The sequence below is a fragment of the Macrotis lagotis genome, chromosome 3, assembly GCF_037893015.1.
Source record: "Macrotis lagotis isolate mMagLag1 chromosome 3, bilby.v1.9.chrom.fasta, whole genome shotgun sequence".
Classification (NCBI taxonomy): Eukaryota; Metazoa; Chordata; class Mammalia; order Peramelemorphia; family Peramelidae; genus Macrotis; species Macrotis lagotis.
In genome coordinates, this window is record NC_133660.1 from 98,464,029 (window position 1) to 98,536,117 (window position 72,089).

The following is a 72,089-nucleotide window of genomic DNA, read 5'->3' on the forward strand; positions in this document are numbered from 1 at the left end:
GATTTTTTTTTCTCACATTGTTGAGCTTGAAGAATGTTATTGAGGGGATTTTTGGTAAGGTACTGGTTAGACTAGATAACCCCTATGATCCTTTCCAACCCTCATACCAAGGATCCTTTGAAGACATATGAAGTTGAATGTATAAACTATCTTGTTTATTGCAAGGCAGTTCCTAGTGTAGAAAGGTCCCTAGAATTAGATCTCTGTTTGAGATAAGATTTTTGGGTCAATGGGGGGTGGTTTTGCTGCCAGGATAATTTAAGTGTCCAGAAATAACAAGATGAAAGCCCTTGTATACTCTGTTCTGCTCAGACCAGATATTTGAATTAATGTGTCAGTTCTGTACATATGTTTTATTGTTCTTCAGTTTGTGCAGTTGTTTCTGGCTCTTCATGACCCCGTGGACCATAATTCCATCCATGGAGTTTTCTTGATAAAGATACTGAAGGGTCTTGCTATTTCCTTCTCTGATGCATCACCTTTTGTCAGAAATCTCTGCTGATCAGTCTAGTTTAACCCTCCACAGGTTTCATTGAGCTACATAAACCACTCTATTAGGGTAAGGCAGTGATCTGGGAGAGGGGGAAACGCATATAAGAAAGACCATTGGTAAGCAGGAGATACTTTGTAGAAGAGCAACCAGACATTGGTGGGATCATGTCCTGGGAAGATCTTTTGAAGGAACAAGGGATATATAGCTTAGGGAAATAAAGACTTTTGGGGGTATGATGGCTGTTTTCAAATATCTGAAAGGTTACTAGTTAGAAGGGTGATTAGATCATGTCTTTCCTGCATAGCTCAAGAGATAGAATGGGGAACCATGGGTAGAAGCTGTAAGGTGACAAATTTAAGCTAAATTTAAAGAAAAGATTTCTAATAATGCCTCAAAGTGGTATGAGTAGCTTTAGGAAACAGTGGATTGAAGTGTTAAAACAAAGGATGGATGACCACTTGCTGGGTCATATTTAGAGTAAATTCTTTTGTCAGGGACAGTTTGGTCTAGATGACATTTGAAAACACTTTCAGCTTTGAAATTCTCTGAGTTTATGATTATGCATCCTCTACCTGTTACTTATAAATAGTTTGATTTAGGCAAGGTGTTTCACCTATCAAAGTATCAATTATGATAGGGATGGGGAACCTCTGCTCTATAGGTGTATTAGTCTGACATTGCCAAGGCAACCACAGGTGGGGACTCAAAATTCAATAAATATGGTAACTTTTTAGAGGTGAATTAATAAAATGTTTGACCAAATTTTGTCCATGAATGATGTTATAAATATCCAAATGACCTATGGCAGAAAAAAGGTTTCCCATCCCTGAATTCTGAGATTATAACTCTTGAACTATTTAGCTTAGACACTTATTCATAGATTCAAAGGATATGACGTATGTAAGCACTTGATAAATCTTAAAGCATTCTATAAATGTAAGCTAATTATTGTTAATAAATATTTCCATCATTTGGTCTAAGTATTTTTGTAATTTTTTTCTTTTTAGAAAACTGCTTTTGATTTTTAGATTTAGAGGAAGAAAAAATATCCCAGGACTTCTCATCATGTCATTTAAAATACTTTCTCCTCATTTGTGTCTAGCTGCCACCAAAATAAGAGAATAAGATACATTTTAAAAGTTAAATAACAGAGCTATCATTAGTTCCTCTGTGACTCCTCTACTCCATCTCATATACATATTCACAACCATCTTAGAGTGCTATTAAGGTTTTGCATTAGATAATTAATAAGATCCTTTCTAGATTTCGCAATCCTCAAGTAAATGGTTCCTAACTTTTAAAAATTCCTGCTGCCTTTTTTTTTTCTTTTTCCTTTTTATTGGCTAAACAAGTGGAAAGTTTACAAATTACATTTAGACTTTGAAAGGGAAAGCAAAGTGTGAGAGGTTTTTTTTTAATCAGAGTGGAAATTTCTGTTTCCTTACCATACCCAGCTTGGTCCTAGAACTGGATCTTCCTTCTTCTCTGCAATGCCCCCCCTCACCCCCCAAAGAAAAATAAAAGCATTATAACTTCTTGGACACTAGAAGTATTGTATAAAGCAAAATAACAACAAAAAGAGAATTAGAAATAAGGAGGTGGGGGAGAAGGGAGGGGAAGCTGCGATAAAATAAGCAAACGGTTTATTTTTTTAAAACTTACCAGAGGCACTCTTGTCCCTGTGAGAAATTAGATGAAAGCCGGACTGTCCATTTTGAACAGTGTGTCCACTGTCTTGAGATCAGGATGGGAAAATCTAAGGCGTCTGTAAAGAAACATTTTCAGGGAAGTCTAAAAGTCTTTTAATGCATTAGGCATTTCCTGATGTGTTACTTTATGAGCCAAAGTTCACTGACATTCTCTCTGTTATTCATGTTGCAGACCTGTGGAGAGAGCAGGGACATAGCAAGAAAAACTCCTCTCCTCCTCAAGATTGAAATGGGAAACTGAGTGAATAAACTCTGGTCATTTGTTTCTTCTGTCCCACACCCATCTGTAAATAGCAGAGCAATGAGGAAGCATGGAGCCTGTCCAAGGCTTCCAGCTCAATGGATATTACAGTATAAGGTTCAGCAGGTGGTTTGTAGAAGTGACAACGTGACGTGTCCCACTTGCTAGTCAGTCACTTTAGTGTTCCTTTAGAGCAAGGGCCAGAAATGTCTTTGGAAAGATAAGCCCAAGCAAATAAGATTATGGTAGACAATTAACTTGTGAATTGCTGTTTATCTTAGAACTTTCTAACTGAGGACTGAGTTTGTTTAAGTCTATCACTGCCTGCTCCATGTCTGTTTAACTACTCCCTCCCACATTGCTTTACTTCCTATTTATTTTCTCTCTCCTATCTACCTCAAAAGTATTAGTTCAATTTATTAACATACTATAGCCAAATTCCAATAATAGTAATCAATTTTGTTCAATTCTGTACTTCACAGTGTAAGGGGCCCAATGAGTGACAAGTTGGAGATCATTCAAGGAAGGACAAACAGTCTAGTGAGGGATATCAAAACTGGGGAGAGGCTAAGCCAGGAGAGGAGAAGGCTTGAGGAAAACATGACTGTTATTTTTTTTTAATTTATCTTTTTTATTTTTTTCAATTACAAGCAAAGAGTTGTCAACAACAAATTCAAGCTTTTGAATTTCACATTTTTCTTTTCCTCTCTCAATGGTTGCAAATATTTTGATATAGGTTGTATATATAAAATATTATTTTTTAATATTTGAAAGCTTGTTGATTGAAGTAGAGAACAAATTTCATCGGCAATGTGGTTTCTTCTAGATAATGACAATAGTTAATACTGACAGTGCCTTTGAGGTTTGCAAAGCACTTTCTTCACATTACCTCGGATCTTCACAACAATTCTGGGAAGTAGGTGATATAATTAGTCTAAGTTTGGGGGTGAGGAAACTGAGCCTCAGAGAGGTTATGTGATTTGACCTTGATTATATAGTATGGCAGAGTGAGGTAGATCTAAGACTAATGGTGGGACATTCCTGGGAGGGCAAATTCAACTAATTATAAACAAGAAAGCTATTATTAATTTTGAATGCTAATTCAAACACGGGACAGGCTTCTTCATGCAGGAGTGAGCTCCCTATCATTAGTTTTGTTCCAGTGGAGATTGAATGACCCTTTGTTATTCTCGAAGAGTGAGGTGAAAGGGATTCAGATGTTGGATGGGGGTTGGGCTAGTTGATTTTCAAGGTCTCTGTACTCAAGTTATTTTGATTTTACATATATTTCAATTTTTATATTACTAAGAAAAAGTTAAATTTTAACTCATATACATGTAAAGCTTTTCAATCCCAGCCCTTTGTTTCCTTGATTTTAGTCTTCAAATATGACTTTCAATCTTTCTCTTTGAGATGATGTAGAGACATTTGTAATCAACAAATTAGCAGAGGCTCACAGGCCCATGCTTTCATAGAAATTAGGGACTTATAGACCCTTAGTCTACTAGATATTGAAGGCTCATGGTCCATGATCTGATAGAAATTAGGGGCTCACAGTCCTTTTCTTCCTTTAGAATGTGAGCTCCTTGAGGGCAGGGTCTGCTTTTGCCTTTTTTTGGCTTAGTGTAATGTCTAGAAAGTATTTGTTGACCAATTGGTTATAAAGTTGGACTAAAACATATGACAGAATTGTGACTGAAGGAGCAGAAAGATAGAGTAAAGACTCAAACTTTAGAGAAATGTAATAATTTTCATTAGCATTTGTATTTGGAATTTTTCCATTGTTTTTATTTTATAATTATTGCAATGATACTGTCAGGTCTTCATTTATAATTATCTTAGTTTTATGAGTTTGAAAACCAAGGTATAGTGATAAACATAGTTTTTGATCTTGTTCAAAACCAAAAAGAATTATTAGAATCTGGTTTCATATAGTTCATTCAATTGCCTTATCAATAATAATATTCTCTTAGATTTTTTAATATGAAAGTTGATAAGGGATCTGAATTGTTTTTCCAATAGCAGTGATGAAATGTATGTAGATTTTGCTGCACTCTTGACCAAAGATGCCAAGAATATTGTGTCTAGATATGAAGCAGTTGGCCAGAATTAGAGATAAGAGCTGTAGTGTATGGATATCCAATTCAACATTTATTAAGCACTTGGTATAGAGCATTTTTCTGAGTGGAAAAGGAGATAAGAAAACTCCCTGATTCCTAGTATATACTATCTAATCAAAGAGGGAGGAATGCAGCCCCATTACATGTAGCTGTAATGACCAATATTATTTTACAGTCTTACCTAACAAAGAATTACAAGCAGAACCAGGACTGAAGTGGAGAAACTGAGGTTTTACCTTTGGGCATAGAATTTATAGATGCTGATAGTGCTTACAGTCCTTTAGTAGTCTGGGAATAACAGGGATTAGAGCCTAGTCAGCAAGAAAGAATATTGCATTGATATGAAGGCCAAGTTGAATTGCATGTTGGTATGCATACTGTTGATGAATACTCTTTGACATTTATTACATGATCCTATATTAAGCAAGCATTTTGTATATATATTAGTGTTTCTGCTTGTGGCCTATATGTTTACTGTTGATAATTTTATTATATCTTCCATATGTTATACATTACATGAGACTTGTATTTAGTTGTGTTTATATATGAAACTTTCTATATCTATTTCATTAGATGAAATGCTTACCATCTGCCGCTATGTGGGCAGGCAAGTCAGACTAACTGAAGACTGGAGGCAGCATATGCCAGAGGAGTTGAACCCAAATCACGATCTTGACAACTATCTCCCTTCAGTCTCTGGTGGGGCTAACCTAGGAACCTTAACCTCACTTGGCCCCGCTTCCAGTCAGCAGGGAGGAGGACCTAGCCCTGCCTTTTAAATACTGTAACCCCTTGCCTAAGCAGATTCAGCTACTGAACAACAATTTCTTTAACCATCAGAGTACTTGGCACTTTCAGATCAGTCACCATTAGGAATGAATATGGTTTTATCAGTGTGAAATGATTCTAAAGAAGATGCATTGCTTTGCTTTTCCATCTAACTGGCAGCTGAAATCTTCTGTGAGCATTAGGAATTCCTTGAAAGCAAGGGATCATCTTTTTTTCAGCCTGTCTACCAAGATAGTTTTGTTTTTATTTTTTCCAATTTTATGTAAAGATATTTTTTGTAAGATTTTATGTTCCACAATTTTCTTCCTCCCTTCCCTCCCCCTCCCCATGATAGTGAGTAATCTGATATAGGTTATACGTGTACAAATATATTAAACATATTTCCATATTGTGAAAGAAGAAACAGAACTAAAGATAAAAAAAACTGTGAGAAAGAAAAAAATGCAACAAGTTTTAGAAAAAGGAAAATAGTTGTTTTGATCTGCTCTATAGTTCTTTTATCTGGATGTGACTGATATTTTTTTTTTAGGTTTTTGCAAGGCAAATGGGGTTAAGTGGCTTGCCCAAGGCCCCACAGCTAGGTAATTATTAAGTGTCTGAGGTTGGATTTGAATTCAGGTACTCCTGACTCCAGGGGCTGGTACTTTATCCATTGCGCCACCTAGCCACCCCTGATATTTTCTTTTTAAAAATTGTTTAAATATTTTATTTGTTTTTCAATTATATATACAATATAATTGAATTATATACAATATAACATACATTTTTGTAAGGTTTTGAATTTTACAATTTTTCTCCCATCCTCCCTTCCCTCCCCCATCTCCCCCCACAGAAGGCAGTACATTGTTTCCATGCCATGCATTGATCAAAATTGAATGTGTTGAGAGGAAAAACTCCTTGAGGAAGAAGTAAAATATTAGGGATAGCAAAATTATATAGTACATAAGACAACTTTTTTAATAATTGAAGTTAATGATCTTTGGTTTTTGTTTAAACTCCACAGTTCTTTCTCTGGTGCAAATATTCTAAAATTGTCCCTGATTACTGTAGTGATAGAATGAGCAAGTCCATTAAGATTGATCATCTTGGGGTGGCTAGGTGGCGTAGTGGATAAAGCACTGGCCTTGGAGTCAGGAGTACCTGGGTTCAAATCTGGCCTCAGACAGTTAATAATTACCTAGCTGTGTGACCTTGGGCAAGCCACTTAACCCCATTTGCCTTGCAAAAACCTAAAAGAAAAGATTGATCATCTCCCCCATGTTGCTGTTAGGGTGTTTTTCTTTCTTTTGGTTCTGCTGATCTCGTTCAGCATCAATTCATGCAAGTCTTTCCAGGCTTCTCTGAATTTTCATCCCTCCTTATTTCTAATAGAACAATAGTGTTCCATAACATACATGTACCACAATTTGTTTAGCCATTCCCCAATTGATGGACATCCCCTCGATTTCCAATTCCAATATTTTCTATCACAAGTATTTTATAATTGTCTTTTATCATTGTATTGCTGAGAAGAGCTAAGTCTATCATAGCTGATCTTCATGTAATGTAGTGGTTAAGGTGTATGATGATCTCCTGTTTCTGCTGATTTCACTCAGCATCAGTTCATGTAAGTCTTTTCAGGTTTTTCTGAAATTCAAGGAGAGCAAGAACTATCTTACTTTTTCACTTTGTATTACCAGCATTTTATGTATAATAACAGGTTAGTAAGTCATTTCTTCCTTCCTCTTTTTCTCATTCTCTCTCCTTTCCTCTCTTTTTTTCTTTCCTCCCTCCCTTCCTCCCCCTTTCCTTCCCTTCTTTCCTCTCTTTCCCTCTTTCTCCCTCCCCTTCTTCCTTCTTCTTTTCCCTTCCTCCCATTCTCTTCCTTTCCTTCCCCCTTTTCTCCCTCCCTTTCTTCCTCCCCTTGCTTCCTCCCTCCCTCCCTCCCTTTCTTTCTTCCTTTCTTCTTTCCTCCCTCCTTTCCTTCCTCCCTCCTTTCTTTCCCCTTCCTTCCTTCCACCCTCATTTCCTTCCTCCCTCCTTCCTTTTTTGCTCCCTCCTCCTTCCTTTCTCCCTTTCTTCTTCCCTCCATTTTCTTTTTTTACTTCCTCCCTCCCTCTCTCTTTCCTTCTTCCTTATCATTTGTCAGTGATTTTATTGTAATTTTCCCCTTGTTTGATAGACTTTTAAATTATTTCCCTAGATTGACTTTGTGCAGAGGGCACAACAGAATACCAGGTGAGAATGTCCAAGATGCAATTGCAGAAATGGGACTAGATTTGGGTAGAACATTGAATGTTAATGTCCATTACTACCATGTTTCTAAGCACTACCTTCATCTGTCCCTTAATTCTGCCTAGCTTGCTGGTCTCTTAACTATTTCATTGAGTAGCTTTTGCTTTTCTTTTGATGACCTCAAAACTTAGCAGCTGATATTTAATATGGTACCCTTATAGCTGCTTTCTATAGTATGCTACTCCTCACAAAACATATGGATTTCCTATTCAATGAATGAATTAGCCTGCACCATCAGGAAAGACATCATAGGATGGCTTATATCTATGAGTTATTAATGACCTTATAATTCATTACTGGTGGTAGTGAATCAGTGCTGTAAATTGTGAAAGGTCACAAATAACAAGAGTAAATAAATAACACACTCAGGGTGAGTAACTTTATCTCCCCCTGGCCAGCAATGCTGATTTTAAAATAGGTGCTTTCTGTATCTCAGAAGGATGGGTATGGAATGCTGATCAGTTTGCCCTAGGCCAGAATGAGGAAGAGCCCTGGGTTTAGGCCTCTGTAGAGATGCAAGCATTTGGGTGACATTTCTCGTTTTTCCTGTATTTTCTGTCTGGATTTCTTTGATTTTATTATTTCTTTTCTGAAAGATAAAAGATGTCCACATTGGATGAATAATTTAGGCAAATCTTATAAGCACACTTGCATACTTCTAAAAAAAATAAGAAAGAAAGAAATTTTTGGTCTTTTTTCCTGCCCATTCTCTTTACATGCTGGCCGCCAAGTTTTATTTGTGCTATCTTAGTTTCAGAGTTGTTAACATATTAAAATTTTCTACCCTTGGGTTACTCTTTGCTTCTGGGAGTTAGAGATCACATTCATTTATCTTGCTACTCATAGGCACCTACATGGGTATATTTCTAAGATCCTATGTGGAGCATGGCAGTCTTAGATAACTTTTTTTGTATTTCTTTTCAATCTCCTGCCTGTATAACTGTAGTCTTAGATTGCAAGTGACTCAAGATGTTAGAGCATCATATAGGTTTAGATCTGCAAATGATCTCAGTTTCCCTAGTGTAGTCTCCTCATTTTATAGACAAAAAAACCTGATCATTGCATGTAAAATGATTTGTCCAAGATCATACACCTTAGTAGTTAGGACAAGGATTTAAAACTAAGTCCTCTGATGCCAAATTCCAAGCCTTTCTGTGTGGTACTATTTGTAAGTCCAACTTCTTGCTTAAGCTAGGAATCTCTTCCTTCCCCTTTGCCCTTCTTGTCTATAGTCATTCAACCTTTATTTGAATACTTTAGAATAATTTAGATAATACCTTAGATCTTACTTCCTTTCAAGTCTGTTCTAATTCTTTCAATATTCCTTTAATTGAGTTGAAATCTGAAATTTCCACAGACTGATCCTAATTCCACCCTCTGGAAGGATTCAAAGTAAATCTAATTATTTTTCCACATAAGGACTTTTCAGATATTTGAAGAAAGTGATCACATTTCCCATAGCTTTATGTTCAGCAGGATAAACATTCCTTCAGTCATTGCTTATGTGGAATGGTTTTGAATCCTCATCTTCATTCTTTTCTTTTTTTATTTAGGTTTTTTGCAAGGCAAATGGGTTTAAGTGGCTTGCCCAGGGCCACACAGCTAGGTAATTATTAAATTTCTGAGACCGGATTTGAACCCAGGTATTCTTGACTCCAGGGCTGGTGCTTTATCCACTATGCCACCTAGCCGCCCCCCTTCATTCTTTTCTAAAGGAAAATAAAATACTTTTTTCTTTTTTGCCAAGAGAAGAGAAATCATGGACTACCCCTCTTCTTATCTCTTGTATTGAATATTGTGATTCAGACAGTGGTTGTTTAGTAAATACTTAATTATGGTGTTATCATTTCTCAGTTAGAGATGGGTTCTGCCCTGTTATTCTTCCTTCATTTTTGAAAAGGATCAGTGACATCATAGGTGATGTTTTGACTTGAGTGTGAATTGGATTTAAATGATGTAGAATTGTGCAAAGTCATCAGCCTCACTCTTCCTGAGTCATCAAAGTCCAGTGGCAGGACAAAAGTCAAGACAACTGATAGTCAGGATGCAGTAGATGATGAGGGTTAGGAGGGAAGCAGGACTCAGACTGTTGTATATACTAGGACTAGGGGACTGAATTTGGATAGAAATAAGTTAAAATAAACTTATTTGTTTCTCCTCCAAACCAATGAGGAATCCAAGGAGAAATTCAGTACAGAATCACTACCATCAACTAGAAAATAACTTGTGAATAAACCATACTGAGAATTAAATAGCCAAAGAATGAAATTTCTGAAAAAAAGAAATAATGAAGATAAGAAAGACTAACCCAAAGGGGGGAAGATAATGTGAATGGGCATAATTTTAAGCAAATGTGGGCCTAATACATCCATTTTCAACTTTATCTCCAGTTATTTTTCTACAAAGACCACTGTTTTAGCTAGCTGAGCTGAATTTTTATTGGCCCCAAAATGCAATGAATCTTGGAGTTTTATGTTTTTTCACCTGGAATCATGCTCTTTCTCCTATCTGCCTAACTAATTTCCATGTTGGTGTTGATGTTCAGTCAATTTTAAGTCTTGTCTGACTCTTCATTATCCTATTTCTGGCTTTCTTGTAACTGTGTTAAAGTGGCTTGCCATTTCCTTTTGTATTTCATTTTACAGATGAGGAAAATGAGGCCAACAGGGCTAAATGGCTTGCCCCAGGATCACACAACTAGTAAGCATCTGAGGCTACATTGGAACTCAGGAAAATGAGTCTTCTGCTTCTTAACTCCAAATCCAGTCCTATAGCCACTCTGCCATTTATTTGCCATCTAATTTTTAATCCATTCTTAAAATCTTAATTCTAATCCCATCCTTCCTGGGAGACCTTTCATGATCCTTACTAGTAGTTGGTTAGTTCTTCCTCTGACTTCCTGTAGTTCAGGTGTCACTGGATGATATTTATTACAAAGCATTTGTGCACCATATTTTGACCACTGATTTGACAATTAATGCAGAATTCTTGTCCAGCTTTGTTCTATACTAGAAACGAATGGATTCTTAATTTGGCATTTATAAACTTCAAAAGTTGTGATTATTTTGTGTATAATTTTTTGATAATCCTGTATATTTTACTTTATGTATTTAAAAACATTCCTATGAAACTCACCGGTTTCATCAGGCTGTCAATGGGTTCTGCGATACAAAAAAGGTTAAGAATACTTATAATCAGATGATCTTTGAAGTTACTACTGGGGTTATGGCCTAGGGGCCCACCAGGAACACAATGGTTGTTTCAGTGAGAAGGGTATAAAATATACTAGATAACTACTAGTACTAGTACTAGTACTAGTGCTACTACTACTACTGCTAGTATTACTACTGCTACCACTATCATTACTGCCACTATTACTATCACCATTTGCCACTATGACTACTTCTACCATTACTATTGTATCAGGTACCATGCTAAGTGAAGGTGAAAATGATATAGAAGTCAGTGAAAATGCCAATTGAAGTAGCTTTAAATTATATTTAGAGCCAAGAAAAAAGTAATGCTTTGGGGGTAAAACAGATAAAACTATCCCACATTCACTCACAGTAGAGAGGATGGGATCCATGAATCTGTTAGATTAACCATAAAATTTATTTTGTGTGATAGTCAATAAAACTTTTGCAAGTTTTATCCTCATTTGATCCTCATAACAATCCAATTGCCCCCAATTTATATTTGGGGAAACCAAAAAATCATGAAGTAAGTAAATATCTGAGGCTGAATCTTGAACTCAAGTCTTCTTGACTTTAGGCCTAGTGCTTTATCCACTCTATCAGCTGGCTGCTCAGAGAAGTATATGCTTTGGGGGAAACTCAGTATTAATTAAAGCTGGATAAGGGCTAAGTGGAACAAAAGGGACTGGGGAAGGGAACTGCTTCTTAGCTGCAGTAAAGAAAGGGAAAAAGAACTCTTAAGCTAGAGATTTCAATGCCTTAAGATGAACACACAGATATAGTGCTTAGGCAGTGATATAAACTCAGAAGGGAAAACATTCTAGAAGGCAGAGAGAGTAACCCAGAAGGAAGGATTCAAGTAGCCCTTGTGTGAATGCTTACTATTGATAGATGGACTCAGGACAAGAACTGCTGCCCTTAATAGCAAATGTAGCCTCACCAAATATTAACCTCACAAAGCATTCAATTAGTCTGTGACTTCTGGGGCATAGGTCATGGTGATGACTACTGAGGGAAAGACAGGGACAAATGCCTTTCACATCTGGGATATATGTTTGCATACACACACACACACACACACACACACACACATATATATATATATATATATATATATATATATATATATACATACTCACCTAAACCCCCCCACCCATACATATATGCATTTAGCACATCTATACACATAATTCATTTTTATATATATGTACATTATCTCCCCACTTCTACTGTAAACCTGAGGAGAGAGAGAGTGTATGTACTTTTGTGTGCATAGTCCCAATCCAGGGTGGTTTGCATATAACAGATAGGTTAGAAAATGAAGAGTGTTATAATCTACTCTCTCTGTGGTTTCTTTAGCATGACCAGCCAAGGGATGGAGGAGCCATGTGGTTTTTCTTCCCATTCATTCAGCTTTATTCTGTCATTCCCATGTGGTTTCTATTTTGAATTTTTAAAATAAGAAACTTATTTCCAAACAGATTCCCTAACACTCTCCAACACAGAATCACTGGCAAACCAAGAATTAGAGGATAGTTGTTGTAAAAGAGATCTTTTGTGTAAATTTTCCTGAGTCTGAATCAAAAGGGCTGTTCCATGGTCCTTAGAGTATGGCACTTAGCCAGTGGGAAAAGAAGGTGAAAATGACATAGAAGTCAGTGAAAATGTTTATTGGGGTATCTTTAAATTATATTTAGAACCAAGAAAAAGGAATGCATTGGGGTCAAAACAACTAAGACTCCCCCAACATTCACTCATAGTAGAGAATCTGAATCTATTGGATTAACCATAAAATTTATTATTCATGAGTCTTGAACCTCATCCTCCTCTAAATTATAGAGAGGTTGTTTTCAATATGTTTTCTGACTTAGAGCTGTAGAAATGTGTGGTTACTCCTAGGCATGGTTAGTCAGCTCTTAGCACACATGAAAATTGAACTTCCTTTGGCAGTAATCTCCATTTTCAAAAAAAGTTTGCCATTTATGAGGAAATTTGTGAGTTTGTGTGATAGTTATGTGATAGCATTTATTTAACACTTATTATTTGACAGATATTATGCTATATTCTGGGGGATGAATGAGAGTGAGGAGTTGAGGATGATATCTAGGTTGAATGTCTGGATGACTAGGAAGAGGATAGTTTGTTACTGTCTTTTGATATTATTTGTTAGTTATGCTGTTGTTCTGTTATTGTTAGTCATGTCTGACTTTTTATGAAACTATTTGGGATTTTCCTGGCAAAGACACTGAAGTAGTTTGCCATTTTCTTCTCTAGTTCATTTTACAGATGAGAAAACTGTGACAAAACCCAGAAGCTTGGAACAGTGTACCTTACCCTGGAGTGTCAGAAGGAAAAGAGAGAAAGAATAGAATAAACAGGGGGAATAAGAGGGAGGGAAATATAGTTAGTAATAATGACTGTGAAAAAATTTTGAAGCAAATTTTTCTAATAAAGGCCTCATTTCTCAAACATATAAAGAACTGAGTCAAGTTTATAAAAATATGAACCATTCCATAATTGATAAATGATCAAAAGATATGAACAGTTTTCAGCTGCAATTATCAGTGCTACCTATAACCATATAAAATGTTCTAATTCACCATTTATTAGAGAAATGCAAGTATCTTTTGGGTGATTATGAGCAGGATGCTTTCAGACAATCTGGAAAAAGTTACATGGCTTGATGCAAAGTGAAATGTACAATGGCCTCTATGTACAAAATAACAGCAATATTGTAGGAAAATCAGGAATGAATAAAAGCTTTTCTTAGTAATACAATGACCCAAGACAACTCTGAAGGTATTATGATGAAGAATGCTATCCATCCCTAGAGAAAGAGATGGTAGTTTTCAGAATACAGGTTGAAGCATACTTTTTTTTATTTACTTTGTTTTTCTTGAGGTTTCTTTTTATTTTTTTGTGGGTATAGATCTATGTTTTCTTTCACACTAAGACAATTATGGAAATGTTTTACATGACTTCAAATGTATAACTATATCAAATTGCTTGCTTTCTCAATGAGAGAGATTGGAAAGGGAGGAAGAGGGAGAATTTGAAACTCAGAGATTTAAAAATGTGTTAAAATTGTTTTTACATGTTAAGTGAGAAAAAATAAAATTATGAATAAATAACTTTTAAAAGAAAAATGAGATTGTAGTGTTGAAAAGATAATGACAGCAAAGGAATCATGTTGCTTCATTTGGGTATTTTTTTGAGAAGATATGGGTATATTTTTAGACAAGAGGTAAGGAGTCACTAGTGAAAGGGTATGAAATATAGTGTGTCACTATCCTAGAGAAGATGGATGGAAATGATATATACTTGTACATGTTATAGGAATTTGCCTTGGTAAGAAGAGCCACCTCTTATCAGACAGGGATCTAGGTGATGGGAGTAAAGTGAGCTCACAGTGAATTTCTATTCATTTTTGCTGAAAAAAATTCCGTAAAATGAAGGTAAATTTCTCAGCTGTGATGATTGGGGCAGAGGGAGAAATATGAGAGATTTGAGGGGGATTAAAAGGTTTAGAAGAACTGTTGTGAGTGGGATAGTGAGTTAATTAGGGAGATATAAAAGGATTACCTTGCAATTGTGAGAGCCTAATTGAACTTGTATAACATTTGAAGTAGACCCAATCATGAATAGCTCCAGTCTTGATCAGCAGCATGTGAATCAGATGAATCAGATGAAATATTTGATAATCTTAATTTGGGGGGTGTAGAAGATATGGACTCAAATCTTACTGGTGACATATAACTGTGCTACCATGGGCAAATCTCTTAACCTCTATGAAACTTAGTTTCTTCCTCTATGGAATGGAGATAATCATATATAGGGCACCTATTTCACTGGAGTTCTGGGAAGCTTGAGCAAAATTAATGTGTGTGGAGTCCTTGTAAAGCTTTGGGTTTCTTTGTGTCAATTCCCATTCCCAGAGATGAATGATTTCCAATGATTCTTCTGAGGAGATGAGTTCCTTTCATGCCATCTGTCAAAGCTTCAATTCTTTGATTTGTTCTCCCCAGTATTGACCTCCAGTGATTGGAGCTCCAGTTTCATTTAACCATTATTGTCAATTATTTTTACAAAAGAATATTTAGTGTGAATATTTAGCATGATCTTAAGTTGTAAAATATTTTGCTCTGAAGTGGGTGGTGGTGTTATTGATGGGAGAGGAAGTCATATTTCCCCATTTATCACTTCAATCCCTGGTAAGAACAGGCTCATGCAGCAACTGCTGCAATGCATAGGTTTGCATCTCTGGTCCTACTGGGATGGATCAAATAGGATGCCCCTCAGGGACCTATGCTGTTGCCTCATCCATGATAAGGAAATACTAGGATGGGTTCTAACTACTAGATGTCTGATATTTATTCTTTTGATCTTTTGAGGCTCACAAGGTTATCGTCTTTTTCTTTTTTAGTTTTTTTTTTGTAAGGTAATGGGGTTAAGTGGCTTGCTCGAGGCTACACATTATTAAGTGTCTGAGGCTGGATTTGAACTCAGGCACTCTTAACTCCAGGGCCAGTGCTCTATCTACTGTGCCACCTAGCTGCCCCACTATCATCATTTTTACAAGTACTTTCTTTTCTTTTATTTTATTTTTCCCCAGCTACATGTAAAAATAAACTTTAACATTCATTATTTAAATGTTGAGTTCCAAATTCTTTCCTTTCTTCATACCCTACCCTATAATCATTTTCTGTACACTTTAACCTGCAAGCAGGGAGCCTATAGGCATACATCAGAGATATTGTAGGTTTGGTTCCAGACCACTGCAATAAAGTGAATATTTCAATAAAGAGTCGCATGATTTTTTTTTTTTTTTGCTTCCCAATACATGTAAAAGTTATGTTGCACTATCCTATAGTCTATTAAGTGTACAGGAGAATTATATAAAAAAAAATCAATGTAAATACTTTAGTTAAAAATACTTTGCTGCTAGAAATTCTGACCACCATTTGAACCTCCAGTGAGTTGTCCTCTTTTGCCGGTGGAGGGACTTATTTCAGTATTGATAATTGCTGACTGGCAATTTCTTAAAATAAGAAGCAATGAAGTTTGCTATGTTGATTGACTTTGCCTTTCACTTGAACATTTAGAGGCTGATGTAGCGTTATTAATTGACCTAATTTCAATATTGTTGTGCCTCAGGGAACAGGGAAGTTGGAGGATAGGGAGAGAAATGGGGAATGGAAGTTGGTAGAGCAGTCAGAACACATGCAACATTTATTGATTAAGCTTGCCATCTTATATGGATGTGGTTTGTAATACCCAAAGCAATTACAATAGGAACATGGCGGTAGCCACAGTGGAGATATGAAGATCTAAGACTTCCCCCCCCCCCCCACTCTACCCTTAGTAGATCAGGCAGATGCAGACCAAGAAATAACTTAGTCACTTAGTTCCTTTTGTAAACAGTCACAGTTTCAATTTAGCAGCCTATCCAAAGGCCTTATTTTCATATGGAATGGGATGGGAGTGGGAAAGGTACACACATTTATTAGGCATTTACTATATGCACTGTGAACTTTACAAATATTATTTTATTTGATCATCATAATTTCCCTGGAAGGTAGGTGTGAATATGGTAAGGAACTAGAAATAGAACACTGGTACATATTGTGAATTGTGAATTAGGGCCCTTCCAGTTGGAGTATGAATTGAAATGGGGATCAGGGTGTTTTGTTTTCAAAAAGCATTAGCTTTTCATTAGAGCTCTGGGCAGAAAGAGATAGCTGTTCATGCCCTGTGGCTGGGGCTCCTATTACAACTGTAAAGTGATTTACAAAATTAACCCAAATAATATAAATATTATCTGTTATTATTTGTTTTCAGCAAATACCAAAGTAGAAAAGAACATGAGTTTATCAACTGAAACCAATTTGTTTAGATAAGTAGGATACTTAGATGTTTCATTCTATTCTCCACTTTCTGGTGCCTGTAGCAATCTATAGTAGTTATGATGGTAATGGTAACTTATTTTTATAGAAGACTTTAAGATTTTAAAGTGTTTTACATATGTAACCTTATTTGGTCTTCATACTAACCATATAAAGGTAGATAGTATAACAATTAAAATTGCACAGTTAAGCAAGAGGTAGAATTTGAACTCAATTTGAACTACATCTTCTGAGAAAGCACAAAAGCTTAGTTAGAAAAGGATTATGGAATTCATATTTGGAAGAGACCTTAGACATCCCCTTGTCCAATCCCTTATTTTATTTATTTTTAAATTCATAAGAATTTTTTTTCCTTTCTTGACCTTCCCCTTTAACTCCCTCTAACTCCACTGAGGAAAAAAAAAAGGAAAGCTAAAATCCTTGTAGCAAATATGTATAGGCAAACAAAACAAATCCTTGCATTGGCCATACTCAAAAATGTTTGCCTCATTTTGAGTCTTGAAGCCATCATTTCTCTTTCAAGAGGTGGATAACACGTTTCGCCATTGGTCCTCTAGTCTTAGTGAGTTAGTCATTTAGTTAACTAGTCACTGCATTAATCAGAATTTTTGTATCTTTCAAGGTCGTTTGCCTTTATAATGTTGCTATTAAGGTAGATTGTTCTTCTGATTCTGCTTTTATCATGCTGCATTGGTACATACAAATCTTTCCAGGTTTGCAACCCTGCCTTCTCTAATTAATTATGGCATAATAGTAATTTATAAAGTGATTTGCAAAATTAACACAAACATTAATATTATAAATATTATCTGTTGTTACTTGTTTTCTACAAATACTAAAGAGAAAAGAGCATAATTTATCACTGAAACAATGATTTAAATATCATTATTTGTTCAATCATTCCTCATTTCATGGGCACACTCTTTATTTTCCAATTTGTTGTTACCACAAAAAAACTTTGCTGTAAATATTTTTGCATATTTGGATCCTTTTCTTCTTTCTTTGAACTCTTTGGTTATAGATCTAGTGGTGGTATCACAATGTCAAAGGAATAGTAGTGGTATAGCTGGATCAAGGTTTGGTGACTATTGAGGGACTCTACCCTTCCTTTATTTTAGAGGGAAACTTGAGTCCCAGAGAGGAGAAGTGATCTGTCCAAGTTGATATAGATAATATATGTCACAGTTTAGATTTGGAGGAAATGTAGTAATCATGAAAAGAACCTCAGTGTCTCTGGTCAGAAAATCTAGGCTCAAATATCACCTTTGACAACTTCTGTTTCCCTTGTACCAATAGCTTAAATCTTTGAGCCTCAGTTTCCTTTTCTGCAAAATGAGGAATTTAGACTAAATGGTTTCTGAGAATCCTTCCATTTCTGGAACTCTTTCTACTATGTTATTGTAGATTAAGGAATAAGAAGATGACCACACACTTTTAAAGTAATAATACTTGCTATGTTCCCAACTTATAAGGTCTCCCTCTTTTCAATGGGACCCCTCTTCTCAATACTTTTATCTTGAGAGATGAACTAAAATGGGCAAACTTTTTTGAATAAATGTTAAAAAATTAAATTGAAGCTTAGACTACAGTTTTAGTCTTCTCATTTAATAATAACCAAGAGTCAGCACTCTTCCTATGTTCCAGGTCCTTTGCCAAATACCATTGCAAACATGATCTCATTTAATCTTCATCTCTGCTCTGGAAGGTAGGTTCTAATTATTGACCTCATCCATAAACTGCAAATTAAGTGATTTATCCAAGGTCACTTAACCAGTAAGTACTGGAGGCTGAATTTGAACTCTTGCTGAATTTGTCCACTATTACATTGTCTATTAAAAGCTTAGAGCTGAATTAAGACTTCTGGTATACTCTGTATTACAATGCAATGTTAAAAGTAATGATATAGAATAAAATCTTTTAATGCTATAGTTTATAGAAACAATATTCAGTGTTTTAGGTAGAAGCACAAATACAAAGAGTTGAATATTTTAAGAAGCAGTAGATGCACTACTCATCACAGTTTCTATTTCACATTCCCTTCAACTAAAACCAACTTTTATCTGTTTCCAGTCAGATGGCACATTTCAAGCCAATCTTTGTTGTTTCAAGATTTGAGGAAATGGAGCTTTTCTGTACACCCCGCAGGAGCTCTGGTGAGTTTTTTCTTTCAAATTTAGTAGGAAATAAAAGTAACAAATGAATAGGAGGTGAGGATCAAGGAGGGGCTGCTCTGTATTATTTGAACTGAGCTTAGTGGCAGGGTTTCTTTGGGAGCTTTAAGAAACTTAAAAACAAATATACTCCTATCCTCCAGCATGCAGGCTTATCAAACATTCAGCAACACCCTCCGAGGACAATGTGTAATGGCATTTATCCCATAATCATATATTTTACTGCTCTCCATGGTGCTTCCCCCAGATACATTATATACAACTCAATCTCCTACTTTATTAGACCAATGCCCCAGAAGATAAGAAAGCTTGGGCAAATCTCTCCCAGTCTCTACAGTGTCTTTTAAGCTCCATATGACTTAAGAGGAATCTGGAAAACTCAAGAATAGATCCTTCCATAACATAGAAAAAAAAACACTTCAAAAGGTACCCATGTGGGGAAAAATGAATCTCTATTAATTTTTCATTAATAAATGAACAGAAACTTAATAAGTACTTACTATGTGCCAGACTCTGTGAATGCAAAGACAAAGAATGTGATAATTTCTATTTCTCAAAGATTTTTTTTATTAATAATGCCAAGAGCTATTGATTTACAAGGAGTTTTTTCCTATTTCTTCCCTCCCAAGCTTTTAGAGTTCAGTGTTCAAAACTGAAAGAGCATAGTGAGTTTGCATACATTATATTTTTTTCTCTCTAAAACATTAGTAAAAAGGTTTCATTAGTATTTGCCCTTGAATCACACAACATATTTCCTGTTGGACCCAGGACTGTACCATGACTGATACCAGCTCAACAGTGAACATCCTATAGTCTCAATGCAGGACCCTACACAAGATTGAGACTTATGTGGCCTCCAATGGTCAGTGGAAGTTTCACATTTTGACTTTTGGTCAGATTTACTCGCATTAGTTGCTAAACTGATTTTTTTCTTTGAACATTCTTCCAATCTCAGATTCAAGATAGTAAGACCTAATTTGACATCAGGACTGATTTACCAGTTGGGTCCTGTTCCTGGACAAATGAATTTTTCTTTTACATTTCTAAAAGTTATCAAATCTCTCTAGTCCTAACAAAACAAAATCTTTCCTATGATTCTGTGGCCATCTTAATCTCTTATCCCATTTCTTTATCCCTATATAGACAAGCTTTTTGAAAAACTAGGCAGTTAGGTAGACTGGTGGATAGAGTGTTGAACTTGTGGCTAGGAAGACCTAGGATCAAATCTTTCCTCAGACACTTATTAGTTGAGTGACTGTTCATCTCTTAACTCTGGGCTTTAACATTCTTATCTTACAAAACAGGAAGGATAATAGTACTACTTACCTCACGGGGTTTGTGGGTGGGTCAAATGAAATAACATGCAAAGCACTTTACAGACCCTCAACAATTATATTAATGTTAGGTATTATAGGACTAGTTTGCAATTGCTACTTCTACTTTCTCTCCCTTGATTAGATCCTTAGTCCAATATTTCAGATCATCATCTTCACTCATATTACTGGAATTACTTTTTTTAAAAACATCATTAACAACATCCTTATTACCAAATTCAATGGCCATTTTAAAATCCTATCTACAGCATTTGGAATTACTGACCACTCTCTTCTTGATACATTCTTCTCTTTGGTTTTCTTGATCCAATATTCTTAAATTCTTTTACATTTCTGATCCCCTTTTCTGTATCTCCATTGTCTCTTCCTCTTTCTATGAACACTAAATATTGACTTCTTACAAGGTTCTGTCTTCTCTTATGTTCAGGGTACAGGGGTAATCAGAGAGGACCAGTACTTATGATTTTGTTGCATCTCTGCTTCATTTACATCCAAATCATACCTGAGTCCAGATATCACTCCCATAATGTCCCTATAGTCTTCTTGAAAAAACAAAGGACAAACAAAATAACATATTCTTTTCCCTTAGGGAACTCATCTGATTTCTTGTCTTCAGTGGTCATTGATATGTAGAGGATTCCCATATCTGAAGCTTTAGCTCACCCTGGAAGTCCAGAATAATTTTTATGATTGATTCCTTGCTAGACAACCCTCTCTCTAGCATCTCAGAGTTAATATAGTTATAGGAATACCTTCCTTCTAATAACCCATTTCTCCTGATATCTCTTTACTTTTTGATGGTATGATCATCTGCTTAGTCATTGGAACTTAAAAACTTGGAATATTATTTACTTTTATCTTTCCCTCAGGATCCATATCATATCACTTACCAAGACTTATCAATTCTACCTCCACAATTTCTCCAAAATCTCTTTAATACTCTTCACTCATAGGTTCACATTCAAACTCTTCTTTTCCCTTTCTATGATGGCCTTTTAGATAGTCTTCCTGTTTCTAGACTTTTCACTATTTTTCTAATGTGCCACCTGATCACATTACTCCTTTGTTAAAAAAAAAAAACTGTAGTGGCTTAACATTGTCTACTGAAAAAAGCATATACTCCATATACTCCAAGCTCTTTTACAAAGTGGTTCCTGCCTAACTTTCTAGCTTCTTTCACATTTCCTCCTTTCACATGTTCCATGTTCTGAAAAATGGAGCCATTGACCATTTTCCGGTCTTATGTCATATTATCCCGTTACTCCCCCGTCAAGAAGAGTCTCTCCTCACTTTCCCCCTAACCACCTCATGAAATTTATTTCTTCATTGTAATCCAAATCTATCTTCTCTCTGTTGAGGCAGCTTGGATCTGTACTAGATCTATAGTCAGGTCCTGGGCTCAAACTGATAGATAAAAAAAATATTTTTTGCAAATCTCTGTAGAAGTGGAAAATTGAAAACTAAGGGGATGCCATTCTTTTAGGAATAACTAAACAAGTGATGGTCCATGAATGTAACTGATCATGCCACAAGCAATGAGATGGGTTTCAAGTAAAACTGGGAAGATCTGATATAGAATGAAATGAGCAGTATTAGGAAAACATTTTATAGGAAAGATGTGAGCAGAACCAGGAGAACAGTATAAACAATGTTATGATGGAAAACAAACTTGAAATATTCAAGAACATTGACCTTTGCAAGGACCAAATACAATTCCAGAGGACTAATGATTTAAGTATTCCATCTCCCTTTTGATAGAGATTTGATGAATTTAAAGTAAAGAACAAGACACACATATTCAGATACAGTCAATGGAATAACTTACTTACTTTACTATGCATAGTTATTGACTTTTCCAGTGGTAAGGAAGTGGGGGAGGAGTAAGAATAACAAATAAAATACTAGTGATGGGATCACAAGCAAAACATATAATGTTTTTAATTTTGTTTTACCATCAGCAGAATAGAGATAATAGTATCTTTAGGACCTTCTTGGTAGGATTGCTATGAGGCTCACAAAATATAGTAATTGTAGAAAACTTATAAATTTTAATGTACTAGATAAGCAGCTTCCTAATTTTTTGGTCTTGGGACCCCTTTACACTATTAAAAATAACTGAGGACCCTACAGAGCTTTGTTTTATGTTTTACCTATTAATATTTACTAGTTTAGAAGTTAAAGCTGATAAAACATTTATTAATCATTTAAAATAACCAAACCCATTATATACAAATATAGATAATATTTTATGAAGAATAGCTATATTTTCCAAAATAAAAAAAAATAGTGAGAAGAGTGGTATTGTTTTACTTATTTTTACAAATCTCTTTAATATCTAAATTAATAGAAAACAACTAGAGTCTCATATTTGCTTTTGTATTTAATCTGTTGCAATACTATATTTAAGCTAAAGTATAAGAAGAAAATCTGGATTCATCCAGATATGTATTGCAAAGGCAAATAGTAAATTAGTATTTTAATGAACAAATAGCATCTTTGTATTGTTACGAAAATAATTTTGAGTCTATGAATTCCATGAAAGGGTCTTGAAAACTCACAGGGGTCTTAGGGAAACACTTTGAGAAGCATTATACTATACAGCATCTTTTCCTCCTTCCTCTGGAACAAAATGACCTTGCCTCCTAAAACTTCTCCCAAGATTTTGTTGGATCTGTTCTTCACACCATATTTTCTCTTGCATTATAGAATCTTGGGTAACTCTTATGATCTCTAGAAGGTTAAATAAAGAATGGGGTCTGCCTTTACTTTCTTAGTTTACTCTAAGGCAATTGTTTTCCTCTCCTCTGTGGACTCTCTTCTACTTTCATATGGATAGAGGGAGATGGTGTCTCTTTTAGAGAGGGAGAGTAATGTAGCTAAAGGCAAAGCAAGGGATAAAATGATATAATTTTCAGATCATCCACACACATATTCACTTGGCTTTGGTACTGTGTGATAGTGGGATCATATGTTTAGAGCTGGAAGGGTCTTAGAGATCATTTAGTCCACTCCCTCCCCCCCGCCCAATGTTATGAATAAGGAAACTGAGGACAAGATACTTGCAAAAACATTTTTATATCTATCAATTTGAACCCAGGACCTGACTACAGATCTAGTACAGATCCATACTGCCTCATCAGAGAGAAGATAGCACTTGAGTTGGACTACAAAGAAGAAATAAATTTCATGAGGTGATTAAGGGAAAGTGAGGAGAGACCCTTCTAGATGGTGGGGGGTGGGTGGGTAATGTAACTAAAGGCAAAGGCATGGGATAAAATGATATAATTTTCAGATCATCCACGCACATATTCATTTGGCTTTGATATTATGTGATAATGGGATCATATGTTTAGAGTTGGAAGGGGCCTTAGAGATAATTTAGTTCATCCTCCATCAATGTTATGACTTAGAAAACTGAAGACAAGATACTTATTTGCTAAGATTCATTCATTTATTAAGTTGAAAAGTTGAGATTTGAACACAGGTCCTCTGAAAGTCAAGACCCCTTCCTTTAATTTTCAAATAGATTTAAGATGTGTGTCCAGTGACTAACAACTGGACATATTGCTATTTTTAAAAAAATTAATTAAATTATTTTGGTTTCATTTTTTTTTGTTCCACACTGTCTCTCTTCCTCTCTCCCTATCCTGCACTAGAGGAAGTCCCCATTTGAGACACACACACACACACACACACACACACACACACACACACACACACACACAAACACCCACAGCCATATTATGCCTACTTCTGTTTCTTTCTCTGCGGATATCATCTTTCTTCATAGCTCGTTTGTAGTTGATTTGAATATTTAGAACACTGAGAATAATTTAGTCTTTCACAGTTACACTTTGAACAATATTGCTGTTAACCATATACATGCAAGTCTGTGTTTTTCTAAAATCAACTTGCTCATCATTTGCTACAGCATAGTAGCATTCCATCCTAAACATGCCAAAACTTGTTTATCCATTTCCTAATGGATGGACCTTCCTTCAATTTCCACTTCTTTGCAACTATAAAGAGTACTGTTTTAAATATTTTAGAACATATAGGTTCTTTTCCTTTTTTTCCTGATTAGGAAATAGGAAATTCCTGAAATAGACCTAACAGTGGGATTGCTGGGTCAAAGGGTATACACAATTTTATAAATCTTTGGACATAATTCCAGGTGATCTTCTAAAATGATTGGATCAACTTACAATTCCTCCAACAATGTATTAGTGTTCTAATTTTTTCATAGTCCCCTCAAACATTTGTCATTTTCCTCTTCTATCATTTTAGTCAATCTGATAGGTGTGATATCTCAAAGTTGTTTTAATTTACATTTCTTTAATGAATTATGATTTAGAAAATTTTTCATATGATTATATGTATGTTTGATTTCTTCCTCTACAAACTGTTTGTTTAATCTATCAATTGAGGAATGATTAATATTCTTATAAATTTGACAAAATTTTCTAAATACTTGAGATATGAGACCTTAGTCCAAGAAGCTGTTTATGAAAAATCTCCCCTGCCATCAATTTTCTCTTTTACATCTAATCTTGTCTTCTTTGGTTTTATTTGTACAAAACGTTTTTTTAATTTAATGCAATCAATATTATCTATTTTACATCTCAAAACAGTTTTGTTTATTTATAAATTCTCTTATCTATCAGTCTATAGGTAATATGGTCTATGCTCTTCTAATTTATATATGATATTCCCCTTTATATGAATATATTATTTTTTTAATTTTAATTTTTTTAATTTAAGGCAATGGGGTTAAGTGACTTGCCCAAAATCACATAGCTAGGTAATTATTAAGTGTCTGAGGCCAGATTTGAACTCAGGTCCTCCTGACTCCAGGGACAGTTCTCTATCCATTGAGCCACCTAGCTGCCCTCATGAACATATTATTAAAGGAGCTGGATCATGTTTATTTAAATATTTTTGCAGCAAATGAGATAAGAATCCCAAAGAAATCTTCACCTGAATGGAAAGATGACTTAATTTCTTCTTAAGGAGGGAAAAAAGGAGTTGGTGTAGTTGGTAGTAAACAATCTAAAAAGAATTGTTATTTTATGGGACATTTAGTTATCTGGCATAGCAGTCTATATGATTAATATTTGTAGAAACTCCACCATAAAATTTCTAGCTTATGTGCCATCATCTATTATAGAGAATGAAGACACATTCTATGGAAAAAAATGAATGAACATATATTTTGTTGTGTCAGTGTCAAAATGAATGTAGATGAAGATAGCAACAAAAATATGTTGGAAACTATTTCCAGAGTAAAGAATGAAAGAGTCTAAAGTACTATAATCTATATAGGATCTTAATTGTAATATATTATGAATATTCAGTCAACAAGTATATAAATATAAATATCCACTATGGGGATACAAGTACAAAGAATAAAACAGTCTACTCACAGTGAGTTTACATTTTAATGAGAGGCAAAATAGTTCATACTAAAATATAAATGTGTGCATGTATAGCTCAAATATAGTTAATATGAACACACACACACACACACACATATATATACATACAAATTGTTTATGGACATACACAAATGTTTATATAAACACAAGATAGGGCAGTAGCATTTGAGCAAATCAGAAAAATCTCCACGTAGATGCATCAGTCTAGGTATTTTTACTGGCTGTCCCTCATGCCTGGAATACTCTCCTACCTGATCTCCACCTCTTGACTTCTCTGTCTTTAAGTCTCAACTAAAATCACATTTCTATTAAAAAATCATTCCGAATCACTTTAATATTAGTGTCTTTCCTCTTTATTACCTCAAATTCATAGTGATTTTTTCTTGCATAAATAATATATATGGTTTGCACTTTGAGTTCCTTGCACTACTAGTCTGAGTTCCTTGGGAGTTCCTTTCTTTGTGTCCCCAGTGATTAGCACAGTGCTTAGAAAATAGAAGGTGCTTAATGGACAGATGGTGGTATTTGAGAAAAGAATAGGAAGGTGATTAAGAATAAAAAGTATTCTAATATTAAAATGGATCTATAAACCCTTTGATTTGAAAGACTTCTAGTAATGCAGATGACAACTCCTCCATGTCTACCTATAATATTCAGTTCATCCATGTTGTTCTTTTTCTTTCCTTTTTTTTTTGCAAGGCAATGGGGTTAAGTGGCTTGCCCAAGGCCACACAGCTAGGTAATTATTAGGTGTTTGAGGTCGGATTTGAACTCAGGTACTCCTGACTCCAGGGCTGGTGCTCTATCCACTGTTCCACCTAGCCGCCCCCATCCATGTTCTTCTAAATGTTCTGTATAAGATGGGGATAGTAGGGTATGAGGTCTACCAATATTCTAGATGCTGTCATTGCTTTTTTTTGATATTACAAAAGTACTAGTAGGACTCTGGGGTACTAGGACACTAGTGGGGCTCTTCAGGTGTTATCCTTTGCCCATGTCATATGACCAGTCCATCTCCTCTTTCTATCTTGCAATATTTTTTTTTGCAAGGCCAATGGGGTTAAGTGGCTTGCCCAAGGCAACACAGCTAGGTAATTTCTAAGTGTCCGAGACCGGATCTGAACCCAGGTACTCCTGACTCAGGGCCAGTGCTTTATCCACTGCGCCACCTAGCCACCCCAATCTTGCAATATTTTGATGGGATTTTTTACTCTTTTTTTTTACAGGACATTAGAGTTAAGTGACTTGCCCAAGGTCACAACAACCAAATAAGTATAAGTTTCTGAGGCTGGATTTGAACTCAGGTTCTCCTGACTCCAGGGCCGGTGTTCTATTCACTGCATCACTTAGCTGTCCCCAGAATCTTTTACTCTTTTAAATCATTATATGGTTCAGCCTTCTCACACCTGGCACATGTGCTGTTCCATTGACCTCTAAGTGGTATTCAAGAATTTTTAATTTTTCAGAAACTGTTGCATCCTATGTCTTACAGTAGAAAATTTGTATTAAAAAGATGCTCTTAAGTGGAGCTTGGAGACATTAAAAGAAGTTTGCAATATCCAAAAAAACAATCCAGCCCACTTTCCTTCTTTTCAATTCTGGTGTAAATCCACTCAGGAAAAGCCAAATGGATGAAGCAAATCTATTATTCAGACTGTATATAAGTTAAATGGACAACCCATAGAGCCTATGTATTTTTATCTATTTTGAATGTCTTCTGTTCATGAGTAATGTCCAGCTCAGTGAAATCTTCATGTTAGTATTATTTCTATCTTCATCTTTACTTTTTCTCTCTTTCTTTCACTGTCTCTGTCTCTGTCTCTTTATCTCTCTCCCCATTCATCCACCCATCCATCCATCCCTCTGTCTCCCTCACTGTGTCTCTGTCTTCATCCCTCCCAGCACATTATGAGGACAGGTTCTATTTTGTTTGAGTCTCTGTGCCCCTAAGCATCCAAACACATAATCTTTTTATAGGCTAGGGCTTGTTAATATTTGTTAAATTGAATAACAGGAATGTTGCTATCAGATCTTGGTAAATAAGTGATATTTCTATATTATTAGGAGGATAAATTTTCTAAGAAATCAATATTTGTCATTCTGAAGGAACTCGATTTTATGGTGGCCTGGACAGACATGAACTAATGAATAGTGTCACAGCCTCCATCCAATGATGCTTAAAGTGAAAGTCATTACTAGACAATATCTCTGTACCCAATGAAGCTCATCTTGGAGGAGAATTTTGTATAAGAAAGAGAAAATGTTTTGCCTGTTTAATTTCATAATTGATACTTCATTAGAATATCAGAGACAGAGGCATGAATACAATCATCCTGGCACAAATTTTAGAAAAGAGTCTCACTGATCTTCCCAAAACAGGAAAAAGTCAAGGTAACTACTTCCCCGAGTTGTACCAATGTAGTCTATAGAGTTCACAAAGTGCTTGACCTATAAATCTCATGTCCTATAGGCAAGTTTTTGATCAAAGAAATAATTCTTTTGTTAACTTCCCTAATCTCTAATTCATGCCCCTATGGATATTTTTTCATTTATAAAATTAAAGTAGTTTTGATTTTTAACTAATTTTGTAGAGGAATTTTCAAAATGAATCATTAAAGATAGCCCTAGTTTATGCTTAGAAATGCTAGAGGTATGAGGCAGAAATTTTTCTAAATCTAAATTAAACAGGAATTAAAATTACCTTGGAGGAGAGAATTGAAAACTTGGTGAAATTATTTCTTTAAATTTAACATTAATTTAATTTTAAGACTACTAGGTTCAGTTATCACAGAGTGCTAGAATCAGGGAAACCTGTGTTCGAATTCCATCTTATGTACTTATTGGATCTGTGACTCTGACAAATTCCCATAATCTCTCTGAGTGAACTTCAGTGTCCTCAACTTTAAATGGTGATAAGAAGACATGCAGTTCCTACCTTTCAGGACTGTTGGAAAGCTTACATGAGATTTATAGGTCAAGTACTCTGTGAGCTCTAAGGTGATATATAAAGGTCAGTTGTTATTTCAAATACAACAGCAGAAAAGTGGGTTGTAGAAATGATCCCTGGATTGAACCTCTGGCTGAATCTGAAGGAATATGGTCTACAAATCTTAGAAACATTTTGTTATCTTCTATCCCTTAAGAAACATACATAATAACTCTCTAGCCCCCCCCCCCCCCGAATCCATCCCCCAAAAGGTTAATTTCTTATGTGCAGCCCCCTGGTTTCTGATCATAGAATCCTGTATTCAGGGAATTGCAGAGGTAGGATCTGACCACGAGAGGGTGGCATTGCCTCTTTCACTATCCTGAGATTAAGTAAATCACATTTTAGGTGAGATAATTGTGCAGGGATTTGCAGGAGGAGGGGGGTGCCAAGTCTTGTGATGGAGGAGTTTAGCAAGTCCTTCATTGTGAAGTCGAAATCTGGGGGTGCCAAGGAGGTGATAATGCACTGGAAAAGATCTCTATGTTTGAAAGAAAAAAAAATGAGACTCAGGACAAAACTGTTTTCAGTTTAACATCATTACTGAACATGTATGATGAGCATCTGCCTTCCTACTGAGGCTGACTTTCAAAGTATTTATAAACCAGAAAGGAGCTGACAGAATAGTTTGACTCAACTGGAGGTCGATTCAGCATATTACATTTTGCTGTTATCTCTGGAAAACACAAGCCTTTCTACTATGTATATCCTGGGGAATTTCTAGAATTATAACCTCTGTCAGGAGGAAATGGCCCACACCTAGGATTGGGATGGTGAGCATTTCTATTTGCTCAGGTCTACTTATCACTGGGGAGGAGATGTAAGAGTAGACATATTAATCACCCCACTCATGAAAATAGCTCCATTAGAGATCAATTTATACTGAATAAGCAGAAAATGATGTTGATTTAATTGATTTTTTAAACAAAAATTAAAGTTCTGGAGATAAGATCACAGGTTAAAGTGGGGAGGGGATCTTCACCAGGCTAATTTTCAAAGCATACCTTCACCTGGGAGCAAACAGACACTAGAATGCCAAGACTGATTGTGAGGTGACAAATAAAAGCAATTGTACATAGATCTATTGGAGAAATGAAGAGTTTGAAGCAGGATTTCTCTATGATCACAGATTTGGAATTGGAATGGACCTTAGAAACTATTTAGTACAATCTCTTCATTTTACACATAAGAAAACGGAGTCTTTGAGAAGTCAAGTGAAAAAATACTACAGTGTTTAAGATTTGTGGTAGAACCTGAATGTGGGTCATCCACTCCACAAACAGTATTCTTTTTTAAAAAATATTTTTAATTTATGGAATAAAGCAATAATCTCCATAACATAAAGCAATAAAAAGATGATTGCATGCGTAACTGTCAATCTGAAGACTTCAAGTGCCAAGATGGTGGAGTGAGGCAGGAATCCACTGAAGCCCTTCCAAATTCCCTTCCAAACAACTAGAAAACCACGTCAGAATGAACTAGGAGTAGGGAAGAAGCTTATCAGCAAGTCAGGAAAGTTCTCTCTTAGGGGAGAGAGAGAGAGAGAGCAGTCAGTGAAGCACAGCAAAACCCTACCACAGTGATTCCACCCCTCATTATAAGCCAACAGCAATGACTTGACATAATTGCTGACCAGTAGAGAAGCCCAGCTACGAGACTGACCAACAACAGGACCCTGCTCTTGGCAGGTTACAAGCTGCAAAATACTGTTTCTGTAGCAACCCCAAAGCAGGGTCCTACCTGTGGGGCAGATCAGCAATAAGATATCTTCTCTAGGGCCAGCCACAAACAATGACCACCACCACCACCACCATCACCATCACCATTACCATCACCATCACCATACCATCACCATCACCAACATTCCAACACCACCAGCAACAACCAATAATCAACTATCAACAAACCAAAAGAACAACAACAGCAAAAAAGAAAAAAAAAGAAAAAGAAAACTAAAGTTTAGCAACCCATCAGCAAGATCTTACTCCTGGGGAAGCCAGCAGCTAAACCTCACACCCAGGGGAGACCAATGAGGAAGCCCCACCATGCAATATAAGTCAGAAGGGAAGCCCACCCTCCAGAGAAAGTAAACAGCTAAAACCTCATGCTCAGTGAAAGCCAGCAGTAAGACTCAGAGTCTTAGAACAAAAAAACTTGGTACAATGAAGGACCAGAGCCCAACTCAATAAACATCAAGTCTTAAAAAAGGTAGAAAAAATGAAAAAGAAAAAGAATTTGACTGTAGAAAATTACTATGGTGATAGGGAGAATCAAGACATATACTTGGAAGAAGATTCTATGTGAAACCTCAAAGAAAAATGTAATTTTATATGAGGTCCAAAAAAGAATTCCTGGAAAAGAGTAAAAAGGTAATGCAAGATAATCACAAAAAAGAATCAATAGCTTTGGAAAAGATTAAATCTACTAAGAAAAATAACTCCTTTAAAATAGTATTGGCCAAATGAAAAAGGAAGTAGAAAAGTTTACTGAAGAAAATAATTTCTTAAAAATGATAATTGACATTGAAATACTTGTATGAACTGATGCTGAGTGAAGTGAGTAGAACCAAGAGAACACTGAGCACATTAATTAGAGCATTGTGAGATGATCAATTATGATGGATCTCTCAGCAGTTCAGTGATCAAGAATAATCCAGAGAGACCTATTAAGGAAAAAACATTCATATCCAGAGAAAAAAACTAAATTCTGAATGCAGAGCAAAGCATACTATGTTCACTTAAAAAAAATTGTCTTTCCTTTCTTTCTCATGTTTTTCCCCCCATTCTAATTCCTCTTTCACAACATAACTAATATGGGTATCATGTTAAACATGATTGTATATGTATGACTTTTGCCAGATTGTTTGCTGCCATGGGGAGGGGGAAGGGAAAGGAGGGTGCTTGAAAAATGTAAAACTCACGAACTTTTAAATGGATGAATGCTGAAAATTACCTTTGTATGTATTTGGAAAAAGTAAATAAAATTTCAATAAAATTAAAACAGATAATTGAACAAGCTGCAACTAATGACTTTATGAGAATCAAGATATGATATAATAAAATAAAAATATTTATAAAAGGAAATGTGAAATTTCCTGTTGGAAAAGCAAGGGATCTAGAAAACAGATACAGGGGAGATAATTTAAGAGTTATTGAACTACCTGAAAATCATGACCAAAAAAAGCTTAGACAACATCTTTCAAGAAAATATTTTAAAAAATATTAGGGTGAAATGGAAATTGAAATAATCCACCTATCACCACCTGAAAGAGATCCCCAAATGAAAACTCCAAGGAATATCACAGTCAAATCCTGCAGTTTCACAGAGCAAGGAGAAAATATTGAAAGCAGTCAAAAAGAAACAATTTAAAAATTGTAGAGTTACAGTCAGGATTACATAGTACTTGGAAGCTACACATTAAAGAAACATAGAAAATGGAATATGATATACCAGCGGGCAAAGGAATAGGAATTAGAATTGGAATTACAACCAAGAATCACTTTCCCAGAAAAAATGAACATTTTTTTTAGGGGGGAGGAGGCAATAGATATTTAATGAGAGGATTTTCAAGCATTTCTAATTAAAAGACCAGAGCTGAATTAAAAAAAAATCTGACCTCCTAATACAAGAATCAAGGGACATATAAAAAAAGCTAAAAAAGAAACAAAGAGAAAACATATTAAATTCAATATGGCTAAATTTTATATTTCTAAATGGCAATATAATATTTGTAGCTCTTAAGTTTATTACATAAGAGCAATTAGAATGCATCTATGTAGACAGAAGGTGTAGATATAAAGTGACTGATGGAATGATGCCCCCCCCCTCAAAACAAAATAAAAGGTGGGAAAAGAAAAGGAGGGGAGGAATTAAATGGGGGAAAATTATCACACATAAAAGAGACATGTAAAAGCTTTTATAATAGAAGAGACGATGGAGTGGGGTGTCAGGCAAAGCTTAAACATTACACTCATTGAAATTGGCTCAATGAGGGAATAATATGCACACTCAGTTGGATATAAAAATCTAGCTTTGTAAAAAGGGACAAGGATAATAGAAATCAGATAGGGGACTGATATAAGGTAGGGTATATTGGGAAGGGCAGTGATTAGAAGTAAAATATTTGTGAAAAGGGAGAGGGTGGAGGATAAATAACGGTAAATTGGAAAAAAAAATAGCATGGAGGGAAATACATTTATTTATTGTAACTACAAATGTGATTGGGATGAACTTGGCTCCAGAATGGAAGCAGATAGCAGAATAGACTAAAAGCCAGAATCCTATAATATATCATTTACAAGAAACATATCAGCTGCAGAGATATACACATAAAGTAATGGTAAAGGTCTAGGGAAGAATCTATTATACTTCATTTGAAGCAAAGAAAGCAGGGGTAGCAGTTATGATCTCAGACAAAGCAAAAGCAAATAATAGATATAATTAAAAGAAACAAAGAAGGAAACAATATTTTGCTGAAAGGGTCCATAGATAATGAAATCATTAACAATAAACATATTCACTGAATAATATAGCATCTAAAATTAAAAAACATTTTATTGACATTTTATTTTTCCAAATACATCATGAAAGTTTTTCAACATTTATCCATGTGCATATGTATATTTTTAAGTTGCAAAATTTCCTTCCACCCTCCCTTCCCATCCTCCTTCCCTTTAGCAGTGAACAGTCAGATTAATATTGTATATACTCATTTGTGTTAAACATATTTACAGATTAGTCATTTTCGGGAAGAGGAATCAGGATTAAGGGAAAGAAATACATAACAGATATTTTTTAAAAAGTGAATGTAGGGTTCAACAGATTCTGAAGAGTTCTTTTTTTTAAAATTCTGTTTTGTTTTGGTTTAGTATTGTTTTTCTTCCTCTGGACGGGGATAGCAGTGTCCATAGCCAGTCTAATAGGTTTGTCCTAGTTCTCTGAACGGCTTCCATCAAGGTTGATCTTCTCACAATATTGTTGTTAATATGTACATTATTCTTTTTGTTCTGCTCCCTTTGCTCAGCATCAGATCCCATGAGTCATTCCATGCTTCTCTAGAGTCTGACCATTTGTGATTTCTTATAGAATAATAGTATTCCATAGTATTCATGTACCATAACTTGCTAACCATTCCCCAATTGATAGGTATCCCCTCAATTTCCAATTCTTTGCCACTACAAAAAGAGGTGCTATGAATATTTTGGAATATGTGGGACTTCTTCCATTTTTTAATTTTTTTCTTCTGGTTTAGAGCTAAGATTGGAATTGCTGGGTCAGAGTATGAACAGTTTTATATCATCTAAATTTTTGAAGAAATTGAATAAATTACAATAATACTGTATAGTGTGGTATCTCAAATTTCCCCTCTCAGCAGTATATCAATCTAACAAGAAATTAAGGAGGTGAATAAAATTTTGGAAAAGTTAGATATGATAAATCTTTGAAGAAAATTGAATGGGAATAGAAAGGATAAACAGCAATATATGGCACCTACACAAAATTGACCATATATAAAGGCATTAAAAACTTCACAACTAAGTGCAGAAAAGCAGAAAAAGTAAACACATCCTTTGCAGATCAAAATGCAATAAAAATTACATTCAATGATGGATAATGAAAAAAGGATTAAAAATTAGTTAATTTTTAACTAAAAAACAAGAAGGTCAAAGAGTAAATCATAGAAATAGTTGATAATTTCTTAAAGAAAATGACAATGAGTAGATAATATGCCAAACTTTAGGGGATGCAACCAGTTGTACTTAGAGGAAACTTTTATCTCTAATTGCTTAATGAGTAAAATAGAGAAACAACAGATCAATGATTTGGGCATGTGACTATAAAATCAAATTAGAAAAAAAATTAAATATTCCCAATTACACACTAAATTGGAAATCCTGAAAATCAAAGGAGATTAATAAAATTGAAAGTTTAAAAACAATTGAACTAAAAAATCAAAAAATTGGTTTATAAGAAAAAATAAAATAAATCATCAGTTAATTTGATTTGAAAAAAGGAAAGCAGAAAATCATATTACAAATATTAAAAATAAAAGAGAAAATAATTGTTAGAACTATTTTGCCTAACTATACCCCAGCAAATTTGACAATTTAAAAGAAAAATTACCCAGAAGAACAGAGGAAGAAATAAAATACTTAACCCAATCTTAGAAAAAGATATTGGGGGGGGCAGAGTCAAGATGGAGGCGTGAAGGCAGCATTTCCTGAGAACTCCCCCCCCCAACCCACCCCAAACAAGCAAAGGATGGCTCTAGCCAAAATTTGGCGGGGGGGCAGAACCCACAGAAAGACTGAGTGATACATTTTCCCAGCCCAAGATAACTTAGAAGTTCCATGGGAAAGGTGTGTTCCACCAGGATGGGGGTTGGGAAAAAAGCCTCAGCCCCAGCTGCAGCCCAGCCCAGCCCAGCCCAGAGATCATCTGCAACAGCTTGAAGGGGTGGGGAGAGAACTGGGCTCCATCAGAATGAGTGTGGAGTGAGGAGCAGAATTTGCAGTGAGAATCTGGAGAAAGCAGCCTGCAGCCCCAGAGACAGTAAGGGAAGTCTGAAGAGATTTCTCTGCTCTCCTTGGGGTAGGACTCTATGGTTTGCTTACACTCAGATATTGCAGTTTGGGCTTCCATATTAAATAAGCAAGCTGGATCCCTCCTTATAGCCCCAGGGCAGAGGGAAATACTGGGTCATCTACATATCAAAGTGCAGTCTAGAGAGCATAAGATCTTGGAAGAATAAAGGTCTCAGTGGGGTGTCCCCCAAAAAACAACAACCCCAAAGCCTTGGAAGTGTTGTAAATTAGTCTTGGGCTAAGGAAATGAGTAAACAGAAAAAGAAGAATCTGACCATAGAGAATTACTTTAGTCCCATGGAAGATCAAAACACATACTCAGATGATGACAAATTGAAACTTCTATATCCAAAACCTCCAAGAGAAATAGAAAATGGGTTTAGACTATGGATGATCTCAAAAAGACTTTGAAAAGCAATTAAGGGAGGAAGAGGAAAAATTGGGAGGAGAGATGAGAGTGATGCAGAAATATCATGAAGGCCAAATCAAAAGCTTGGTGAAAGATATACAAAAAAAAATACTGAAGAAAATAATGTTAAAAACCAATTTAGGCCTAATGGAAAAAAGCAAAACAAAAGGCAAACAAGGAGAAGAATGCCTTACAAAGGAGAATTGGCCAGCTGGAAAAGGAGACTAAAAAAACTCTTTGAAGAAAATAACTCCTTCAAATTCAAAATGGAACTAAAGGAAGCTGATGACTTTGCAAGAAAGCAGGAAGAAATAAAACTCTTCCAAAAAAGCTAAAAATTAGAAGAAAATATGAACTATCTCATTGGAAAACCAACTGACCTCAAAAACAGATCCAGAAGAAATAATTAAAAAATTATTGGGCTATCTGAAATTCACGATCAGGAGAAGAACAAAGATTTCATTTTTCAAGAAATAATACAGCAAAATTACCCTGAGATCCTAGAAGCTGAGGGTAAAATAGAAATCGAGTGAATTCGCCAGTCACCTCTTGAAAGTGATACCAAAAGAAAAACTTCCAGGAATATTATAAGCCAAATTCCAAAACTCCCAAATCAAAGAGAAAATTCTGAAAGCTGCCAGGTATAAACAATTCAACTACTGAGGTTCCATAGTCAGGATTACACAGGATCTGGCAGCATCTACATTAAGGGCTCGTAGGGATTGGAATATGATATTCCAGAAGGCAAAAGATCTTGGTTTACAACCAATAATCAACTACCCAGCAAAACTGAACATCCTCTTTCAGGGGAAAAGATGGACTTTTAATGAAACAAGGGACTTTCAGACTTTCTTATTGAGATGACTAGAGCTGAACAGAAAGTTTGATCTCCAAGTACAGGACTCTGGTGAACCATAGAGGGAGTGCAAGAGAGGGACTATGAGGAACTTGATGATGTTGAACTATTTGTATTCTTGCACAGGAAGAAGATATTGATAACTCATGAACTTTCTCATTTATGAGAGCTGTTAGAAGGAGCATATATAGACAGGACAAGAAAGAGCAGAAAATAATGGTATGATGTGGTAAAGGGAAGGAGTCAATGGGTGATGGTAGAAAGTACTAGTAGGAAGGAAAAGGAGATGAAGAAGAAGCTGAGAGATTTCACATAAGAGTCAAGAACCTTCATTCTCATCAGAAATGGCTCAGGGAGGAAATGACATACATACTTAATAGGGTGAGGAAATCTATCTTGCCCAGAAGAAGGATGGGAGGAAAGGGACGGGATGAGGGAGAATGGGGGGGGAGGGAAAGGGGGGAATAAGTGATAGAAGAAAGGGAGGATTGAGGGAAAGGGTACTCAGATTCAACACACTTTTGGACAGGGCCAGGATGAAAGGAGAGAGAGAGAGAATAGAATAAATGAGACTGGGGAGAAATAGAGTGGAGGTACAGCTAATAATAGCAACTGAGGGAAAATATTGAAGAAACTTCTCTGGTGGACTTATGATAAAGAAAACAACTCACCCCAGAGACAGAGTCATTGAAATTTGAACACAGACTGAAGTACATTTTTCTTTCTCTCTCTATTTCTGAGGTTTCTCACTTTCTTGGGGGGGTGGTGGTTATGTCTATTCTTATGTTTACTCTTATAACATTCAATTTACATCAATGTATGGCGTGGAAACAATGTAGAGACTGTCAGACAGCCTTCTATGGGGGGGAAGGGAGGAGGGGGAAAATTGTAGAATTCAAAGCCTTGCAAAAAATGTCGGGTACATATTACAATTGTATATAATTGGAAAACAAATTAAAAAATGTAAAAATAAAAAAAAGCAAAAGATATTGAGCAAACTATCAGTGGGCTTGCTGAGAAAAAATGCTTAGGACCAGATGGATTCAAAAATGAATTCTACCAAACTTTTAAAGAGCAGTTTATCTTAATACTACATAAACTGTTTAGAAAAATTTACAAAGAGCCTTACCAGATTTTTTTCTAATATCACAAATATTGTGCTGCTACCTAAACCAGGGAGAGCCAAAACAGAATAAGAAGATTATAGACCAATTTCCCTAATGAATATTGATGCAAAAATTTTAAGTAAAATACTAGTAAAGAGATTACAGCAATATATCACAAGGATCAGGGGCGGCTAGGTGGCGTAGTGGATAAAGCACCAGCCCTGGAGTCCGGAGTACCTGGGTTCAAATCCGGTCTCAGACATTTAATAATTACCTAGCTGTGTGGCCTTGGGCAAGCCACTTAACCCCATTTGCCTTGCAACCCCCCCAAAAAAAATCTAAAAAAAAATATCTCAAGGATCATGCACTATGATCAGGTGAAATTTATAGCAGACATACAGGGCTGGTTCAATATTAGGTAAACAAGAAGCAATAATGATACATCAATAACAAAGTCAAGAGAAATCCTATGATTATCTCACTAGATACTGAAAAAGTCTTTGACAAAACACAGCACTATTCCTATTAAAAACATTGAAGAGGGATCAATAAAAAAAATGCAAAATGGTCTAGCTGTACCAGATCTTAATCTGTATTATAAAGTGATAATTATTAAAACAATTTGGTACAGCTAAGAAATAGAGTGGTCGATCAATGGAAATAGATTAGATATAAATTATGTTATAGAAAATAACCATAGTAATGGTTATAGAATACATATAGAATATGTATTATATAGAATACATCTAAAGGCCCAAGCTTTTGGAACAAAAACTCATTATTTGACAAAAATAGCTGAGAAAAATGAAAACTAGTATGACAGAAACTAGGTTGGGCTAATATTTCACCCAGGATACCAAGATAAGTTCAGAATGAATACATGATTTGCACATAAAGGGTGTTACCATGAGCAAATTAGGAAAGCATTGTATAGTTTGTCAGATTTATGGATAAGAGAAGAATTTTGGACTAAAGAAGATACAGAGAGCATTACATGGAGGGAGAAGAAAAAGGAAAGAGGAAGGATAGAATTTGGAACTCAAAACTTTAAATAAAAATGTTTAAAAATTAAAAAATAGAAACTGTAAATCTCCTATGTGCAACCTGCTAATCCTTTGAAATATACAATGAAATTATTGTGTAAATTCTTTTTTTCTTCTTCCCCTCACCAAGAGTGCTACCATTAGACACAAGTATATAAAATTATTCTATGCATAATTCTATTTATCAGTTTTTTCCTTTGGATTCAAACAGTGTCTTTCTTCATATGTCTTTATATATATTTGGGTATTTATTATAGTAAAAATAACTTATTGTTCAAAGTCATTCTTAAAACACTATTATTATTACTGGTATAGTAATTGGTTCTGCTCACATCATCCTTCATTATTTCATGCAAATCTATCCATGTTTTTCTTTGAGCTCATCATTTTTTATAGCACAGTGTTTTTTCCTTCATGAGCATTTTCAGGTCCCTTCCAGCTCTAAGCCTATGATGTCATTAAAGGTCATCTTAAAGGATACTTATGGATATATTGGTCCATGGGGGGTGGGGCAGAGGTTTATTTCTTTTTCTGTTATGATTTCCCAATGAGAAACAACCTTGATAGACCAGAATCATCAACACCTTTTGCCATGGAATCTGGCAAACCTACTTATAGAATACATCTGTAAAGGGAACAATGAAAAGTCTGATCCCAAACTGATGCCTTGTTATTAGAGAGTAATTCTCTGACTTTCTGGGAAATGTGTTTCATATTCTAACAAATCTAGGTTTTAAAGTAATAAAACCTTAGAACTATTACCTTGGAAGATCTTTTTAATGGGAAGAAGTTTGAAAGAATCACAAGAGCTCAAGAGTATGGAGCAGTAGCTAGCACAGGATGAAAAGGGACTTTTGCCCCTTGGAGTTGAGTACAGCTAGGTGGTAGTGGATAGAGAAGTAGATAGAAGTGCCATTCCTGGAGTCAGAAATATCATCTTCCTGAGTTCAAATTTGACCTTAGTCCCTGCTGTGTGACCTGGGCTGGTCACCCAACTCTGTTTGCCTCAGTTTCCTCATCTATCAAATGAGCTGAAGAAGAAAAAAGTTCAATGTTTTTGCCAGGAAAAATCCCAAATGCAGATGAGAAGAGATGCAGATTTTTGATAAACAGGAGCAAGCTGACATTTGAAGGTGGTTAGGTAGACTTCCACAAAGGGAGGGTGGGTATCTTCATAGGGGTTGCTATCTCTGTGCTTTACCTTTCCTCAAAGTCCTTCCCCATCTTTGGTTCTAAATGTTGCAACTAACTTTGTTTACCACCCTCATTTCATACTATATTCTTTCAGTTCTCATATAGTAAAAGTCAAATTCTCTTTTAACTACTTCCTCAATGTAAGACTGGACAGATGGCTTGGTTTTCACCTGCCCTTTATCTCAAATAAATTTATTTAAGTTATATCTATGAGTCTTACCATATAGGAATAGTTAGGTGCTACAATGAGTAGAGCACCAGTCTTGAGGAACTTTGATATTTACTGTGTCACCTTAGGCAAATCACTTAATCCTGATTGCTTTGCATCCTCTGGACATCCTTATTCATACCTGGCCACTGGAGCCAGATGACACTGGAGGAGAAAGTGAAGTTGGTGACTTAGCACAGCAACTCCTCACTCAAATCCAATTTATGTGCTTGTCATTGCATCAACCCCTGATGTCATGGTCTTCTTCCAGAATGAAAGGACAAACAATAACAACAGTAAAAATGTACTTAGACTGTGCTAAGTACTGGCCAGTACAACAATTCCTGCTCTCTTAGGGAACATATTTTAATAGGGGGATTCCAATAGATTCCAATACTTTCCTTACCTCAGGACAGGTGTGCTACCTTTTTCTTGATATCTTCTTGATAACTTGTCATCTTTTCATTTCATAATCCATTTAATTTTTTCCCCACCAAATCATCTTTATTTTCCTCAGTCAAACAAATGACTTTCTAGAATATGGTAAGCAATCTGGTTAGGAGACAGCAGTTCAAGATGGTTGAGCCCAGCACAGGAACCTCAGCACAGGGGTAGCATCTTGCCTTTGAATTTGGATTCTGCAAGTAGCTATCTAGGTTCCCTCGGCCTGGGACCTAGGACAGGAGGGGAGGATTCCCCCTCTCCCAAGTGAATTGCTGCGGGGGGGGGTCTAGGAAATTTTACTCTGCTTCTCTTGTTCAATTGTCTCTTTTGTGGGTAGAGTGTTCTTCTCCTGCATCTACATCTTCTTGAGCTTGGCCTTGTTGAAGCTTGAGATCTTCCTCATGTGGGTTTTGTCTGCCATCTTCCAAACCAGAGAACCCTGTAGTTCTACAATCCTACACTCCCCTTCTAACATACAGAATTCCCCTTCTTACCCTATGTATCTTCAACCTAGACCATCTTTCAATCTGTATACCTTTTCTTTGCTGCTTGGTTCTCTTTTTCATTTCATATCCCTTCCAAAATAGATCCCAGTATTCCCTTCAGTACTTCAGAGAGGTTTCAGTGTCATTAAAATTCCCTCACAAACTGTGCCATTTATTAAAGGTAATATACTCATTGTTTAGTTTTGGCATCAGATTATTATCCATTTGAAGTGACTTTTCAAGCAGAAGTATTGATATAGCAGCCTTGAATAATATCTATCCAACCAATTATCCTCTCCTGAAGAATAGACCTTTTTTTAAAATCTACTTGGAGAGTCAGTCTGAACATATCTGAGTGACTATGATTCTAATTTAGGAAATTTCAGTATTGTAGCAATTGATGTGACCAATTTAATATCATCTAGAAATGAGAACATCTAGAAAGCCTCTATGACATATCCTTTTTTCCTTTTGCAACTGTTATGCTAGACATCCTCTATGACTGTGTCTTTTCATATGACTCCTTGTTTAATTGATATTAATATTCAGATGGTTTTCTTGTTAGATAAAGAAATCTTGTATGACTCCTGAATATGCAAGGGATATACTTTGTTGGCTGAAAGGCTTTAAAGTAATGTGGCCTTGGTACGTATGGTGTTTCTTATGATTTTGTAGATGTGGGAAAATAGACACATGAACTACTAGCTATTTACATTTTTTAACTTTTCTTTTTTTTGGTGGTAGTGGAGGAATTATAAGAACCATGAATTTTTTCCTACAAATTTGATATCTTATCTTCATTATGATATGATGAGAAATTATTACTTAATTTTCTTAAAATTATTTTCCCTACAATACAGACATTATCTCTGTATACTTGTTCTAGACTCTTGTCTTATCTTTATTTTTTTATTTTATTTTATTTTATTTTTTAGGTTTTTGGTGAGGCAAATGGGGTTAAGTGGCTTGCCCAAGGCCACACAGCTAGATAATTATTAAGTGTCTGAGACCGGATTTGAACCCAGGTACTCACTCCTGACTCCAAGCCAGTGCTTTATCCACTATGACACCTAGCCACCCCCATCTTTATTTTCTTTAATGACTACCATAACCACCACCACTTTTACTTCCTCCTTCACTATCTTCTCCCGGTTTTTGCTTCCTTTACCTCTTCCTTCTTTTTTTCCTCTGACTTGGTATGGATAGTAGACAAGGTTTTAGATTCAGAACCAAGAAGATCTGTGTCCAAATCTTGCTTCAGGTACTGTTTAGTAGTATGACCCTAAGCAAGTTTCTTAACTTTGTTGTTTCTGAGAATTGGAATTGGTGACTTCCCTTGTCCCTTTCAGTTCTAAATCTATATTCTGTTGTTCTCTTTCTTCTTGCCTCCTTTGCATTTGGTTGTTTCAGTGCTAAGAAATATACACTGTAGACAGTAGGGAGTGTGTGTGTTCATCATCCCTTTGGAAATCTCTCTCAGCAATGTGTGTAGCTCACCACACTTCAGTTGGTCAAGTGTAAAATCAAACGTTTCTAATGATAAGGTTAGAGAGTTAGGAAAGTTCTCTAGTCAGCTCCTTAATTTTTAAAATGAGAAAGCTCAGTTTCAATAAATAAAGTAGAAAGGGGGTAGAGCTAGGATTTGAAGCCCTGTCTTCTTCCTTTAAATCCAGTGCCCTCTGCCCCATACTATTCTGTCTCCTTGTTTCATGATGATTCCCAGAACAAGTACACTATATGAAAAGAGGACTTGAATTTCCCTATGGGACTAGACTCAGGTTATAGGGTTAGGCAGGAGAATAGAGAGGAGTGGAAGGATGAGAGAATGGATTTATGGACCATGATAGTGCCAAGGGTCCATGATAGAAATGATGGCAGGAGGCATTTCCCTAATTCTCAAGAGGAAGCAACAAGGCCATCTACAATGACCTTCATTCAATTCATGTGCCAAGAAATCTGATGTGCCAATATTCTTGTTGTATATATCAACCACCATCCTACCATGAGATCTCCTTGCCAGTCACACTGTGTTGGCAAGTTAATGATTGGCAATGAGAGGGGAAAAAAATGATTCAGTGACAACCCTTGTGACTTACTCTCTTTAAATAAGCCAGTGCATGAGTGAAACTTCCTGAATCCTTCTTCATTTGTGTTGAATATATGAACTGGTAGTGGACCTTAAGAGTTCATAATTTGGTTATTGGTGCTATAAGTATTTTCCAATGTTATCATATGATTTATTTTGACTTGGTCAGGGGCTAGTCAGTGGACATGGAGGGGGGGGCTTATGACTTTGGATTGAGTTAAATGAGTGTCTCAAGAGGCTAGAAACTAATTGATTTGGAGGGGAAAGGTATACTAGTGTATCAATATTTCTTGACTAATCATTGAAAGACTCTGGAAGGGAGTCCCAAAATGTTAGTACAAATAGTGTTACCAAATAAAGAAAAGATACAGAAACAGATATAGATGGAGACCGAGTCATTTGTCCAATATAACTAACAGCGCTCAAGTAGAATTCTGATCTCTGAGACTTTCTATCTCACAGTTCTGAGTTATTTGAAAGAATACAAGAAATTATAGGAAAAGTAAGTAAGCAAAGGACAGAAGGAAATGAGGTATTTGATCAAAGTGTGCTTTAATAATATTTTCCTGCCTGTAGGGACTCCATGAAAGTATATTCTCCTGGTAGAGTCTATTGTGATATTTCATAGCATACTTGACACTCTGAATGGCTCCCCTTTTACTTTTCTATTCTTGTGCCTGAATGTTCTCATTGTTGCAGAAGGAGTACCACTGCTACTCCAAATTAATGGTCTATGTAGCTAATACTCATTAGCTTTTTCATGGTCAAGAGACTGTAGTTACCAAGCTCAACTCCTGGAAGAGTGTCATTAATATCACCTTTGAATTATAATGACCTTCTGGTAGCAAAACAAATAATAAACATTGAAATCCCAGATTGTAAGAGGTCTTGTTCACATTAATATAATTGGATTGGGCCAGATTTAGGCAGGATGAATAATATCAGTTTTAAAATCAGAGACAGGCATGCTCTAAGAAGTCTTTGTCAAAATACAGCCACAAGCAAAAAGATATAACCATTTTTTATTTGGAGAACAGGGCATACAACAGCTCAACTTGGGGTACAATCATGGAAAATGTACCATGGAGTCCACTGAGCAAAAATCTTTCTCCTAGACTTCTAGTCTAGAAGTCAAAATGAAAAGCAAAAATGGGCACTTGGGAGTGATGGCTACAGTCACTCATTCAAAGATGGCATCAGGGCAGCTAGTTGGTATAGTGGATAGAGCACCACTGACTCTGGGGGCAGGAGGACCTGAATTCAAATGTGACCTCAGACACTTAATAATTACCAGTGTGACTTTAGGCAAGTCACTTAACCCCATTGCCTCACAAAAAAGCAAAAAAAAAAGATGAAATCAAAATGCTCAGTGCAGAAAGGGCATTTGGTTCTTTTTTGATATTTTCAGGCTCATTCGTGGTAACTAACTACAATTAAATCATAAAGTAGTGGCATTTTCAAAAATCAATATTACATCTGGTATAATTGGTATCATTTATAGAGGGAGGAGGCAAATTCACTTGCTATTAAAAACAAATTCAAGAGCAAAGTTAACATAATTATAATAAAACTGACAATTTTTTTCAGAGTACATTATGAATGGATTTGCATTAGTAGTATTGAGAATGTTTTGAAAGCTGCATTTGAAATCCTTTTAGGAAAGAAAGAACAGTGTTCTGTTAATATAAAATTTGTCCTTCTTTACTTTGACTTTTAAGGTTCACAAGTTAATAGATCTGGAGCTAGAAGGGAACTAAGTGTTCTTCTAGTCCAACTCTTTATTTTGCCCAAGATTTCCCCATTTGTAAATGACAAATGTAGAATGAGAGAGGAGACACAAGGAGAAGACATAAGCATAAACATGAAGTGAACAAACATTAAGTGAACTCAAATAATATGCTCAGTAGAAACTCAAAAGCAGACAGAAGGAATGGTATTTTGGATAGAAGGTTGCTTCAAGAGGAACTGGGTTCAAATCCTGCCTCTGACTGATTGTGTGACCGAAGGAAAGTTATTTAATCTTTTTGAGCTCAGTTTCCTCAGATTTAAATCAGAGAAGTTGAGCTACATAGCTGCTAAGGTATTTCTAACTCTACATCACTGATCTTATGACTCTATAGCTGGGAGTCTTATCTCCTTTCAACTTGGAAGAGTCCAAGATGTGGTAGATTCTATGATGTCTGACAGAGATTCAGAGATGGATTACATAATATCCCCCCCCCCCCAAGAAACTTTGTGGATGATTCCACCTTCTTGATTCTTCTCTTCTCTCTTATATCTGGCAAAAATCAGATTTACATGTAATGATAGATAGCATGCACCTGGCCCCAAAAAGAGGGCCTGGCTTGTGATCCATCATTGTGACATTTCAGTTCTGGGAAACATGGCTACTCATGAGGGGACATAATACATGAATGGAATGGGAAGGTTGCCAAGCTGGTGGAAGCCATACATCAATAAAAGAAAGGATGGCAGGACTTGGAGGAGAGGTGGGAACAGGACTGATGGTTTACATCCTGGATCTGTTACCAGCAGCATGAATTTCACCCTCAAGTTCAATCAAAATTCTTTTAAATTGTGTTTTCTTTTTCTTTTAAAATGAATCCCTTGAGGTCATAAATTCTTGTCACTTGGGAACCATTTGGAAGCTTGGAAATCAGATGGCATCCAGGTTGGTGGTTGTTTCACAAAGGCAGTCAACCCTGGAAGCAAGAGTGGTTTTAATTTTAGTTGGTCAAGTGTAAAATCAAATGGTTTCTAATTATAAGGTTAGAGAGCTAGGAAAGTTATTTAGTCAACTCCTTCATTTTTAAAATGAGAAAGCTCATTTTCAATAAATAAAGTAGCTTGCCCAAGGTCACCCAAGTAGAAAGGGGGTAGATCTAGGATTTGAAGCTCTGTCTTCTTACTTTAAATCCAGTGCCCTCTGCCCCTGTACTATTCTGTCTCCTTAATTGTTTCATGATGATGCCCACAACTTATACCAGGATCTAGAATTGAAACTCAAATAAGTGCATATAGGATAAAAGTATACAGAGACTCTGAGATTTTATTATCAAGGTAGAACAATTCCAAAGCCTATTCTTTGAACTGCTGAAAATTTTGTAGGTGTGATTCAGGAGGCAAGATATCTAGTAAGAGTTAATTAATGGTGTTTAAAAATAAATGCACCCCCCCAAAAATAAATGCAAACAAATATGAAATTAGGTTAAATTCCTTCCAAAATCAGAAAGGAATTTTTACATGATGCAGTTTTGGCTAGGGAAAGAGATGAAGAAAGGGAAAGTGATAATTCAAATAATTTTTAAATGATCAAATATTATTTGTTTAACTAATGGATTTTTAAAAACATATCTATTGACAAAATTCTTGACTAAAATACTCATCAATCTCTTACAAGACAAATACTGGGAACTCCATCACTCCCAGTATGGGGGATAACTCAGTGGGGGTTTTAGTTTCAAAGAATTCTATGATGATTGAGTAGATGATTTTCCTAACATCTCCAGGAGGTAATTAAAGCTAAGCATTCATTTTGCTGAGTGAAAAAAATTGAGGATAAGAAAGTGCAAGTGACTCCCCCAAGACCATAAAGAAAGGGTACTTTAATTCTAGGATTTGAACTTGTTTTGACTTTCAGGAAAGTAGAGCCCATCCACAAAAGGTCCTTAATCCTTATCTAGAATAAGGTCTGTTAAATCCCTTATCTCATTGCTCTGGGAAAACACCCCTACCTGAGGATATGACATTTTAATCAAGACTAGTTACTTAACCCCAAGTCAAATTGGACTTTTCTAGCTTGACTGTGATCAGAGCATATAAGAAAGAAGTTGAGGCAACCAATCAGAGTTTTGATCCTAGGTTGCTTATATTTAGGGGATCATGCCTGCAATTTTCTTTTCTTTTTCTTTATGTTTCTTCACCAGCCTTGTGTCATGTAAAATTTCCATGAGAAATTCTTCCAGGACCTGCCTTCTGTAATGAGGGTCCTGCTCCATTGCTGTCCTAACCTGTCTCCTCTCCCCAAAATAGACTGCTTCCAACCACCTCCAGCCTTCTAGGGATTACTCAGCACAGTTAAGCTTAGCCAGAATGGACAGTGTTCTGTGTGTTCTCCTCTTCATTTGCTCAATTACTTTTTGCCCCAATTTCTAGTTATAGCTCAATTTGTGACTATCTAGTTTTTAGATAGGATGATGATAATAACAACCACAATCACAATAATAACAATAACTAACATTTATATAATGTTTTAAGTTTTGAAAAATGCATTAAAATGTCTCATTTTATTATCACAACTCAGGGTGTTATCCCATTTATAGATTAGGAAGCAGGCTGATGGTGATTAAATGACTCACTCAGGATCAGACAGCTAATGACTGTCCAAGATGAATCTGAGCTCAGTTTTTCCTGACTCTAGGTCCATTGCTCTATGTAATATGCCACATAATAATCCACAATAGTTTGTGATTAGAGGTAGCCTAGTAATAATGGTGATAGTAATAATAATAGTAGCTTATGTAACTTCCTTGAAAGTAGAAGCAGTTTTAGTTTTTCTCTGAATCCATAGTACCAAATACAGTCCCCAGTACCTAGTAGGTGATAATAAGTAATTGTGATTGATAGTATTTCAAGGATTCTAAATGATTTTTCTTACATTAGCTGATTAGGACTACAAAAAGAGCAAAGGATTATTGGTAAGGAGATATGGGTTCTGCTAATTATTCTGAAACTAACAAACTGTTTTATCTTGATCAAGTCATTTAAATTCTTTGGGCTTTCCTTTCTTCATGAATGATGAATTATTGGACAAGATTCAGGGTTCTAAGAGTGTGGACAATGGATGACTGAGGATCCCTGAAATCCCCTCAATAGTTTTGTGATGTTAAAATTATTATCTTAATAATAATAATAAAAATACATTATCTGCCTATTAAAATATACCTCTCCCTCCTTTTCTATTGTACATATCTATGTAAAATTGGATTTTTTCATATACTTTGACCAAAACTACAGAAGAATTCAGAAGTATGTATGAGAATCTAGCTGTCTTCTACTGAGACATTAAAAAAAGATTTGTAAAAATATTTAAAACAATGCCACTATTCTCACTAATTTTTTTGTTTTAAAAAGTTATTTTCATAAACATGTCATTTATGTTCAATGAGCATATTGTTATTTTTAAATGAATTAAATAGTTTAAAATTTTATCAGTTTTAAGTTCTATTATGGCAATTGTCAATAGAGATACCCACATAAACTAGAATTTTTGGGGGGTCAGTGATTTTTAAGAGCATAAAGGGATCCTAAGCCCATAAAGTTTGAGAATTTTGAAATCAATGAATTCTATGATCTGTATTATTAGTAAAAATTCTACAATTTCATGGTAATAACAAATAGGGAGAATATAAGCAAGTGATAACCATTCTATTTTTTTTAAAAAATCTTGTTTAATATTTTATTTTTCACAATTACATGTAAAAACAATTTTAAGATTTTTTCAAATTTTAAGTATCATATTCTCCCCTTCTTTCTTACTCCCCTCAATTGAGAAGGCAAGCAATTTTAGCATAGGTTTTATATGTATAATTATGTAAAACACATTTCTATATAAATCATCCTGTGTAAGAAAACACTAACAAAAAATCCCCAAGAAAAATAAATAAAAAACTGTTGATCTGCATTTGGCTTCTATAAATATTTTCTCTGGAGATGCACAGCACCTTTTATCCTAAGTCCTACAGAATTGTCTTGGATCATTATTTTTTGAGAATAGTTGTTATTCATGGTATTTCATCAAACAATATTCTTTTACTTTGTACAATATTCTCCCAGTTTTGCTCATTTCACTTTACATCAGTTCATGTAAGTCTGTCTGTGCTTTTTTCCTGAGAGTATACTGCTTATCATTTCTGCCTTTATTTTTCATATTTTAATTTTTCCAATTACATGTAAAGATAGCTTTTAACATTCACTTTTATAAGATTTTGAGTTCCAATTTTTTCTTCTTCCCTAACTTCCCTTTCCCTCCCAAATATGACAAGTAATCTGGTATAGATCATATATGTACAATCATATTTACCATATTGCCACATTAGTCATGTTGTGAAAGAAGAGTCAGAACAGAAGGGAAAAATATGAGAAAGAAAAAACAAAAATAAGGTGAAAATAATATCCTTCAATCTTCATTCAAACTCTATGGTTCTTTCTTTGGATGTGGATACCATTTTCCATCATGAGTCCTTAAATTGTCTTGGATCATTGTATTATTGAGAAGAGCTAAGTTTATCATAATTGATCATCATACAATGTTGTTACTACTATCATGCTTCTGCTCACTCTACTCGACATCAGTTAATATAAATCTTTTAAGGTTTTTCTGAAATCTACCTACTCATCATTTCTTTAATTTTTAAAATTAATTTATTTTTCCAATTTCATGAAAAGGTTTCAACAATCCTCCCTTCCTTCTCCTCTCTCCCTATATTCCAACACATTCATATACAACAAATTATTCAGTTATTCTCCACTTGATGGACATCCCCTCAATTTCAATATTTTGCCATCACTAAGAACTGCCATATAAATATTTTTGTATACATAGGTCCTTTTTCATTTCATTTCATTTCATTTCATTTCATTTCATTTCATTTCATTTCATTTCATTTCACTTCACTTCATTTCATTTCATTTCATTTGTTTATCTATCTATCTATCTATCTATCTATCTATCTATCTATCTATCTATCTATTCATTCATTTATTTATTTTGCAAGGCAATGGGATTAAGTGGCTTGCCCAAGACCACTGTCTGAGGCCTGATTTGAACTTAGGTACTCCTGACTCCAGGGCCAGTGCTCTATCCACTGTGCCACTTAGCCGTCCCTCATTTTAATTTTTTTTAATCTCTTTGGAATACAGACCTAGTTGTGTTATTGCTTGGTCAAAGGGTATGCATGATTACACAGTCTTTTTGCATAGTTCCAAATCACTCTCCATAATGGATGAAACAGTATATTACTTTGCTAATAGTACATTAGAATTTAAATTTTCCTAGATTCCCTCGAATATTTGTAATTTTTCTTTTCTGTTATATTAGCTCATTCAATGATTGTGAAGAAATAGTTCGAGTTGTTTTAATTTGCATTTGTCTCCTCAGTAGTGATTTAGAGCATTTTTATGACTATAGATAGCTTTGATTTCTTCATTTGCAAGTTGCCTGTTCATATCCTTTGACCATTATTAATTGAGAAATAGCTCTTATTTTTATAAAGTTGACTCCATTTTCTGTGCTTGAGAAATGAAATCTTTATGAGACTCACTATAAATTTTTTTCACAGTAATGATTACCAGCTACATATTTCCTCCTATCCTATTTCCCTCCTTTTATCCTGTCCTTTCTCTCTCTTTTTACCCTATCCATTCTCAAAAGTGTTTTGCTTTTTTTTTTTTTACCTCCCCCAAACTGTTTTCCCTTCCAAGAATTTCCTCCCCTTTTCCCTTATCCCCTTCCTTTCTGGATGATAAGATAGATTTGTATGCCCAACTGAATAAATTATTTCCTCTTTGAATCTATTTTGATGAGAGTGAGCTTCATGTGCTTCCCTCCTCATGTCTCCATTTTCTATTCGACTATAATAAAATCTTTTTCATGTCTCTTTTATATCAGAAAATTTATTGTTTTCTATTTTTCTCTTCCTTTTCCAAGTGCATTCTTTTTCATTCTTTTGCTTTATTTTTTTAGGTGATAATACCATCACATTCAACTCACATTTCTACTTTCTGTCCTTGTATACTCTTTCTAACTGCCCTAATAATGAACAAGTTTTTGGGACTTATAAATATAATTTTCCTATGTAGAAATATAGTTTAACCTAATCAAAGTCCTTATTACTTCTCTTTTCTGTTTACTTTTTTCTGTTTCTTTTGCATCTTTTATTTGAAAGGCAAATTTTCTTTTCAGATCTAATCTTTTCATCATGAAGTGCTTGAAATTTCATTGACTATCCACCCCCCCCCGAATAAATTATGTCCAGTTTTGTTGGATGAATGATTCTTGTTTGTAAAACTATCTCTTTTCCCTTCAGAATATAATGTTCTAAATACTCTTTTCCTTTAATGTAGAAGTTGCTAAATCTTGTGTTATCCTGACTGTGACTTCATAATATTTGAATTGTTCTTTTTTAAAGTATTTTTTGGTTATTTATTTTTCCAATTGTATGTAAAGATAAATTTCAACATTTATTTTTGAAAAGTTTTCTCCATCTCACCCTTCCCTCACCTCACTCTAGGATAGCAAGTTTTTATTTAACTTATACATGTACAATCATATCACACATATTTCCATATTAGTCACACTATAAAGGAAGAATCAGAACACAAAGGGAAAAAGGAGAATAAAAATAGCAAATTTAGGAAGGTAAAAATAGTATGCTTTGATCTACATTCAAATTCCATAGTTATTTTTCTGAATGTGGATGGCATTTTATAATGTAGATCTTTTAGAATTGTCTTTGATTGCTATATTCCTGAAAAGAGCTAAGTGTGTCATAGTTGATCATTGCAGTTTTGCTATTAAGGTGTACAATGTTATCTTGGTTCTGCTTACTTCACTCAGTAGCAGTTAATGCAAGTCTTTCCAGGTTTTTCTAAAAATCTGTCTACTCATTGTTTCTTATAGAGCAATAATATTCCATCATATTCATATACCACAACTTGTTCAGCCATTCCCCAATTGATGGTATTCTCCTTAGTTTCCAGTTCTTTGCTACCACAAAAAGAGTTGCTATGAATATTCTTGTACTTGTGGGGTTTTTTCCCTTTTAATGTGATCTCTTTGAGATATAGACCTCGTGGTGGTTTTGCTGGATCAAAAGTTATATGCAGTTTTAAAGCCCTTTGGGCATAGTTCCAAATTGCTTTCCAGAAAGGTTGGATCAGATCACAATTCCATTAACAATGCATTAGTGTGCAAGTTTTCTCATATTCCTCCAACATTTATCATGCCCCTTTTCTGTCATATTAGTCAATCTTCTCGGTGTGAATTGTGGCTTTTTTTTTGACTACTTACAATATTTTCTCTTTAATCTGGTAAGTATAGAATTTGGCTGTAAAGTTCCCAAGAGTTTTCATTTGGGGAACTATTTCAGGTGGTGATTGGTGGATTCTTTCAATTTTTTTTTACCCTCTAGTTCTAGAATATCAGAGCAGTTTTCCTTTATCATTTCTTCAAAGATGATTCTTAGATGCTTTTTTATTGATCATGACTATCAGGTAGTCTAATAATTTTTTTTCTTTTTTTTTTTTTTTAAGTTTTTGCAAGGTAATGGGGTTAAGTGGCTTGCCCAAGGCCATACAGTTAGGTAATTATTAAGTGTCTGAGGTCAGATTTGAACTCAGGTACTCCTGACTCCAGGGCTGGTGCTCTATCCACTGTGCCACCTAGCTGCCCCCAGTCTAATAATTCTTAATTTATTTCTTCTGGATCTCTTTTCCAGGTCAGTTATTTTTCCAGTGTGATAGTTTATATTTTCTTCTATTTTTTCTTCTTTTGATTTTGTTTAATTGTTTCTTGATGTCTTTTAGAGTTACTAGCTTCCACTTATCCAATTCCAACTTTTTTTTTTTGCAAGGCAATGAGATTAAGTGATTTGCTCAAGGCCACACAGGTAATTATTAAGTGTCTGAGGTCAGATTTGAACTCAGGTAGTCCTGACTCCAGGGCTGGTGCTCTATCCACTGAGCCACCTAGCTGCTCCCAATTCCAACTTTTAAGAAATTATTTTCTTCAGTGAGATTTTGTACCTTCTTTTCAATTTGGCTAATTCTACTTTTTTTTAGTTCATTTCAGTGAATTTTTGTATGTCTTTTCCCATTTGGCAAATTCTGTTTTTTAAGGCATTCTTCTTCTCCATTAGCTTTTTGTACCTCTTTTACCATATGATCTAGTATGTTTTTTAAGGGGTATGTGTGTCAGAGTGTGTATGTGTGTGTATATGTGTGTGTCCTTTGCCAAGCTGTTGACTTGTTTTTCATGATTTTCTTGCATCATTCTCATTTTTCTTCCATATTTTTCCTCTACCTATCTTAATTTTTTTTAAGGTTTTTTTTTTTTTGTAGGGCAAACGGGGTTAAGTGGCTTGCCCAAGGCCACAAAGCTAGGTAATTATTAAGTGTCTGAGACCCAATTTGAACCCAGGTGCTCCTGCCTCCAGGGCTGGTGCTTTATCCACAATGCCACCTAGCCACCCCCTCTCTTAATTTTTAAAATCCTTTCTGAACTCTTCCATGGTCTGAAGCTAATTCATTGTTTTCTTTGAAACTTTGCCAAGAATTTTGACTTCAGTATCTTCTGAGTATATCTTGCTCTTCTTTGTCACCATAAAAACTTTTCATGGTGAGAATTTTTTTCCTATTGTTTGCTTATTTTCCTGTCCATTTTTTGATTTTTAACTCTATGCTAAAGAGAAATTCTGCTTCCCAAGAGGAAGGTCACTGTCCCAAACTTTAGGTTTATTGTGTAGCTATTTTCAGAGGCAATTTCAGGAAACTGTAAGTTTTTGGCTCATCCAAGGTGGTATGATCTAGGGAGAGGTCTGTTTACTACTCTCCTGTACTGTGCACTGATTTATGAGCAACCACAACCAAACTTTTCAACCTTGGAATTGTGATCAGGTTCCCCTGCTCCCTTCTAGTCACAAGCTCTGCCAAGTTATGCTCCTCCACACTGGGACTAAGACCCACCAGGATTGTGACCCAGACCCAAGTATAGGTAATACAACAGTGTCCTGCCCCTGGTACCAGTAAAGGGATCCTTCTAAATCTCATTCTGATCTATTGTCTGATATGTGGGTCAGTGCCTGAGGCTTGCTCCTGGTTTGTTGGGGTGCAGACCTGGACCATACTCCTCTCACACCCTGGTGCAGTAGACCTTTCCTGCTAGCTTTCTAAGTTGGCTTGGGCTAGAAAATTGCTTCACTTCATCTTTGTGCTATCTTACCTTCTAGAATTTGTTTTAGAGTCATCATTTAAAGGTTTTTTTGGAGGAATTTGGGGAAAAATTCAATCTCTACTTTTCCATCTTGATTTTGTCCTCCCCTCCACCCCATTCTACTTCTTTAAAGTTTGTCTCTCACAAAACTTTTTAAAAATAAAAGTTATTAACTGGAGCCAAAAGTCAGCAGATTGGAATTTCACTTTTCTTTATAAACCACAAATGGAAAATTTCACTGTGGACAGTCAGGAATCATTTAATTATAACAGCTTCTCAAGTAGAAGGAGTGAACTTTTGAGCTGTCCATTCAACTGTACTACCATTAAGTTGTAATTCATGTATTCAATCATTTGGAAAAATATTTATTGTGCAGCTCTCATGGGTACAACACCATACTAGAAACTATATGGGATAAAAAGATTGTACCAGATAGGCTTCCTCATGGAGCTCACAGCTAGTCTATAGAAAGAATTTGCTGGAGTCAATCAAATGTTAAATTTTCAATGTGAACATGTATACTTTAGATATTAGCAAACATTACAAATCAATCCTTGATTTATTATTTTATTTTTTATTTAGACTTAAGAAAATATTAAATTTAGGATAAATTTAAAAGTATAGGATTATGTGTATTTTTTCCTAACTGACAAGTTGGTTGTTAAACATTTACCAGCATACCTATGCTCATAGGATGTAAAATATGTCCACACATTACTATAAGATAAGGCAGTATTTGTTTTGTTGGTTTTTTTAGGTTTTTGCAAGGCAATGGGGTTAAGTGGCTTGCCCAAGGCCACACAGCTAGGTAATTATTAGGTGTCTGAGGCTAGATTTGAACTCAGGTACTCCTGACTCCAGGGCCAGTGCTCTATCCACTGTGCCACCTAGCTGCCCCTGATAAGGCAGTATTTAATAAGTGCTATCTGAATGGTTTAAAATAAGTGCTATCAGAATTAGAAAATGGAGAAATCAAAGACTTGGCATAAAAACTGAGCCTTAAAATGATAGATTTGGTAGATAAAAGGGAAGGGGTAGACAGTTCAGATAGGGAGATCAGCATAACCAAAAGCATGAAAATAGGAAAATGTTTTTAAATGTTTTTAAAGAATGGTGGGTAGTAAAGATTCACTAGTATGGGATGTTTGGGTGAATTGGTTGGTAATAGGGAACCAATGCAATATTAGAGGGAGGGACTGATAAGGTCATAGTGGTATTTAAGTAAGATTATTCTGGCAGCATTGTCTCCTAAAGACAAGGAGAACAGTGAAAGGACCTGAAAAAATATCTATAAGTTACAATAAGGAACTCTTACAATGGAGGTAGTGGGAATAAATAATAAAGGAGGGCTACTAGGGTTATCCTCCAATAATCCAACAATTATCATTGTTCCCCTGATTCCTTCTTGCTTTTAAGCCTTGAAATGATCCACCTTAGTTTCCTCCCTGCCTTGGTAAATTGTAAAAAGTGTGTATAGAAATCCGAGGCAGTGCTGGTGAAAAAACCAGGAGATTAAGAGACAGCCTGGTGTAGGATAAACAGGATTTTTCGTTAGAAGACCTAGGTTCAAGTTTCAGTTCAGGCACTTAAGACCATGTAATTTTTTTGAGTAAAGCCCTTCTCATTTAAGAAACCTTTGTCAAATGGAGACATTCATCCTTCCATTTTTTCCTAAGAACTTGTGAGTTTTTGTTATTTTACTTCTTGTAATTTCTTATATCTGTAAATTTTAAAAATTATAATAGATCCCAATCTATGGCTTACAACTTGTAAAGTGTTTATTTTGTACAAGTGAAAAGAAAACTTAAAAATCACTTCCTATTACATTTATTTGATGTCTTCTGTATACTTAATCAATTAATATTATTGGGAGGCCAAGAAAGATTTGGATTACTTTCTAGAAGGGGAAGGGGGAGTGTCATAAACTCTCTGAAAAACATGTATAAGGGGGAAAGTCTTAAACCATGTAGCCTGTTGTCTTTTGTATTGGAGGATGACCCTAAAAATTATATGAATCAGTGTTCTTTAGTCCTTTCTCACTCTGAAGATGTTCACAATATTCTGGTTATGCATCAGAATCTTGTTTATCTCAGATATTCCTTTCTCTTTTTGTCCTGAGGACTAATGATATCTCTACTTAGAATGAATCCTCCTAACTCTGAATACTATTTGTAGGGTTGGTCTGTTGGGTGCTGTGGGATTTTTAGCAGTCAATAGTTCTTCCTTATTGTTTAAGGTTCATCTTTTTAAGTTTCTTTTAAACAATCAGCATATATTCATTCAGCACATACAGTTTCTAGAAAATTGTACTAGGTTCTATTGAGAGATTGCATCAAAAAATAGAGAATGCTACAGAATCTTATAAAACAATTTAAATTCCATTATAAAGTAAAATGACAAACATGGTATAGCAAAATACTTCAGTGCTGTCTCAGTAATAAAATGAATAGCTAATCTGAGAATAAATCATTTTGGCAGTAAGGTTGGAGTCATATCTTAAAAATAGGTGGTAGATATAGTTTACTAGGGAAGGAGAGTCAAATTAAGTGCTTGTTCTTTTGTATTTACTACACTTTATTTTGCCATAAAGGAAAAAGTCATGGATTCATCTATCATAACTCAAAAAGTTTGGCTTGTTGATTCACACAAGGTAAACTAAGTGGATGAAATACTTATAATATAAACTATGATATGTAATAGAATAGATGATTTATAGACATCTAGGTGATGCCTATTGTAGTCACATTTTGTCTCAGATGCTTACTCACTGTGAGACTCTGGGTAAATCATTTAACCTTGCTCAGTCTGAATTTCTTCATTCATAAAATGGGGATAATAATACCTCCAATTTCTTAGGGTCTTTGCAAGAATTAAATAAGATAGTATTTGTAAAGCACTTTGCAAACCTTAAAGAGATACATAAATGCTATCTATTAGTACTACTACTACTACTACTACTACTACTACTACTACTACTACTACTACTACTACTACTACTATTCCTGGTGTGGTTGCTGCTGCTATTGCTCCTACTACTCCTTTTCATCTTCCTCCCACTGCCGCTATCACTACTACCAACACTTCTATTGCTGCTACAACTACTTACCACATTTACTAGCATTTTTCCACCTCCCCTTATAATTTCTACTACCACTGAGGAGTTTCTCTCTCTCTCTCTCTCTCTCTCTCCCCTTTTTTAAAATTTGAAAAGTACTTTACAAACATTATCTTCTTTGATTCTTGCAAAGACCCTAAGAGATTGGAGACATTATTATCCCCATTTTATGGATGAAGAAATTTAGAATGAGAAAGGTTAAATGATTTGTTCACATTCACATATAATATTATACTTCTCTTACACATATATGAATATACATATATATACACACCCACATCTGAATCTGTTTTTATATTTTGGACAATACATCTGGATTTGTCTTTATCTTTATTTTGGATAATACATTCTGTAAATGGACAAAGAATTAGAAGCAGAATAGATCTGGAGGAGAAAAGCAGAGGGGATTTCTTTTGGGAAATTGAAAACTTTTTTAATGATCTCAAATTTAGTTTTTCAATATTATTTTGATAAAGGGGGTGGCATGTTTTACTGGATAGAGGGCCAGCCTTTGGTTGCTAAGATCTGGAGTCAAGTTCTGATTGTGACATACACTAACTATATAACTTTGAACAAGCCAACTTCTGATGTCTCAGAGAACTCTCTAAGACTATAGTTATAGACCAACTTTGATGGGCAGAATACATCCAAAAGGATTTCTTCACACCAATTAAATCACTGGTCTGAAACAAAATAGTTCTCTTGTTGATATTGAATGATTGTAAGTCATTGAAAGTATCCTAAACCTATAACTAATTAAAAATGAGGGTCACCCAAAGGATATTGGAAATGGGGAGCTTGAGCAAGTTTTAATGTACAATGAATTACGAAGAGGTATAAAGAATTTCATCAGAGAAATATATGCCTAAAAAAGATGAGTTGGATATATGCTAAGAACAAAGAAAAACCCTTGGTCTCCTGCATATTGCTTGTAATAATATCAAAAGTGAGAAAGGTCCTCATGACGTAGGATGATTTTCCTGTGATGGACTTATGGAAGGATTTGAATAAGAGTCATATTGGATGGATAGAGATTAGTGACTGGTGATCAGCATCAATTCCAGAAATGCCTATATAAATGACATCTAAGATCCAGGCATTGAGGTATTTAGGACTTTCTGAGCTCCATGACTTTCTGTATTTAATTTATTGCTGATGATAGTGCCATGATGACCAATGGGAGGCTGCTTAAGACAATCCTTTTGGGTCTGTCACTTGAGTCAAGCCCTCTTGTAGCCACTGTATCTTCAGATTCCATAAATTAGAGCTTATTTTGATATATAAGGCCACGTTAACATCATCTTCTGTTGGCTATATTTCCCAAGGACATGTTGGTTTTTCCTAATTTGCATCATTTTGTTAAATACTACTGACATAGGAACATTAGTGACAGACAATGAACGTGAACATACCTGATAGTAGGAGATAGGACTGGATTGTGTTTGCTAAGTAGTGCTTTCTTTTCAGTGACAGCTTCTCATTGCCACAAAAGTTCATCTTTTTAACACTAATGATATAACAGTTATGTTACATAGCTGTGGATCTTGAAAAACAATGATCTCAGAAGAGTCACAAATGCAGGTGGCCCATAAAGCAATGGAAAGATACAGATGTGAGTAGATTGTATCATATTATTCTTCTGTCTATTATTCATGAACTACAGCTACATAAGCAAAGGCAAGTATGAAAGGAAAATGTGATGAAACAGTTATATGATAGCTTTTATTTCTATAGTTTCTTAAAATTGTGGAGCACTTTGCATGTGCTATCTTATTTTATCTCATGATATATACATATATGAATTAAAATATGTATGCACACACACAAACACACACACGCACTATATATATATATATATATATAATTTCTACATCAGTAAGTTCACAGAATATCTGTGTTATATGGAGAACTCATACATGTAATACACATAAATATGTATATGTGAATGTATGTTATATGTACTCATGCATATGCATTTATATACCTAATTACACATACACAAACACACATACACACACATATATACATATATACATATATACATACATATATATATATATGTATATGAATTACACATGAATAAGCTCACAGCCCATCTGTGTATTTGAACATAGGAGCTCAGAATTTGGGCTAATTCATAATTGTTGTTAAATTCATACCAAAATATACAGATCATAATGCCCACTCTCTCAAAAGTATTTTTGTCCATGTCCTCCCAGAATTTCATCCAAGGTATCCATCCAATATGCTATTTGGCCTTCCTTATTTACTCTTTTCATGACAAGGATACCAACAAAGTATATGGACTATTTGTTAGTAATTTCTCATTATTAATCTGATTTTCTATTCATGCATTTATTCTCTATCATTCTACACCTCACTTATCCTTCATAATTCCTTATTTGTAAGGAATACTCATTCCCATTCTCCTCACTCTTCCATGGCCTTGATCCCTACATATCTATCCATTGGTGATATTGAATTCTGATTCTTTGGGGTCTGAGGCATTCCATGAATCTCACTATAGAAGAGCATTGAGAAAAAAAAATCTTTTTTTTTCTTCTGTGCACCTTTGTTCACACTGTTCCCTGGGCCTGAAATGCTTGCTTAATCTCTTGAATTCCTACATGTTTCTTAAAGGACAACTCAAATACAATCTTCTCCATGACTCCTAATCATATGAATTTTATGGAGAAGTTTGAGGTCATTAGAAGAACTGGGCAGTTTCCCAAAGACAATCTAACAGTTCTCATCTTCCTGTTCAATACTAGTTTTAGATCATTGTCTCTCTACTACAATGCTAGTCTACGTGTTGATATATGATAGTAAAACTCTATTGGTTATCTATATAAAGAGTCATATCATAGTCCAAACCAGGACATTCCTCATCCACTTAAATTTTCCTTGGTGAAAAGGTCAAAATTTTTTGAGTGATTAGAGATGACTAGATTTCTATTGAAAACAGTGAAAGATTATGCTGATGAAGGTCTTCAGGAAAATACATACATTAATTCATTGATGTGAGAATTGTCAAATTGTCCAACTATTCTGGAAAATTATTTATTTATTTTTCAATGAAAGAACAAGAACTTTTTTTTTAAATATATGTGTGTATGTGTATATGTGTGTTTATGTGTAATATAGTCAAACAAAACAAATCTCCACTGACCATGTTAAATAATGCATATTAGCTTGATACACACACACACACACACACATATGTAGGAAGCATTCCCCTGATCTTTGAAATCATGTTGGTCCATTCTGTTGATCAAGGTTTTTAAGTCTTTCAAAGTAGTTCACATTTGTTTTTACTCATTTATTAATTCTCCTGGAATACAGTATTTCCCCTAACACTCATTGTTTGTTGTTATTATTTAGTTGTGTCTGTTTCTTTGCACACTGAATCCTTCTGTCCTCCACTGTCTCATGAAGACTGTTCAAGCTCATTTCATTGCTTCTATGACACTCTCCCTCTCATCCTTTGCAGACCCCCTTTTACCTTTTGCCTTCAATCTTTTTCAACATTAAGGTCTTTTCCTATAAATCCCATCTTTTCCTTATGTGGTCAAAGTATTTAAGCTTTCCCTTTGGTATTTGACTTTTCATTGAGTAACTTGTATTAATTTCTTTAAGTATTGATTGATTTGATCTCCTTGTTGTCCAAGGGACTCTCAAAAGTCTTCTCCAGTACAATTTTGTGACACTCAGCCTTCCTTATGATCCAACTCTGACTATTATACATTGGAAAGACCATGTCTTTAACTATATGGACCTTTGTTGGCAAGGTGATATCTCTTCTTGTTAGTATGATATCCAGATTTGCTATAACTTTCCTTCTGGAAAGGAGCATCTTTTAATTTCATGACTGCAGTCATTGACATCAGTGATCTTTGAGCCCAAGATCTGACTTCCATTTTTTCTTCTTCTATTTGATGGGACCAGTTGCCAAGATCTTAAGTTATTTTTATATTAAACCCCAAGTCAGTTTTTATACATTCTCCTCTTTTACCTTCATCAAATGACTTCTTTCTTTTTTTAATTGAGACTTTTTAATTCTTTTTCACTTTCTACCATCAAAGTGGTATTATCTGCATATCTAAGATTGTTGATGCTTCTTCTGGCAACTTTAATTTCAGCTTTTGATTTGTCCATCTGACAGTTCACATGATAACTCTGCACATAAGTTAAATAAATAAAGTGACAATGTACAGCTTTGTTGTACTCCTTTACCAAAATTAAGCCAATCAGTTGTTCCATCTTTGCTTCTGTTACTTCTTGGCCCTCATTCATGTTTTTCATGACACAAGCAAGCTAATTTGTACTCTATTATTTGAGGGGCTTGCCATAATTTTTATGTGCCATATAGTCAGAGACTTTAGTGTAGTCAGTGAAGCATAAGTAGATGCTCTTCTGGAACTCCCTTGCTTTCTCTATAATCCAGTGAATTTGGAAATTTGGCCTCTTCTTTTGCCTCTTTGAAAAACCAATCTGCTCTCCTGATAATTCTTGGTTCATATTTTGCTGAACTCATTCCCACAAGAGAAGCTTCTTGTTGACTTACTATACTTCAAAATAAAAGCAAATCTTACATAATTTATGTGGAAATGTTCATTTTATCAAATGCTTGTTAAGTTCAAAATGAAAAAAATTATAAAATAAAAATAGTTGCCTTAATATAAAGCGTGACAGTGTGAAATTGAAGAAAGAGACCTGGATCAGAGTCAGGAAGCCTTGCCTTCAAAATCTGCCTCTGATTTGTACTGGTCTTGTGATCCTGGGTAAATCACTTAAGTTCAAGGTGACTGAGAAAACTTTCTAAGCACAGATCTGGGAATGGGGGAGGGAAATCAAATTACCCCTTTTTGGGGGGAGATTCTATGTTATACCTTTGACATGTATTGAATTTTTTTAATTACCCCTTTTACCTTTAGTCTCTCACTTTTTTCTCTTAAAGTTTTGGTTGATACTTAATCTTATTTCAAATCTAACCTCAGATGCTTTCTGACTGTGTGATCCTGGACAAGTCACTTAACCCTATTTGCCTCAGTGGGGCCATAACTATAGCATCTCTGCCATGACAACCCCAAAAGGAGTCACATAGAGTCCCGTCAGCTAAAGACAAGTAAATAACAATAACTTTGTTTGCCAATAATGATGAGGGGTTGCTCTGAGTTGTTCACTTTATTCTCTGTGACAGAAGCAAAGATGGAGATTGGTTAGCTAGGATTAGGAGATGTTGGAATTCTTTTTGCCTTCTAGAGCATTCGATGAGAGCTGTTTTCCTAGTTTCTTGAGATTGTGATTATTAAGAAAATGGGCTGTTTTTGGGAAAAATGAGCCTAAATATTTCAAGATCCTTTGGTAATCTGGTGCCAAACTACCATACCAGTTTTATTTCATGCTCCTACCTTCAACCTCATTGCTTTAACAAAACTCATCTCTTTTCTGTTACTCCAATGTACTTTTGTACAAAAGTCCAAAGTACTTTTCTGTTTCCTCTGTGTTTGATATTCTGTTCTTTGGGTCTACAATGCTTGTCTTTTTCCTTTTCACTTATTGAATTTCAGCCTATCCTTGAACAACAAAATCTAGGAATCCTTCTCCATCTCTCCAAATGGCAATGATTTTGTCCCTTTGTTCTTGTTGCATTGTTTCAGTCATGTCCTACTCATTGTGACCCAATTTGGGGTTTTCTTGGCAGAGATACTAGAGTAGTTTGCTATTTCCTTTTCCTGCTCATTTTATAGATAAGGAAACCAAGGCAAATAGAGTTAAGTGACTTATCCAAGATCACACAGCTAAGTGTCTGAGCTCATATTTGAACTCAGATCTTTTTAATTCCATAATTCTGTTGTCTTCTGCAGTGTGTTTTATCTCCTCCCAGGACTTGAACTTCCATTAGGGTATATTTTTTGCACAATAGGTACTCAACACATGTTTGAACAAATGAATAGGCTGACCTGAGTTCTTTGCATTAAGTCTAAACCTATAGTTACCATATGTCTTTGTGTAAGTAAATAACCTAAATTTCTCCCCACTTCTCTTCTGTGTCTCTTTCTTGAATCCAGCCAAATTCCAAGGTTAAAAAGTTGATCTGGCATAATCACTATTCATTCACCTTGGTTAATTCACAATAGTTTCTTTCACTTTAATAATTAAAACTATTCTATGTGATGACTGAATCTTCTAGTTCTAGTTCTAGAATCAAGGTTGTTTTGTATAAAGGAGACAGAATAAATTAACTCAATAGCAGACCAGGAACTTTCATTCTAGTTGGTATAGCCTCTTGGTTTTAAAATGAACTGTTCTCTGTCCCTAAGTTTTGAGTATTTGGAAAATATAAAATTGGACATAAATATATTATCTTCTTTGCTGTGGTTTTATCATGTATAGGTTATTGAGCCCCAAAAGAAATAGAATTCTTCCTAATCCAGTATGGAAATAAATGAGATTTTTTTTTAGCTATCTATGAATCCCTGAGAAATAAATGATAGCGTTGTAGAGAGTGGCAATCAGTTTAAGTAGTAACCATCTTCTTGATTATCTCTTAAGTAGTGACACCAAGGTTATTGTTCAATGATTAAATGGAAATTTTAGCCTTTTTGGGATTGCATTAGGAGATATGATAGTGATAGCTACAGTTTATCAATTTGAATTGAACATCTACTTTATTTGTAACTCCATTTACCCAGTACTTAAATCAGTGTGGGAAATAAGGGGGTCTGCAGAATATCACCAAATAACTAGCCTAATCCAGTTTCTTATGTCCTGGGTAAAGGGAGAAGGAGCTGAGAAATATATCTGTGGAAGACACACAAGTAGAACTATTATGCTTTTTGAAAAAGAAAAATAGAAAAAAAAGATCCACTTACTCATCCATTTTTTAACATATTTATAGTGTACCTGTCACAATGATACCAAAGTACTCTGACTAGTGTGTCTTTTTGGCACGGAAGTGGGCAATTTTAAAGCTATGATGCTGTCCATTTTTTTTTTTTTGATTATGTTTTGCAAGTCTGGTCTGTTTAAGAGGAACATCAGTGGAATTAAAAGTCTATTATCAAAAGTGTTCCACCTCCAGTATCATCTCCAGCAAAGAAAAATAGTATTTATAAGTGATTGTTATCAAACTTTATTTTACAAAAAAAAGCTCTCAGGAGGTAAAGGATATTCTTTTGATCCATTTCCTAGCTGAGAAAGTTGGCTTTTAAGGGTCAAACAAATGTGGAAATTTCTTGCCAGAAAAACAGTGCAGTAACATTTCATTTTTAGTACCCTTTCTTCTGAATTCAGGGCTGGATCTTTATATGTGAATTGCTCTAGCATACCATGGACACTTTATATGTGGTAAATGATTTGCCTAAAGCTTTTATGTATATGATTTGGGCAATTTCTTGCATTATAATAAAAATTTTACTTTCCCTTATCTATGTATAAATAGATTTCTAGATGTAGCCTGTGATTCTCCCCAAGCTCACATGGGCTGTGTCTGATCTTGTGTGACTCTGATTTGTTTTTCTCACCCGAAGTTTATTCTGGAAAAATTTCTAAATATAAGTTATGTGTAGCTTACATGTGGATTTCTACAAATGTGGGTAATGAGTGATTCCTTGTATAAGCACTCAAAGTTAAAAAAATGAATATTAGGTAGAGGACAAGCTTTCTTCTACCCCTTAGAAAATGAAGAAAGTGCAAAGGACTTTTAGGACTCCCTAAATAGGTATAGGAAATACATAAAGTAGTTATAACAACTCCTTAATTTGCCTTGGAAGGACATTGAACTTGGGATTGTAAGGGTAGTTATATGATAAATCAGAAACTCATATAGTCCCATCTGGACTCATAATTCCATTAGGAGCTTGGACTTTCTTTGTAAATCAGCTCCATTTCCATTACTTACACTATTTGAATAAATTATATCAATAGATATAAATTTGTTTTATGCTTCTTCCTTTTGCAACTTTATTCTTTTACTGTACTCTAATTGCAGTGGTACCTTGTGGATAATCTTCCTTAAACAACAATTATCTGACTCAAGAAATCATCTCTCTAGAAAGTTAGATTATGGGGCGGCTAGGTACTGCAGTGGATAAAGCACTGACCCTGGAGTCAGGAGTACCTGGGTTCAAATCTGGTCTCAGATGCTTAATAATTACCTAGCTGTATGGCCTCGGGCAAGCCACTTAACCCCATTTGCCTTGAAAAAACTGAAAAAATAAAGTTAGATTTTATTTTTTATTCCCATTTACATGTAAAAATAATTTTTGACATACAACAAATGTTTTTTGTTTCAAATTCTCTCCTTTCCCTTCTTCCCTGACCCCTGCCTGAACTGATAAACAATTTAATATAGGTGATATAAATGCAATCATACAGAACATTTTCATAGTCATGTTGTGAAAGAATACATGGAACAACAAAAAAAAAACCATGAAAAAATAAAGTGAACTATAATATGCTTCTATCTGCATTCAAACTCCATCAGTTCTTTATCTGGACATAGCTAAAACTTTTCATCATGAGGCCTTTGCAATTGTCTTGGATCACATGTATGAGAATAGCTAAACCATTTACAGTGATCATTGTACAATATTGTTACTGTGTTCAGTGTTCTTCTGGTTCTGTTCACTTCGCATCAGTTCATGAAAGTCTTCCCAGATTTAAAAAATTAGATTTTAAGTTCCTTGCCCTGAGATTCCCTTTGAGACAATCTCTAAGAAATCTGCCCCTACCCTGAAATCTCATTTCTTTATGGGAAATCTGGGTTCCAGAATTACACAGTCTAGGAAATCTTCCTCTTTCTTTAACTAGGAGGCCAGATTTCAGAAACATTGTCTAAAACTTCCTTTTGACTATACAGAATAATGCATACAAACTAGAATTACATCCAATTGCAGCTAATATCTCTTAGGCAGGACAAGTTCCCTCTCAGGAATTCTCATATTAGGTTATGTTAGTAAGAAATGTGTGCCCAAAACCATGAACGCCCATGTTCTTTTCCCTTCAAGAGATTAAAGTTCACTTCCCAGTAAGCTCATCAAGTTGATTACAGAGATATCTGATAACAGAGTCACAGATTCTCATAATTGGAAGGAACTTCAGAGAACATCTAGTTCAGCTTATATCTAAATAAGATTCTCTTCTGTATCTATCATCCCTCCCTTACATGTGACTGTCCAATCTCTGCATTAAGACCACTAGTGATGGGAAAGCCATTTCTTCTCCAGGCAAGTCATTCAACCTTTGGAAAGCCCCAATTGGATATGTATATTAACAGAGGAAATCTTGGCAAAAATTATAGAGAGATAGATGAGTGTAGAGGTCATGGTAGTGGGTTAGGTGAGTATGAAGAAATAATATCTTGTCATGGAATATCTTGGGAAAGGAAATGACTCAGAATTGGGCTTCTATGAACTATGTTGTTGTTGAGTTGTGTTTTTCTTTGTGATTCTAATTGAGGCTTTCTTGGCAAAGATACTGGATAGAGATAGTGGTTTGCATTTCCTTCTCCAGTTCATTTTACATATGAAGAAACTGGGGGCAAACAGGTTTAAGTGACCTTTCTCAGGAAAGTATCTGAAGCCACATTTGAACTTAAGAAGATGAATCCTCCTGACTTCAAACCCAACACTATTCACTGTACCATCTCCTTGAATGTAGAAAACAGTATAAATGGTTCTTGTCCTTCATTATTGAAGAAGACCAAAATGACATCACTGTGTTTAAGACAAAATAACAGTGTGTCCCACTGTGGCTAATCAGACAAATACAAGGTTGGAATGCTCTACCACAAGTTAGGTACAAATAGTCACTTGGGGGGTTAACTCTAAACTTATGTATCACATATTTCCTTTGAGCTGCTTCAATTCTGCCTTCTTCACAGAGCGCAGACCCCTCGCTGATGAGGGCATGCCTTGCTGGGTGGTCCTGTGTTAGTATCCCCTATGCTTCACAATCTATTCTAAAATTCTTCAATGAGATCTTCAGAGTGTCCTGGTATTGCTTCTACTGACCACCCTCTGAGCATTTGTCCTGTCCTCCATTAAATTGTCTTTCTGGCAAGTATATGTCTGACATTCTAACTATGTGACCAGTCCAGCATAACTGACCTCTCTGTAGTGATGTTTGAATACTTGGTGGTTTAGCTCAAGAAAGAACCTTAATGTTGGTATATTCTCCTCCCAGATGATCTTCAGATTCCTCCTAAGACAATTTAAATGGAAGTGATTCAGTTTCCTGACATGGTGCTGGTAGACTTGTCCAAATTTCATAGGTACACCACAATGAAGTCAGCACAATAACTGTAGACTTTCAGGAGGCTCATGGCATTCAAAACTCTTCTTCAGCTAGAACTTCCACTAGAGACAGATTGACTTCAATCTGAAGTAAATAGTCAATGACTTCTGCAATGCAATGCAAACCATATAAAAGGTAGCTGTCAGCAATTGTCATCAACACCATTATCACTGTCATTTAGGAATCACTGTTTTAGATTATCTTCTGTAGTTCAGCAAATAAGGGAAAAATATATTGGGTGAAAAAAAGAGACCAATAGGGAGTGGGGGAGGGTTTACAAACTCAAGTAAAAAGACTGGGGATTTTTGGTTCTATATTTCTGCCTCATCATACTGTTTAATGTTGGCAATAGCTCCACTTTCTGTACCATCACATTTCAACCTATTTTTCTATCCTTTTGATGAAATAGTTTTCAGCTTATAGGCATAATTATTTGTACTTTGATCACATTGGGTCTCAGAAGAGAAACAAAGTGTCTCAGCAAATGACATGAAAAACTGAATTGCAGAAAATGTGTCATTCTAATATCTCTGAGCTGTTTTTCTACTGTGCCTGGTCTAGTGCCGGGAAGGGTCACTCTGCTAGAGTTGCAGTTATTTATAAAATTGATAAATATTTTTGGATCTTAATGAATAAATCTTAAGAATTCACATTCTTCCTTTTCCTGGAACATCTTTTATTTCCTCTTCTTGCTTATCAAAGGTCTATACATCTCTTTAAATCCAAGTCAAATTATTCTTCCTCCTGAAAAGTTTCCTTGATATACTACTCTCTATCAGGAAATATGGTATAGTTAGGTGGCAACATGGACAGAGTGCAGTGTTCGAAGTCAGGAGGACATGAGTTCAAATCTAGTATCAGACACTTACTAGTGTTATCCTCGATAAGTTACTTAACTGTGTTTGTCTGTTTCCTTAGCTCAAAAAAGGAAATGGCAAACCACTCAAATTTCTTTGCTAAGAAAACCCCAAATTAAAGTCAACAGGAGTCAGACATTATTGAAACAACTTAACAACTAGACTACATGACTTTTCCTCTAAGACCTAAGATGACATTTTACTTTGCAACAAATTCATTATCATTTAACATAAATTATTATAGTCACTTATATTGATATCTTATTTCTATGAGAACCTAGTAAAGAATTATGAGGTCAACAATTATATCTTACTTAAACTGTATCTTCTTCAATGCTAAATCTGGTACTTGTACTTGGTAAGTTGTTAATAAATGATTATTGACTTTGAATTCATTACATGTCAGAGATGATAGATTCAGGTTGCAGCATGAGACATGCAATTTTGCTGGATTATGTATGTTACATTGGAAAACAATAACCTGTATTATGTCTCAGCCCTGAATATTACAGTATGATCATAGGTTTAGAGCTGAAAAAGAACTTTGGAGGTCAGTGAATTCAACTCTTTCATTTAACATATGAAGAACCTGAAGCAGAGAGAGGTTAAGCAACTTGCCCAAATTTACACAGCTAATAAATGTCAGAACTGAAATTCAAACTTAAATCCACTGACTGAAAACTCAGCTCTCTTTTTGTACTCGAGTTTCTCCTAAATTTCTTTTAGTAATTTTATGTCTTTCCAAGCTTCATTTTTACTTTTTCTTCCTTTATAAATTTGATGCAAATAAACTGGGAAGAAGCAGTTGCTAGATAACTGTACAGTTAAATAGTGGGAGGCTTCACACAGGTCCTACCATCTTGGTAAAACATTCAAGAGTAATCTTGTTTTATCCTCAATCATCTCAGGAAGGCTTGTTTCATCCTTGGTGAGTTTGTATACTTTTTGTCCTTTTTGTGCCTAATAAATGTGATCCTCTGTCTTTTATTTTCACCTGATACCTAGGAACCAAATGTGCTCTAATCTTATTTATCATCAGCATCTAGATTCATTAGCAAGCTTTCTTGTTTAGTCTTGACAATTCTTTGAGAATTGTCACATTAAGGATAATGTAGTAGGAGTAATTTTGTTTTAATTCCCAAGATACCAGTCCTATCATTTTTGTTATTATTATTGGTAATCATAATAAATGGCTGTTAAATTCCTATATTCTAAAGGATCATTAAAATGATGGAACATCTGGATTCTCTAACGTTTCCTCCCTGGGTTATTAGTTTGCATTTTTTTCCTAAGTAGTGTCTTGTTTTGTTACTTATTATCTCCATTTGTTGATCTGGGGCCCTGAAATCTTGATGTAATTCTCTTTGCAATGAAAAAGAACTTCTCTGAAGAGAAAAGTCCAATTCTCCAGTAGGTGGTAGATTCAGTTCAAATTCATTGTTAAAACAAAATGAGGCATGTACAAGTTGTGAACTAGTTAATAAAAGGAGGTTTAGTTTGGCCCAACATGGAATAGTAAAGATATATTAACATTTAGATTCCCTGGACTTGGCCCTTCTCCTCCCACTATGAAAATGTCTGATCATTAGCTGTATATGGTGAAAGACATGGTGGTTCACATGGTTTCTAGAAACATCTTAAGTTTGAAAGACTAGGACTTTTTAATGTTAATAGAAGACCAGGAAATTGCATTAGGGAAACTGGTGCCAATTAGATCTGCAGGAGAGCCTTGTTTCTTCATAAGGAAAGCTAATCCCTATCAAATGAGGGAAAGGAAGAAGGGCCTGAATCTCTCCTGGTTGTAAGAATGCATGAAAGAAGTTGTATCAGACAACGGCTGGTAAATATTAGTCTTATTAAACTTTGTCTCCCTTTCTGATATGCTCACATCCCAAAGAGATCAATGTATAAAACAAAACTCATCTTCTTTCTGAAACCTATTCCTCTTTCTTTCTTATTTTTATCATGTTCTAATTATAGGATCATAGATTTGGAGATGCAAGAGATCTAAGAAGTGATCTTTTTCAACTCCATCAAATTACAAAGAAGTAAACTGAATCAGAGTGGTGTTGGGATTTGTTCAAGGATACATACGTAGTCAGTGGAAGAGTCAGAATTTGCATAACCCAGAGTAATAGGTATTTGGCTAGGGTCCAGACAGCCTAAGATAGAAGCACTTATATGTGGCAGTCACCAGGGAGCTGCTTCTACCTTATGTATGCTTCTACCTATGTGCTGGACTACCTTGTGATTGGGAGAAGCCTCTTCTATTGACTGCATAGCTAACTCCCTACATCTTAAAAGGGAAGGCAGTCAGACTCTTTTTCTTTTGACATACAGAGTAAGACATATATGAGTCTTGTCCACTCATATCACATATATCATGTAGGAAATTAAGGAAGATCAAAGAGTCCTTCTCTTCCTTTATTTAGTCCTTTGATCTGAGAAGTGGACTGGGTTTTAGTGTTGTCATTTATTCTTTTTGGTACTAGATGTGGGAACTGGTGTCCTGGACTCAGGAGCTCAAGCTATGGAGGTCTTGCACCAGGATACTAAGTCAAGTGTTATAACCAATCTCAAAAAGAAATTCAGAGAAGCCAGGGTCTTATACTACAAATCCAGGATACTTTGAATTTAGAATTTGCTAAGATTAATGCTATTCATGGACCAAGTTAAATGAATTTAATTTCCTTCCCCAGAGATTATGCTCCCCAGGTGTTTGGTTTGATTATTTTGGCTCTACCTTTGAAGTAAATATTCTTTTTTCTTAAAATGTTAAGCTGTTAGGTGATTAAATGGAAGTAGGTGCTTGGTCTCCTAAAATTAAGGGAACAAAATCAGTGAGAGCTTGGCCAGTGACAGAGATGATAGATTTTCCCTTCTAACCTCCCCATGGGAAGGGGTCCCTGGGTTCCAAACAGCAGCTCACACTGTTGTTCAATATATAGAATCAATAGATTTTTCACTGTAAGAAATATGACATGTTCAGTGTAATAGGACTAACCCAGATTTCTTAGCAAATTCCCAGAGTGCCTTTAATAATGCTGTGTGGTAAATTAGAAAAAGAGAATTATGTTTTAAAAGAACAAACTGCGTGAACCATTGAGGTTGTTCCATTGGTAACTATGTACTTGGGAATATGCCATCGATAGCATCTTGGAGTTAATTGTTTTTATTCCCCTCTCTCTTCAGTGAGTATGGCACTTTTAAAATTCTCTCATCTTAATTACAAGTAGCTATTGCAGTACTGGCACTTCTTGCCATTGCCTGTCTCTTCATCTTGGGAATATTCTGTGTAAATATTCTTTGACTCTGGAGGCAGAAGTCCTGGTTTCAAATTCTATCTCTGATGTTTACTATCTATGTGACCTTGACAAAGACACTTATCTTGGCCTCTGTTTCCTCATCTGCAAAATGAGATGGTTGGACTTTCAGAAGGATGATCCTTAAGGTCCCTTTTAATTCTACAGGTCCCTTATTGATTCTATTATTCTATTTTCAACTTGCTGGTATGCCAAAATCATCTCTTTTAAAAAAAAGTTCTAATAGTTTGTCTCATCTCAAACATAGATTTAAAATTTAGAAATGTGTTTATTATATGAAAGATAAATAATTAAAAACATTTTTTATTTATTTTTATCATTGCAATAATCTTGTTGTGAGAGTAATCAGAAATTCCTCTCCCCCCCAAAAGATGAGAAATCTCAAGAATGATAAGAGAGAAAAAATATGTACTTCAGTCTATGTTCAGACTTCAATGGCTC

At 35.2% G+C, this 72,089-nt stretch overlaps 1 pseudogene; it reads right to left on the minus strand.

The window, feature by feature from the left end:
* Window positions 1-40,779: 40,779 nt before the first annotated feature.
* On the minus strand, window positions 40,780-40,914 carry LOC141516177 (thymosin beta-10-like; annotated as a pseudogene).
* Window positions 40,915-72,089: the final 31,175 nt, after the last annotated feature.